Genomic DNA, 72,089 nt, shown 5'->3' on the forward strand with positions numbered 1-72,089 from the left:
GGGGAAGCTTGGCCCCGCCCACTGGAGAGAACAGACGGGGAGAGCTGAGAGCCTGGAGTCATGTGATCGCTGGAAGACACTATTAAAACAAGTAGAAATTGACTTTTTTTTTTTATAAAGCACAGGCATTCGTATACAGCTTTTTAAGTGACAGAGGGGATGATATAATGATCAGTTAGTAGCTTAACCGGTTCCCGACCATGTCACGCAGATATACTGCAGCACAATAGCTCTTCTGGGCAAAATCCCGTATGGGTACCTCCTACCCATTTTCGGCCACCAGAGGGTGCGTGCGCTGGATGTGTGTGGCCTGATGTGTGTGGCCGGCTGCTATGAGCGATATCGCGCATGAGCGCCAACACAGGGATTTGTGTGTGTAAACACACAAATCCCTGTGCTGTCAGAGGAGAGGAGCCATATAGTTTGTTCCTACCAAGTAGGAAAAACAATATGGCTCCTCTTCTAGTCAATCCTATCCTCATACAGTTAGAACACACTGAGGGAACACACAACCCCTTGATCACCCCCTAGTGTTAACCCCTTCCCTGCCAGTGACATTTACACAGTAATCATTGTATTTTTATAGCACTGATCACTGTATAAATGCCAATGGTCCCAAAAAAGTGTCAAAAGTCTCTGATCTGTCTGCCATAACGTCACAGTAGTGGTAAAAAAATGATAAAAAGGCCATAAATCTTTCCCATAGTTTGAAGGTGCTAAAACTTTTTCGCAAACGAATCAATATAATGCGATTTTTTTTTTTTTTTTTTTAACCAAAAATATCTAGAAGAATATATATTGACATAAACTGATGTTTTTTAAAAAGAATTTGGGGGATATTTATTATAGAGAAAAGGTAAAAAATATTGTTTTTTTTTTGTTCATAGCTCAAAAAAATAAAAACTGCATCGGTGATCAAATACCACCAAAAGAAAGTTCTATTTGTGGGGGAAAAAAGGACGCAAGTTTTGTTTGGGTACAACGTTGAACGACCGTGAAATTGTCAGTTACAGTGCCTTGCGAAAGTATTCGGCCCCCTTGAACTTTTCAACCTTTTGCCACATTTCAGGTTTCAAACATAAAGATATAAAAATTTTATTTTTTGTGAAGAATCACCAACAAGTGGGATACAATTGTGAAGTAGAACGAAATCTATTGGATTTTTTAAACTTTTTTAACTAATAAAAAAATGAAAAGTGGGGCGTGCAAAATTATTCCGCCCCCTTGCGTTAATACTTTGTAGAGCCACTTTTTGCTGCGATTACAGCTGCAAGTCGCTTGGGGTATGTCTCTATCAGTTTTGCACATCGAGAGACTGAAATTCTTGCCCATTCTTCCTTGCAAAACAGCTCGAGCTCAGTGAGGTTGGATGGAGAGCGTTTGTGAACAGCAGTTTTCAGCTCTTTCCACAGATTCTCGATTGGATTCAGGTCTGGACTTTGACTTAGCCATTCTAACACCTGGATACGTTTATTTGTGAACCATTCCTTTGTAGATTTTGCTGTATGTTTGGGATCATTGTCTTGTTGAAAGATAAATCTCCGTCCCAGTTTCAGGTCTTTTGCAGACTCCAACAGGTTTTCATCCAGAATGGTCCTGTATTTGGCTGCATCCATCTTCCCCTGAATTTTAACCATCTTCCCTGTCCCTGCTGAAGAAAAGCAGGCCCAAACCATGATGCTGCCACCACCATGTTTGACAGTGGGGATGGTGTGTTGAGGGTGATGAGCTGTGTTGCTTTTACGCCAAACATATCGTTTTGCATTGTGGGCAAAAAGTTCGATTTTGGTTTCATCTGACCAGAGCACCTTCTTCCACATGTTTGGTGTGTTTCCCAGGTGACTTGTGGCAAACTTTAGACGAGACTTTTTATGGATATCTCTGAGAAATGGCTTTCTTCTTGCCACTCTTCCATAAAGGCCAGATTTGTGCAGTGTATGACTGATTGTTGTCCTATGGACAGACTCTCCCACCTCAGCTGTAGTTCTCTGCAGTTCATCCAGAGTGATCATGGGCCTCTTGGCTGTATCTCTGATCAGTCTTCTCCTTGTCTGAGCTGAAAGTTTAGAGGGACGGCCAGGTCTTGGTAGATTTGCAGTGGTCTGATACTCCTTCCATTTCAAAATGATCGCTTGCACAGTGCTCCTTGGAATGTTTAAAGCTTTGGAAATCTTTTTGTATCCAAATCCGGCTTTAAACTTCTCCACAACAGTATTACGGACCTGCCTGGTGTGTTCCTTGGTCTTCATGATGCTCTCTGCGCTTTCAACAGAACCCTGAGACTATCACAGAGCAGGTGCATTTATACAGAGACTTGAATACACACAGGTGGATTCTATTTATCACCATCAGTCATTTAGGACAACATTGGATCATTCAGAGATCCTCGCTGAACTTCTGGAGTGAGTTTGCTGCACTGAAAGTAAAGGGGCCGAATAATTTTGCACGCACCACTTTTCAGTTTTTTATTTGCTAAAAAAGTTTAAAATATCCAATAGATTTCGTTCCACTTGTGTCCCACTTGTTGGTGATTCTTCACAAAAAATTTAAATTTTATATCTTTCTGTTTGAAGCCTGAAATGTGGCAAAAGGTTGAAAAGTTCAAGGGGGCCGAATACTTTCGCAAGCCACTGTAAATTGACGCAGAGCCAAATTGTTAAAAGTGCTCTGGTCAGGAAGGGGGTAAAATCTTCCGGGGCTGAAGCGGTAACAACCACTTTAAACCATTTCTGGGTGCATTTTGACCTGTGCTTTGGGTCATTGTCCTGCTGTACGACCCATGACCTCTGACAGAGACCCAACTTTCTGACCCCTGACCCTACATTGCACCCCAGAATTCTTTGGTAGTCTTCAGATTTCATAATGCCAGGCACACGGTCAAGACATCCAGTGCCTGAAGCAACAAAGCAACCCCAAAACACTGAACACAAAATCAGTGAACCTCCACCATGTGTGACTGTAGGGACTATTCTTTTTTTTAACCATTTGCCAATCGGCCACTTTCACCCCCTTCCTGCTCAGGCCAATTTTCAGCTTTCAGCTCTGTAGCACTTTGAATGACAATTGTGCGGCCATGCTACACTATACCCATATGAAATTTTTATTGTTTTTTTTTCCGACAAAATTGAGCTTTCTTTTGGTGGTATTTAATCACCATTGGGGTTTTTTTTTTTTTTTGCTAAAAAAAAATATATTGTTATAAAATTGTGCAAACAGGTAATTTTTCTCCTTCATTGATGTGCGTTGATGAGGCTGCACTGATAGGTGGCACTGGTGGGTGGCAGTGGGTCTGGAGTGTGTGGGACCGATGGCCCATTTACTCCAGATGATAACCATTTTTTTTTTCCTCCTTGCTCTGTCAGCGTATGGAAAAAATAATCGGCTGTTTACATCGCATGATCAGCTGTCATTGGCTGACAGCTGATCACATAGTAAGGGGCTGGGATCGGGATCTATGATCAGCCAAGTCTCATTGACTCGATGATAACAGAGCGAGCTGCGCGTGCCCCGCATGGCATCACATGCAAGGAAGGACGTACATGGACGCCCTCCCGGCAATTTAGGCCCACGCTGTAGCCGTCTTTTGGCTACAGCATAAGCAGTAAGAGGTTAAAGGCTTCATTTATTTTTCTGAAAACAGTAGAATGACGGGCCTTACCAAAAAGCTGTAACTTTGTTTCATCTGTACACAGCACATTCTCCCAAAGGGATTTTGGCTTCCTGATATATGTTTTGACAAACTCTTTTTTTCATGTTTTTCTCTTTGGTCCAGGGAGATTAGCTACAGTGCCATGGGCTGTACACTTCCGGACAATGTTGTGCACAGTGGACACAGAAACATTAATATCTCTAGAGATGGACTTGTAACCTTGAGATTGTCCATGCTTTTCCACATTGTTTGTTCTCAAATCCTCAATTCTTTGCGGCTCTTTCTCTTCTCCATGCTCCGTGTGGCACACAGAGACACACAACAGAAAGGTGGAGTCAAATTTTCACCGTTTTAACTGGTTGCCTGTGTGATTTCATATTATCAGCACCTGTTAACTGATACAGGTGAGTTTAATTACAAATTACAGGAGCATCACAAACTTGGAATGCAATTATTCCTTACAATTTTGAGAAGGTGCCAATAATTTTGCCCAGTCCGTTTTTGGAGTTTTATTTGGAATGCGTCAGATTTGGCTTTTTGTTTCTCCACTTTTTTGTGTCATACCAATATACACAAAAGAAATAAACATGCGTGAGCACCCCCCACCCCACCCCACACAGGACACTCGTTCCTGCAGGACGTGCCAGAGCACAAAGCCTTCTGCTGCTCCTCTACTCTAGACACCATCCCCCACCCACGCCAATCCCCCTGGAATCTGGAATTCATGCATCAGCAGACAGACAATAATATTCTCATGTAAAATTATATTTGGCAAAATTCAGCAACCTCATAAATAACATTTTATAGATGCAAACGGTGCGCTGTCCCCATGCAAACGCAAAAATGGAGCGCAGCTATCCAGGGGAGGCGTCAGAAGGAGCGTACATACACAAGTGGAACATTCGGGGTCCGTGGTATGTGAATGGGAGGAGCCTAGATGTGTGACTCCACCCTCAACAGCAGAATTCCTTGCGCTCGGCTGGTTACATAATGACCTCAGAGATGGTCAGCAGGAAGAATCTCAGCAGAAAAACTTACACCGAACTGAAGACCACAAGGGGGCGCCAGGACACAGCCTGACTTAACCAGGAAGGGCCTGTCAGGGCCCACTATGGCACCCACATACATCTGCTAAAGAAGCTGGCTCCTCAAATCTTGCACTGGATCTTCTTCTTCCCACCTTAATTGCAGGTGTCCTCTGAGCTCTCAGGAGCCACTTCAGGTCCCTCTGCGGGGCTATCAGCTCGGGTTTCCAGAGCTCCATATGATGGATGAGCAGGAGAGGTCAGGGGGGAGAGGTCCTGTTCCTGGAGGACATTGGCCACAAACACCTGGAGAGAGGGCAGGAAGAGTTACTTATCCATCACTTTCAGGTCTAATAAATATTTCCCATTTATTGTGGAAGGATATTTCAGTTATGAGTGGATAACTGCGGGATAGATTACCCTCCCCGGCTGCATGACTATGGTTGTGAGAACTCTGCACTAGAGTTCCCAGCTCTACCCATCTACTGCAGCCTTTGCAATGCCTGAAAAGGCCAAAGAGGATTCATCCTTCAGGTTGTATCCACCCATAATTAAAATATAGTTGTTCTCTGGGGTCTGTATATATGATCTGGAGGAAGCAAGAGGGACAGATCAGGATAGACTCACACTGGACTGCAGTGTAGAAGATATGCTGCTGCGTTCAGTGTCCTGCATCATCCCGTCGCCCTGCTCCGACATCTGTAGAGGAAAATGGAAGAGTCAAGTCTCATTGCTCTAATGTCATAACAGTAGCCCAGCAACTCTTTTTGGGCCTCTAACAGTCACCCACATGTAGGAGAACTCATTAAATTACTAGCTATGTGTGGCCACGCCTCCTTCTCTGCATGTCACAGTAGGGGAAAGCACAGATACATCATCGCTCCAATTACAGCCAATTCAACAGGTCCACTTGATTGCCCTTTCCCCATCCCAAGGATATACTTATTCTTTCCTAACTCTCCCACTGCTCCATTCATTGTCGGACTCGGGATACTCTGTACTTCCAGGTATGGAGGACCATACAACTCTACCCATGTGACAGCACTGGGCCAATCCGTTCATAGCCTAGCAACTCAAAGCTCACATAGGACTTCCCAGCAGAGTGGAGCAGTGAGTATGCCTCAGTAGAGAGCTGCATTAAAATGAAACTTCACTCTCCCAATTAACATTAATTGTGAATTCTTATGCTGATAGCATTAGTAAATAGATAGAAAAGTATATCATATTTACATTTATTTAGTTACTTCCTGGTTTGTTGCCTAGACAAATGATGTCATGCATCCCAAGAGCCTTCAGTAGAGGAAGCAGGGTTTTCTAAGCATCCTCCTGCATGCATGCTTGTGCTAAATGAATGCTAAATGAATCATTTGCCCTTACTCAAGATGGCCAAGGACGGAAATACTAGGGGGCTGTTTTTCCAAGTGATTTTTCAACAAAAATAAAGCATGGAGACATCGATGGATGGGGGAGTTTGCTTTGAATATTAAAGTGGTATTTCAGCTGAAAAAAAAAAAGAAAAGTCAGCAGCTACAAACACTATAGCTGCTGACTTTTAATAAGGGCACTTAACTGTCCAGGGAGCATGTGATTTCCATCGGATCAGGTGCCGGCGCCACCATTCTATCCAAGGGAAACAGGCAGGCAGCTTCACTGTCCATTTCCTGCTGCGCATTCGTGAGTCGCGTGATGTTTTGTGAATGGAGCGGCTGTCTTCTGGGACACACACAGGTCCCAGAAGACAGCGCGGCCAATTTCCCAGAACACCACGTGAGGGATGAAGAGAAGGAGCAGCTCCGCGGAGAAGGAAGTGGCAGATTAGGAAGACTGCCTAGCAACAGGCGTTTTGGGAGTAAAACATTTTTTTTTTTTAAATGTTTTTAAAAAATGTTTAAAGAGCCTGTTTATGTAATTTTTTTTTTTTTTTTTTAGGGTGGACCTCCGCTTTAAAAATCAATCAAATAGTGTTTGTGGTACTCAGATGCAGCGAAGATCTGCTTTAAAGAGGACGTGTTGGTTTTTCCTGAGTGGACAAAGCACACGTTCACCTTAGGGCAGGGCGGACACAGACACACCCATTCTGGGTGGTTTACATCAGTGATTCTCAACCTCAGTCCTCAAGTACCCCCAACAGGCAATGTTTTGGGAACTTCCCTTAGATAAAAAAAGCTCTTATCAATACCATGTCATTGATATAGGTTTAAAGCAGCTGTGCAAAGTAAAGGAAAACCTGAAAACATGGCCCGTTGGGGGTACTTGAGGACTAAGGTTGAGAACCACTGGATTAGATCAATGTTTCTCAACTCCAGTCCTCAAGTACCACCAACAGGTCATGTTTTCAGGATTTCCCTCAGATGAAACGGCTGTGATAATTACTAAGGCAGTGAAACTGATCAAATCACCTGTGCAAAATAATGGACGCCTGAAAACATGACCTGTTGTGGGTACATGAGCACTGGAGTTGAGAAACTTTGGTTTAGATCCGCAAGTGTGCATTTTAATAGCCCATCTCAGCTCCACAATTCAGATACTTATTAATGGATTCTGTTCAAAGTCACCATGAGAAACTAGGAAGATTTTTTTTTTTTTAGGAGTGCAGTTCTCTTGTAAAGCCTAAATAAAAGAAAAAATGAAAAATCAGCACAAGGGATATAACATACCTTCAGTAGGATGTGTGCCTTTTGCTGATGCCTCTTCTTTTAGTTGAAATCCTCCTCTGTCCATGCCCACCCCCATCGCTATATCTAATCTTATGGCATGGCAGGGTTTAATACAGCTAAGAGGGTATCACAGGCTCTTATAAATAGATCTAGACTATGCCCACCCTATGTGCCCAGCTCCTCCATCCACAGAAGCCATACCGCAGCTTGTAGGAGGCTCCATGCACATTGTACTCCAAAGGATGTCTAGAAAAGCACCTGAAAAAGCATGGTAAAAGCTGCGATTTTGCTGTGCGTTCGGCATTAATGCATTCTATTGGCCAGAATATTAATTAAATCTTGCTATTAGAATGTACTAACTTGCAAATGAGGGGGTGAGATGTATGAATGGAGAAGGATTTGAACTAAAAGAAGAGGCATCAGCACAAGGGACATGTCCTACTAAGTAATGCCCAATTTTATTTTAATTTTTTACAGCACTTAGACCTAAATGTTACTCTGAACATAAATAAGAAGACCGTGGCTGGCAGCAGGGCCACAGATCAGGCAGTACAGCCAGCCCTTCTGTACTGGGTCCCATCAGTTCAAAAGGGGGACCTGGGCAGCTGCCAAGCAGGAGGGCCATCTGTACTGTCTTATTGCAGACACCAATCTTCCTCTGCTTCCCCCGGCAGCTTCGCTCTGCAAGAGAGTGGTTCTAGCATATGCACCCCTTTCATCTGCTGTCCAGTCCCCCCCCCATGTGCCCCTTTCCCCTGCAGCGCTTCCAGCTTCCCTCCTCTCCTCCTGCCAGCTGCTAAGGGCACACAGGGGAATGTTTCAGGATGGAGAGTGGGGGGGAAGTGGCCGGTAAGTCTATAATTTATTGGGCCCTTCCTTTCCTGAATGAATGGGGGACCAGTATCAACTATGCTTCCATTTGTGAATAAGGCTGCAAAGAAAGAAACTGGAAAATCTATGTCCTTGGTCACTTCCAGCCCGGGGGGGGGGGGCACATGATTTCTAACAGCAGCCCTGGCTGGCAGACTAGGAGTAACTATGACACCCCTGGAGGAATAACCTGGGGATCTCACCTGATAGCTGGACGGTCTCTTCGGTCGCAGCTTTCGCAGACAAAGCCCAAAGATGGAGAAAAGTAAACAGCAGAGCAAGGTGACGAATGTGAACAGAGTGACGGGGTGTGTGGATCCTGCAGAGAGAAAGAGGGGAGTCACTTCATGGTGGGGGGGTGGGTCACTTGAGAGTGAGGAGTGACTTCACTTTATAATAGGGAAAGAGGGTCACATCATTGAGTGGGTTGGGTCTCTACATATAGCGCTACATTTCCTTCATCTCGCGTATCCCAATTCCTGTAAATCACCATGACCACAGTTGTGGCGCTCAGGTCTTACCCAGCCGCAGGACAGAGAAGAAGAGCAGCCAGAAGACACAAAGGATGGGAGCAGCCAAGAGCTGCTGTGCAGCGGCGCTGTGCAGGCTCGGGCTCAGCTTGGTGGGGATATAGGCATAGTAAATGTTGTATCTGTCCGTCATGTGTTTCAGCAGCAGATATATGAGGCCTGTAATAAAAAGGAGCCACCATCAGCGCTGCATAGACACACTAAGCGCAGCGTGATCAGGACACAAAAGCAAGTCAATGTGCAGGACAGTATAAAGTGGACCTGTCATACATACAGTGGGCATAGGGCAGTATTACAAAAAGAAAGATGCAGCGCTTACATATACAGTTGAAAAATAATGATAATATACTCTTGACCAAATATAACTCGACTGACGCATTTCGTCCGCTTAGACATCATCTGGGGTACCCCAGATGATGTCTAAGAGATGAAACGCGCCGGTTGAGTCCTGCCAACATAATTGCGCTAGTCTATGTCTCTGTAAGAGCCTTTTATCTACATTGAAATGTGAGTGTTCCTGTTTACCATCTTCTTATTAAAATCTATTTTTTAAACAATATCACTCTATGTGGAACTTTTCTTTAATTTTTGGTTTCATCGGGTGAGTACGTGGCTATCCTTTGGTCCTCCTTCCCTCCATGTGAATTTCATCCGTATGTTTTACTGTGAACTTGCCGATGACCAGTACCGTTTAGACCCAGAAATGTGATCGTGGTGACCTGGATCTGTGATTGTTTCCACTTTAAACGGTGACTATCACCACAAGCCTGCATGACATAAGAGGTATATTCCCCTTTAAGTCCACCGTTCCCGGTAAGCCTTCACACAATTGGTGGTGGTTCTTCTTGCAAGATCTCCTTTCCGTCATGTTTTCACTGATGCCTCCTGTTCCCATTGATGCCTCTATGACAGTGATGGCGAACCTTGGCACCCCTGATGTTTTGGAACTACATTTCCCATGATGCTCAAGGACTCTGCAGTGTGGTTGAGCATCATGGGAAATGTAGTTCCAAAACATCTGGAGTGCCAAGGTTCGCCATCACTGCTCTATGATGTCAACTTACTGACAGCGTCTATTGACACCTGGACTTTTTGACTCAACCCTTCCCCTCCTGTTTTGTACACTTTTTTGGTGGACGTTATTAATTTATTTATTTTTTGTTTTTATATCCCACTTGTGTTTTCACACTTATATTGTGTTATATTTGGTCACGCATATATTATCATTATTTTTCAACTGTATATGTAAGCGCTGCATTTTCTTTTTGAGTTACTTTTTGCTATTTGTCTTTGGCTGTGCTGGCTGCTTTATATACTTTATTTTAGAGCAACATCGCGGTATACGTTTTGATATATATTTTGAAGGGCAGTATTACCATATCGCCTTGTTAGATTTTAAAATGGATCTCTTTATGCTGCACACAGTCACATGGTCTGCAATGGCCAATGAGACAGCAGTAAGTCTATTATTATTTTCACCCAGCAGCGAGATAAATGGATCCAATATGGTGCCCTATGTTCACAGACACTTTGCATTATGATCATCACCAGGGCTTTTGTTTCTCAGAGAATAGGTGAAGGAACTCCACCCATTGACTCCTCCCAATACCCACCTCCGAGCATCGTTCCTTGGTTCCACCCCTTACCCACCTCCCAGTACCACCCCTTGTAGGGAATACAAAACTAAGTATCACTTTGAGGTGCTAAGTATTTTGTATGGAATTTGTTAATGATAACAAGAAAGGCAGGAAAAAAGATCTAGCAACAATAGACACCCCAGCAACAATAGATCTACCCCAGCAACATTGGACTCCCAACAGCCAGCATCAATAGAGCCTCTAGCAGCCAGCAACATCAGACCCCTGCCTCAATAGTAGATCCCTCCCAGCAACGATTGACCCCCTGCAATATAAGACCCACCCCCAGCAACAATAGATCACCTCCAGCAACAATAGATTCCCCAGTAGCCAGCATCAATAGACCCTTCAGCAAACAGCAACAACCCCCTCCCCCCCCAAAAAAATATATCCCTCCCAGCAACGACTGACTCCCCAACAACAGAAGACCTCCCCAGCAACAATAGATCCCCCACACACAACAGAAGACCTTCCCAGCAACAATAGATCCCCTTCCTCCACAAAAATAGATCACCTTCAGCAACAATAGATCCCCCAGCAGTGAGTATCAATAGACCCTCAAGCACACCCCAGCACCTCTTGCCATTACATACATTCAGTTCTGGAGGTGCCGGAACTGAGTTCCCCCACGTTCCTGCTGAAAAAAAGCCCTGGTCATCACTAAAACATTAAAAAAGTGCAGAGATAGGACATAAGAAACAGAAAGAGGAAGGAGTGTACCACAAACACATACCGAAGGGTACGATGATGGGGCAGGTAATACTGTAGGTCATCACTACGGAGAAGACACATGTGGTCCAGGCATACTCCAGGCCGAACTGGAACTCATAGGCCTGACTCTGCAGGAAGACATGACAGATCAGTCAGGATAAGCATAAGATGGCCCACCCTCCAAAGTCTGAACCTCCTAGTGTTGCAGTGCTGTAGACACACATACCCGCTTCACGTGGAGACGCTCTGGCACCGACTTGGCGAGACAAAGGCGTGTAGCATATACTGTGAGACCTGGAATTCTCAGCAGTTCCATGGCAGTGCCGATCAGACTGGCAGTGATGACGTAGTTGACAAAAAATGCCCCATTATTGGGGAGGAAAACACACCTAAAATATGGAGAAACAGCCAGAGCATCAGGACTAAGGGAGAACCAGAGGGTGAATTACACTGACTGCACAATACAGGGGCACACTGCATTGAGAGATAAATAGTGGGGCTTACAGAGAATGGGGGGGGGGGGGTGTATGGAGAAAGGAGGGACTAAACAGAGAATAGGGGGATTGTATGAAAAATTGAGTTGTATAGAGAATAGAGGATGTATAGGGATGGTAGAGTGTTGTACAGACCATGGTGTTGGTGTATACCAGTGGTCACCAACCTTTGGACCTCACGGACCACTGAACTCATAATTTTGAATCCCGGGGACCGCTAACATGAATATTACATGCCTTATACACACAGTGCTCTGGCTCTTTGCCCTCCTCCCCCTGGATCACACTGCTGCCTTATACACACAATGCTTTGGCTCTTTGCCCTCCTCCCCCTGGATCACACTGCTGCCTTATACACACAATGCTTAGGCTCTTTGCCCTCCTCCCCCTGGATCACATTGCTGTCTTATATACTACACTGGCCCTCTGCCCCCCACCCTCCACACATCACACTGCTGCCTTTCACAGACTCATCATTGGATTTCACCTCCTTATCCAGCTATGTGCTTGAGCTTCGTGCTCCCTCCCACAGTCTGTGATAAGCACTGCCATTAGAAGTAACCTCCTTCTTCACCTCCCACTCTCTATACTACTCCTGGGTGCCTCCCTCTGAGTTCACAGGAGCCGGAACTACAGAGGAGGCATCAGGTATCAGTACTGACTTCAGCACACATTGCGAACAACATTGGGCGGTATACAACCACCACACTGTTGATTTGCGGCAGAACCACTTGGTGGCCACTGGTGTATGGGACAAGTATCACTATATCCGGATGAGAAGAGGGGTAAGGGGGTATTGGATGAGTATGAGGGACCAAGGACAGAAGACAGGTAAGAGGCAAGGAGTACAAGGTAAAAGAAGTGCATAAGACAAGTATGGGGGTAAACGACAGTCAGGAAATTATAGGTGTTATGTAAGTAAGGTTAGGTCAGGGGTGGAAGGTGGAAGAGGGTAAAAGCTGTACTTACTGTAACTTGACATTGGCCGAATCCAAGAAATGGACATCAAATAGCCAGCGGAAAAATAGATCCAGACTAGGAGAGAATGGGAAGGACTGCTGTTAATAAGAATATCAGTAGATGACACCAACCTGTATAGCAGTCTCACCCTTATATCTGCTTAGTACCTGGTCAGACCCAGAGAGGGCAGTATGATGACCATGAACACCAGGAAAAAATAACACTTGTGCATTGTTATCCGGTTTTCGTTTGATCTGAAAATGAATCAAAATTATTACAGAAGATAGAGGAGGATAAATGGGGGTCAGAGGAGGGTGACAATCGTGGTCTGGGGAAGGTGATAATGGTGGGCAGAGGAAGATAACATTGTTGGTCTTAGGGAGGGGGCAACAGTGGTGGTTAGAGTAGACTGTCAGTGGTGGTTAGAGTAGACTGTCAGTGGTGGTTCAAGGAGGATTACAGTGGTGGTAGGAGAAGGATGAAAATGGTGAATATATCAGGATAACAATGGTGGACATAGGGGAGCAATAATGGTGGGTGGCGATGGATGCAATAGTGGTCAGGGAAGGATGACAATGGTGGCTGGAGGCGGATACTGATGGTGGTCAAAGGATGATGACAATGGAGGTCAAAAGAGGGTGACAATCGTAGTAAGAAGCAGACGACAGTGGGGTGGAGGATGACAATGGTGGTTAGATGTAGGTGACCGTGGTAAGTGGAGGATGAGAATGGTGATTGGTGGAAGGTGATGATGGTGGTTGAAAGAGGGTGACAATGGTGGTTGGAAAAAGATGACATTGGTGGTCAAAGTAGAGTCACAATGATGGTTGGAGGAAGATGACAGTGGTGTTTAGAGGTGGTTGACGGTGGTAAGGGGAGGATGGCAATGGTGATCAGAGGAAAGTGATGATGGTGGTTAGATGAGGGTGACAATGGTGGTCGGGAAGGGGTGACAATGGCAGCTGGAGGTGGATGACATTGGTCATGAAGTCACAATGATGGTTGGAGGAAGATGGCAGTTTGGGTCAGAGGACAGGGACAAAAAAGGTGAGAGGAGGAAGATAATGGTTGGAGTTTGACAATGGTGGTTGGAGGAGGGTGAGAATGGTGGTCAGAGGAAGCGGACAATGATAGTTGGAGAAGATTAACAATGGTGGTCGGAGGGCAGTGTGGGTGTATCATGTATGAAGTCTTTACAGTCAGCCCTTCACCTGGTCCAGTGACACGCCATGAATGACGAGTAATATACAATGAATGGCAGGCACACTGAGAATATCCAGAGCAGCAAAGTGGGCAGGAACTGGGTGATGACTGGATTCTGAGGAGAGAGTAGAGGAGATGCAAGATCACCACCCTCCCACAATGACCAATCACACACAGGAATCTCCCAGCCCACCCCACAGAAACCTAATGGATTGGATAAAACAAACACTCCACAGATATTACACATAATACTGCTCTTATAAATGGAGGCTTGTTTTCAGAGCTAACAGCATTGAAGTGAAAGAAGTAGCTGGGGGCTTTGAGTGCCCCCGAAGCCCCCATGTGTCTACTCACCCTCAGATTCTCCGCAGGCCGCGTGACATTGAACCTGTCCATGGTGCTAACAATGACAGCTGGGGTGGTCAGAAAGAAAAGCAGAATAAATAATGCCAAGTTCAGGCCAGCAAACCGAACCCACCACACCGGACCCGACACCGCCAAGTTCTCCCTGCCAATGACAGAAAGATAAGGTCACTATACAGAATGGTCAGGAGGACAAGGACAGACATTGGCACACAAGCCTCCTACCAGATGACGTCATTGGGCGCCGGAGCGTAACGGACCCCCCACTGGTGCGAATGCAGGACCGGAGTGACTGAGGATTGCTGAGGGGATCGGCGGCATCGTGGGTGGACATAATCCTGGATGATCCTGAGGAGAAGAAATCGCTACAGTTACTTCAATTATCAACACCATTCCGAGCAAAGTCTCCACCTATAAAATGTAAATTTAATCTGGCTCCACCTATCACATAAATAGATAAGATGTAGGGAGTAAACTGCCTCAGTCCTATCAGATGTATGTAGTAAACAAGCTCCACCCATCAGATGTACGTAGTAAACAAGCACCACCCATCAGATGTATGTAGTAAACAAGCACCACCCATCAGATGTATGTTGTAAACAAGCTCCACCCATCAGATGTATGTAGTAAACAAGCACCACCCATCAGATGTATGTAGTAAACAAGCTCCACCCATCAGATGTATGTAGTAAACAAGCCCCACCCATCAGATGTATGTAGTAAACAAGCACCACCCATCAGATGTATGTAGTAAATAAGCACCACCCATCAGATGTATGTAGTAAACAAGCACCACCCATCAGATGTATGTAGTAAACAAGCTCCACCCATCAGATGTATGTAGTAAACAAGCTCCACCCATCAGATGTATGTAGTAAACAAGCTCCACCCATCAGATGTATGTAGTAAACAAGCTCCACCCATCAGATGTATGTAGTAAACAAGCACCAACCATCAGATGTATGTAGTAAACAAGCACCACCCATCAGATGTATGTAGTAAACAAGCTACACCCATCAGATGTATGTAGTAAACAAGCTACACCCATCAGATGTATGTAGTCAACAAGCACCACCCATCAGATGTATGTAGCAAACAAGCTCCACCTATCAGATGTATGTAGTAAACAAGCTCCACCCATGAAATAAATGTAGTAAAACAAGCTCCACCCATCAGATGTAAAAATAAAAACCTCCACCCGTACACACGATTGGACTTTTTGACAACAAACATGCAAATTAGCTGTTTTAAGGCAACATCTGACTGTGTGTACGTTCACCTTTTTTGGTTTTCATCGGACAAAAGTTCGCTCTGCAAACAAACTTTTCGGCAACAAAAGTCCGATGGAGCAAAGTCCGATCGTGTGTACAGAAAACCATAGGACTTTAGTCCAAAGTACAAACATGCATGCTCAGAACCAATGCAAAAGATGAGACAACAATACAGAAGTTGACCAAAAAGTGGTGGAAAAGAGCAGAAAAAGCATGTGATTTGGTGATAATTGGCTGAAAAAGTCCTGCCGTGTGTATGCAATACAAGTTCACGGCCAATGCCCTTTGTACAGAAATCCACAGGAAAGTTTGTTTAAAGTCCGATCGTGTGTATGAGGCTTTAGAACTTGAATACATTGTTTTATTGTCTCTGCGGCAGATTTTTCTTAGGAAGAGCAATCATGGGTGGAGTTGGTATTTGCTATACTTCTGATGGGCGGAGCTTGTTTACTTCCCTAATCTGATGAGTGGAGCCTATTAACGCTATAATCTGATGGGCGGAGCCTGTTTACTCCATACACCTGATAGAGCCTGTGTACTTCTTTAATCTAATGAGTGGAGCTTGTTTATTCTCTATTCTGATGGGTGGAGCTTGTTTTTTGCCCATACATATGATGATTGGAGGCTGTTTACCCGATACATCTAATGGGTGGTGCTTGTTTGTGCTGTTAAAATGTTACTAAACCCAGGAGCCTGCATTCACTATATCTGGTCTCCCACAGTACACAGAACATGGAAATCCAATTATTTTCTCATCAGCAGTATGTAGCAGTATATGTGACTTCTACCAATGTCCAGCCAAGCTCTGGTTAAAGCTTGTAGGAATTTTCCAACTGTCCCATCATGCTACATGACCCCTGACCCCCTGTCTGTGGGTCACCATAGCTATGATTAAGCACCAACACATGGTGTGAAGCGCGTTAGCTGCTTTTCCCTGTTCATCTTACACATGAGGTGACTGTATTGGATTTTAAATTATCAATAAAGATGCCATCAGCGGTGTGCGGTCACCCCGGACTTTTTCTTTCCTTCCTCAACTTAATTCATGTGGCCAACGTGACTCACACTCCATGTTTTCTTTCCTGGGTACGGATGCTGAAAAAAGAATTTGTCCGCGTAAATTGGAATTTCGCGTTCTCAATCCTACGTCACGTTGGCTTTGGGGAGACCATGGTTAAGTGGATCAGCAAAATATACTCTGACCAGTCTGCTCTGGTCAAGGCTAATGGGGTTTTTTCCGACTCTTCCCTAAAGGGACACGGCAGGGGTACCCCCTGTCCCCCCTCCTTTTTGCATTATCGCTCAAACCTTTCATATGCAAAATACGTTTAAACCCGGATATTATGGGACTGATCATTGGTGGAATCCAACATAAAGTCTCAGCTTACGCTGATGACATGCTCTTTTCTTTAACCAATTTGTCAATTTCCCTCCCAAACTTTCTTCAGGGAGTTTAATACATGTAGCATGTTGTCCAATTTGAAAATCAAATTCAACAAATTGGAAGCGATGGGGGGTTGGGATCCCGTCTCCTCTCCTCCATTAAGTTTGAGTGGACAGACTCGGCTTTGAAGTACTTAGGTACATATATATCTATATATATCTATATATATATATATATATATATATATATATATATATATATATATATATATATATTGGAGTCATGGAATTGCAGATTGCATTCATCATTTGGACGCTGCAACCTTCTTAAAATGAGTGTTCTACCACAGTAACTGTAGTTGTGTTTGTTTCAAACCTTACCGATAGCACTACCTTCCCGTTACTTCAAGCAAGTACAGGCATACCCCACTTTTAAGTACGCAATGGGGTTTATTTACTAAAGCTGGAAAGTGCAAAATCAGGCTCACTTCTGCATAGAAACCAATGAGCTTCCATGTTTTATTATCAAAGCTTAATTGAACAAGCTGAGGTTAGAAGCTCATTGGTTTCTATGCAGAAGTGAGCCTGATTTTGCACTTTCTAGCTTTAGTAAATAAACCCCATTGTGTACTTAAAGCGGGATTCCACCCTAAAGTGGAACCTCCGCTGATCGGATCCCTCCCCCCCTACGGTGTCACAATTGACACCTTTCAGGGGGGAGGGGGGTGGAGTTACCTGTCAAAGACAGGTATTTACACCCACTTCCGGGCATAGACTCCCGTGGGAGTCTACGCCATTTCCTGCCCTGCCGCGCTGTCTGCTGGGACACACACGGGTCCAAGTGACAGCGCGGAGATTTCCTATTGCGCGGCGCAACTCGCGCATGCGCAGTAGGGAACCGGGAAGTGAAGCCGATTCGCTTCACTTCCTGATTCCCTCACCTAGAATGGTGGCGGCAGCAGCCGAGGGCCGAGCGATCGATCGGCCTCGGCTGCCGGTATCGCTGGAACCCGGGACAGGTGAGTGTCCATTTATTAAAAGTCAGCAGCTGTAGTATTTATAGCTGCTGACTTTTAATATTTTTTTTTTTGGTGGAATCCCTCTTTAAAGTGGTTGTAAACCCTTACAACACACTTTGACCTACAGGTAAGCCTAGATTAACCACTTTCAGACCGGACCATTTTGCTGGTAAATGACCAGAGGTCTTTTTACACTTTGGCACTGCGCTGCTTTAACTGGTAATTGCGCGGTCATGCAATGTTGTACCCAAACAAAATTTGCGTCCTTTTCTTCCCACAAATAGAGCTTTCTTTTGATGGTATTTGATTGCCTCTGCGATTTTTATTTTTTGCGATATAAACGTAAAAAGACCGCAAATTTTGAAAAAAAATGATATTTTCTACTTTTTGTTATTAGAAAAATCCAATAAACTCAATTTTAGTCATACATTTAGGCCAAAATGTATTCAGCCACATGTCTTTGGTAAAAAAAAAGTCAATAATTGTATATTTATTGGTTTGCGCAAAAGTTGTCACATCTACAAACTAAGGTACGTTTTCTGGAATTTACGCAGCTTTTAGTTTACGACTGCCTATCTCATTTCTTGAGGTGCTAAAATGGCAGGGCAGTACAAAACCCCCCCAAATGACCCCATTTTGGAAAGTAGACCCCCTAAGGAAATTGATAAGAGGCATGTTGAGCCCATTGAATATTTTATTTTTTTGCCTCAAGCGATTGAATAATGACAAAAAAAAAATTTTTTTTTTTTTTTACACAAAGTTGTCACTAAATGATATATTGCTCACACATGCTATGGGCGTATGTGAAATGACACCCCAAAATAAATTCTGCTGCTTCTCCTGAGTATGGGGATACCACATATGTGGGACTTTTTGGGAGCCTAGCCGCGTACGGGGCCCCGAAAACCAAGCACCGCCTTCAGGCTTTCTAAGGGCGTAAATTTTTGAGTTCACTTCTCACTACCTATTACAGTTTTGAAGGCCATAAAATGCCAAGATGGCACAAAACCCCCACAAATGACCCCATTTTAGAAAGTAGACACCCCAAGCTATTTGCTGAGAGGCATGTTGAGTTCATGGAATATTTTATATTTTGCCACAAGTTGCGGGAAAATTACAAACTTTTTTTTTTTTTAACAAAGTTGTCACTAAATGATATATTGCTCATGCATGCCATGGGCATATGTGAAATGACACCCCAAAATAAATTCTGCTGCTTCTCCTGAGTACGGGGATACCACATATGTGGGACTTTTTGGGAGCCTAGCCGCGTACGGGGCCCCGAAAACCAAGCACCGCCTTCAGGCTTTCTAAGGGCGTAATTTTTTGATTTCACTCCTCACTACCTATTACAGTTTTGAAGGCCATAAAATGCCAAGATGGCACAAAACCCCCACAAATGACCCCATTTTAGAAAGTAGACACCCCAAGCTATTTGCTGAGAGGCATGTTGAGTCCATGGAATATTTTATATTTTGCCACAAGTTGCGGGAAAATTACAAACTTTTTTTTTTTTTTTTTTTTTCCACAAAGTTGTCACTAAATGATATATTGCTCACGCATGCCATGGGCATATGTGAAATGACACCCCAAAATAAATTCTGCTGCTTCTCCTGAGTATGGGGATACCACATATGTGGGACTTTTTGGGAGCCTAGCCGCGTACGGGGCCCCGAAAACCAAGCACCGCCTTCAGGCTTTCTAAGGGCGTTACAGTTTTGAAGGCCATAAAATGCCAAGATGGCACAAACCCCCCCCAAATGACCCCATTTTGGAAAGTAGACACCCCTAAATTTAGGGGTACACTAGTGAGACTAGGTAATAAATGGCGGGTGCCCTGAAACTATAAAAAAATAACTAACCAACCAGCGTCACCTGTAACAGTTATATGGTGATCACTGGTGAAAGGGTTAACTAGGGGGCAATTAGGGGGCTTTATGCGGTAGTATATGGGGGTCCCTGGCGCTATAAAAAGCTGCAGCGAACCTAAATACCTACCTGCCTAACTAGCGTCACCTGTGACACTAATACAGCGATCAGAAAAACGATCGCTTATTAGGCTGGGTTCACACTGGAGCGATGCGGGAACGCCACGAATGCGCGGCGGGTTCCCGCATCGCATGCCTCCCGGCGGCAGTTCACACTGCCCTATGCGAACTGCTGGGAGTGTCAGTGAAATGTTACTGACACCCCCAGATCAGTTCGCATATCGCAGTGCGATCTGCAAACTCGGATCGCATGGTGTGAACACCCATGCGATCCGATTCTGCTGCGGGCCAAAAAAAGGGTCCCGTGCGAATTTGCGGCGGGTGCGGCGGGTGCGGCGAATGGCTGAACTCGAATCGCACAGAGATCGGATGTGATTTGCACTGCAGTGCGGTGCGAATCACATCCGTTCTCATAAACCGCTGCAATGTGAACCCAGCCTTAGTGACACTGGCGACGGGGGGTGATCACGGGGTTAAACCTTTATTGGGGGGGTTAGGGGGGTACCTTAGAACTAAAGGGGGCTAACCCTAACTGCCCTAACAGTTATTAGTCACAAATGACACCCGCCGGGTGATCAGGGGGTTAAACCTTTATTAGGTAATAAATGGCGGGTGCCCTGAAACTATAAAAAAATAACTAACCAACCAGCGTCACCTGTAACAGTTATATGGTGATCACTGGTGAAAGGGTTAACTAGGGGGCAATCAGGGGGCTTTATGCGGTAGTATATGGGGGTCCCTGGCGCTATAAAAAGCTGCGGCGAACCTAAATACCTACCTGCCTAACTAGCGTCACCTGTGACACTAATACGGCGATCAGAAAAATGATCGCTTATTAGGCTGGGTTCACACTGGAGCGATGCGGAAACGCCGCGAATCCGCGGCGGGTTCCCGCATCGCATGCCTCCCGGCGGCAGTTCACACTGCCCTATGCGAACTGCTGGGAGTGTCAGTGAAATGTTACTGACACCCCCAGATCAGTTCGCATATCGCAGTGCGATCTGCAAACTCGGATCGCATGGTGTGAACACCCATGCGATCCGATTCTGCTGCGGGCCAAAAAAAGGGTCCCGTGCGAATTTGCGGCGGGTGCGGCGGGTGCGGCGAATGGCTGAACTCGAATCGCACAGAGATCGGATGTGATTTGCACTGCAGTGCGGTGCGAATCACATTCGTTCTCATAAACCGCTGCAATGTGAACCCAGCCTTAGTGACACTGGCGACGGGGGGTGATCACGGGGTTAAACCTTTATTGGGGGGGTTAGGGGGGTACATTAGAACTAAAGGGGGCTAACTCTAACTGCCCTAACAGTTATTACAGTCACAAATGACACCAATGCAAAAAAAAAAAAAAAAATGACATTGGTGTCACTGTGACTGGGGGGCAGGGGTAATTGGGGGGGTGATCGGGGGGTAAAGGGGGGGTGTGAGTGTGCCTGGCATGTTCTACTGTGTGTGTGAGTGTTGGTGCAACTTACTGATCCGCTCTCCTCCGTGTCGGAACGAAAAATACCGACACGGAGGAGAGAATACATCACTTCCTCTCCTGTGTTTACATTACAGGAGAGGAAGTGATGTCACCGGGGATTTCTATTCGTCGGGAGCGATCGCGAGGGGGTGGCCATGAATGAATGGCCGTCCCCTCGTCCGGGATCGCTCCCGTACGAATACCGACCGCCGCAGGCACCGGGCGGGGGCCCGATCGGGCCCCCGACCCGCGGGAGGCAAGGGACGTACATGTATGTCCTTATGCCTGCCCGTGCCATTGTACCGACGTACATCGGCGTGCGGCGGTCGGCAACTGGTTAAGGCTTACCTGTAGGTCCAAGAAATATCTCCTAAACCTACACGGTTTAGGAGATATTTGCCGAAAGATAGGCACCGCTGTCTACTGAGCGCGCCACGGTCAACGGCGATATGCCACGAGTGGCGGCTCCCGTGCGCATGCGTGGGAGTGACGTCATCGCGGCCTCGCCGAATGACAGCGGCGAAGCAGCGAGACCCACGAGAAGATGGATGCGCCGGACTACAGGGGACAGCGGTGACTTCGCTGGCTCCTGTGTCAGGTAAGTGACACATAATGGACTACTATGCGATGCAGGGAATGAAAGAGGAAGTAAACTCATCAGGGTTTACTTCCTCTTTAAAAGTGGGGTGTGCCTGTACACTCACTCTTTATTAAACTTATTTGGGCGCACAAATGCCTTCGCCTTCCTCTGCGACATCTCCCGCTTCCCAAGCAGAATGGAGGTCCCAGACATCCAGAAATATTACCAGGCATCCCACCTCATTAGACTTATTGACTGGCATCGCCATTACGACACCAAACTCTGGTTTCTACCTCGTACCCTGAAATGACACCCCTTGATAGGACCAACAACGCATATATGCGTGTATTTATTTACATTCACCTCCCCCCCCCCCCCCCCCAAACTCCCCGCTATTCCCCATTCTGGGGAATCAAAGCTTCTCACCAGGACTACATGACACGACTTTTCAAACTCTTCATCAAAGCGGACGACGTTGGGCCCCCCATTTCCTGACAGCAGGTAGATGACCTTCTATTGCGTCCATAAAGGATGATATGGGCCTGTTCCCCACCTAACCTTACATAGTTACACAGTTACATAGTTACATAGTTAGTAAGGTTGAATAAAGACACCAGTCCATCCAGTTCAACCTGAGTGAGTGCCTACAATTGTCACTATCCCTGTACATTGCACACTCACATCAGTCCCTACCCTCAAGGAGCCCACAATTCAAGGTCCCCATTCATATACTAGGGCCAATTTTGGACAGAAGCCAATTAACCTACCAGCTTGTCTTTGGAGTGTGGGAGGAAACCGGAGTACCTGGAGGAACCCAATGCAGGCACAGTTGCTCCACTTTCTACATTCTTGACTAACCCTGCAAGAATTTGTCCGTCAACTGACCATTTGTGAGAAATACAGGCATACCCCACCTTTAAGTACGCAATGGGGTTTATTTACTAAAGCTAGAAAGTGCGAAATCAGGCTCACTTCTGCATAGAAACCAATGAGTTTTTTTATGTTTTAGTACCAAAGCTTAATTGAACAAGCTGGGGTTAGAAGATCATAGGTTTCTATGCAGAAGTGAGCCTGATTTTCGGACTTTCTAGCTTTAGTAAATAAACCCCATTGTGTACTTAAAAGTGGGGTATGCCTGTACTGTTCTGATGATGGTACACTGCCTCAGGTACTTTCTAAAACCTATAGCTTATTGATCACCCCTTCAGATGAAAAAATCTATTTGAATTTAGGTACACCTTGCTAGCACTGGGTTGGACCCCCTTTTGCCTTCATTCTTCGTAGCCGAGATTCCACAAGGTGTTGGAAACATTCCTCAGAGATTTTTGTCCATAGTTTCCATCACTCAGTTGTTGCAGATTTGTCGGCTGCACATCCATGATGGAAATCTCCCATTCCACCACATCCCAAAGGTGCTCTATTGGATGAGATGTGGTGAGTGTGGAGGCCATTGGAGTACAGTGACCTCATTGTCCAGTGGTGAGATGATTGGAGCTTTGTGACATGGTGCATTATCCTGCTGGAAGGAGCCATCAGAAGATGGGGACACTGTAGCCATAAAGGGATGGACATGGTCAGCAACAATACTCAGGTAGGTTGTGGCAATTAAATGATTCTCAATTGGTGCTAAGGGACCCGAAGTTACATAGCTACATAGTTAGTCAGGTTGAAAAAAGACACATGTCCATCAAGTTCAACCACAAAAAAAAAAAAATTAATAATAATATCATACAATCCCATATACCCAATTCTATACCCACAGTTGATCCAGAGGAAGGCAATGTGTGCCAAGAAAATATCCTCCACACCATTACACCACCACCAGCCTGAACCGGTGATACAAGGCAGGATGGATCCATGCTTTCATGTTGTTTACACCAAATTCTGACCCGACCATCTGAATGTCACAGCTGAAATCCAGACTCATCAGACCAGGCAATGTTTTCCCAATCTTCTGTTATTCAATTTTGGTGATCCTGTGTGAATTGTAGCCTCAATTTCCTATTCGTAGCAAATAGGGATGGCACTTCAAAGTTTGTTGTGGTGTGCATTCAGAGATGGTACTCTGTATACCTTGGTTGTAATGAGTGGTTATTTAAAGAGGAAGTAAACCCTTCCAAACAACTTGGACCTATAGGTAAGCCTAGATTAAGGCTTACCTGTAGGTCCAAGCAATATCTCCTAAACCTATATGGTTTAGGAGATATTTGCCCGAAAATGGGCACCGCTGTCTACGGAGCATGCGCCGTAGACAGCGGCGCGCAGGCGCACTAAATGCGGCAAATCCAAGAATGGATTTGCCTAATTTGTCGACTCCCGTGCGCATGCGCGGGAGTGACGTCATCGCGGCTTCGCCGTATGGCAGCGGCGGAGCTGCGAGACGCGACTCCCGTGCGCATGCGCGGGAGTGACGTCATCGCGGTTGCGCCGCTGTGATTCGTCGGAGCTGCGAGACGCCACCAGCAACATGGATGCGGCGGACTACAGGGGACAGCGGCGACTTCGCTGGCTCCTGTGTCAGGTAAGTGACACATAATGAGCTACTATGCGATGCATAGTAGTCCATTATGCTTTGCCTTTGCAGGGAATGAAAGAGGAAGTAAACCCATCAGGGTTCACTTCCTCTTTAAGTTACTGTTGCCTTTCTATCATCTGGAACCAGTCTGCCCATTCTCCTCTGACATCAACAAGGCATTTTCCTCCATACAACTGCCACTCACTGGATATTTTCTTTTTTTCAGACCATTCTCTGTAAACCTGAGAGATGGCTGTGTGTGAAAATCCCAGTAGATCAGCAGTTTTTGAAATACTCAGACCGGCCCATCTGGAACCAACAACCACGCCACATTCAGTCACTTAAATCCCCTTTATGATGCTCGGTTTGAACTTCAGCAAGTCTTCTTCACCACGTCTAGATGCCTTAATGCATCGAGTCGCTGCCATATGATTGGCTGATTAGCAATTTGCGTTACCGAGCAATTGAAAATGTGTACCTAATAAAGTGGCCAGTCAGTGAGTGTGTGTATATATATATATATATATATATATATATATATATATATATTTATATATATATATACACACACACATATTAATAACAGTGTATGACTGTGGAGGGGACATAACAATGTAAGCTCCCCTGGTAAAGAGACCGATGTAAGTGGTAAATGTCTGCTGAATATGTAAAGATGCAAAAGAAAAAAATATACAGTGCCTTGAAAAAGTATTCATACCCCTTGAAATTTCTACATTTTGTCATATTACAACCAAAAACGTAAATGGAATTTATTAGGATTTTATGTGATAGACCAACACAAAGTGGCACCAAATTGTGAAGTGGAAAGAAAATGATAAATGGTTTTCAACATTTTTTTACAAATAAATATGTGAAAAGTGTGACATGCATTTGTATTCAGCCCCCTTTACTCTGATACCCCTAACTAAAATCTAGTGGAACCAATTGCCTTCAGAAGTCATCTAATTAGTAAATAGAGTCCATCTGTGTGTAATTTAATCTCAGTATAAATACAGCTGTTCTGTAAAGCCCTTAGAGGTTTGTTAGAGAACCTTAGTGAACAAACAGCATCACGAAGGCCAAGGAACACACCAGACAGGTCAGGGATAAAGTTGTGGAGAAGTTTAAAGCGGGGTTAGGTTATAGAAAAATATCCCAAGCTTTAAACATCTCACAGAGCTCTGTTCAGTCCATCATCCGAAAATGGAAAGAGTATGGCACAACTGCAAACCTACCAAGACATGGCCGTCCACCTAAACTGACAGGCCGGGCAAGGAGAACATTAATCAGAGAAGCAGCCAAGAGCCCCATGGTAACTCTGGAGGAGCTGCAGAGATCCACAGCTCAGGTGGGAGAATCTGTCCACGGGACAACTATTAGTCGTGCTCTCCACAAATCTGACCTTCATGGAAGAGTGGCAAGAAGGAAGCCATTGTTGAAAGAAAGCCATAAGAAGTCCCGTTTGCAGTTTGTGAGAAGCCATGTGGGGGACACAGCAATCATGTGGGAGAAGGTGCTCTGATCAGATGAGACCAAAATGTTACTTTTTGGCCTAAAAGTAAAACGCTATGTGTGGTGGAAAACTAACATTGCACATCACCTTGAACACACCATCCCCACTGTGAAACATGGTGGTGGCAGCATAAAGTTGTGAGGATGCTTTTCTTCAGCAGGGACAGGGAAGCTGGTCAGAGTTGATGGGAAGATGGATGAAGCCAAATACAGGAAAACCCCAGTTTTTCTGTTGAGTTTTTCCTTCAGATTTACCAAAACCATATAATATGAGGTCAAACCTTAAGAGTTTCAATGTGTATGCAATCAGGCAGACACTTCCACTACATCGTTTTGGTAAATCTGAAGGAAAAAATCAGCAGAAAAACTGATAGTGTGTATGGGGCTTCAGAGTCTGCCATAGACTTGAGACTGGGGCGGAGGTTCACCTTCCAGCAGGACAAAGACCCTAAACATACAGCCATAGATACAATGGAATGGTTTAGATCAAAGCCTATTCATGTGTTAGAATGGCCCAGTCAAAGTCCAGACCTAAATCCACTAGAAAATCTGTGGCAAGACTTTAATATTGCTGTTCACATACGCTCTCCATCCAATCTGACAGAGCTTGAGCTATTTTGCAAAGAAGAATGGACAAAAATGTCACTCTCTAGATGTTCAAAGCTGGTAGAGACATCCCCAAAAAGACTTGCAGCTCTAATTGCAGTGAAAGGTGATTCTACAAAGTATTGACTCAGGAGGGCTGAATACAAATGTACCCCACACTTTTCACATATTTATTTGCAAAAAAAAATCTGAAAACCATTTATCATTTTTTTTCCACGTCACAATTGGCCACTTTGTGTTGGTCTATCACATAAAATCCCAATAAAATACATTTATGTTTTTGGTTGTAACATGAGAAAATGTGGAAAATTTCAAGGGGTATGAATACTTTTTCAAGGCACTGTATAAGATGGAAAGGATGGAATTTTCCTACCAGGTGCCGAGTATAATATAGAAGATACACAAAGCCGGTAACTTGGGCAATTCTGATCCCTGCCACTCACACTGCTGTCATCCTCTCGTCCTGGAAGGTGACAAATGCTGCACCCAGTCTCTTCAGGGGGATTCGGTTCCTCTCTGCTGTGAACTCATCAGTCAGTTTCTCCTCCAGCTCAGCATAATACTGCTCTGCCTCCACCTGGTGGAAAACACGGGGAAGGACATTCACAGAGAACAAATATGAAACAATAAACTGTATGTCATTCTTTACAATGAGCTTATATCAATTTACAATGTTATCCCTACACATGAAAACAAGATACAGATGTAAGAAAATATGCTGGAACATGTCAGAGCTATAACAATGTATAATAATAATGTATGACAGGAATGACATTAGAGTGTAAGCTCTTCTGGTGCAGAGGCTGATATGACTGGCTCAGTATTCTCTGTACAGCACTGCAGAATATGTCAGAGCCATATAAATGTATTATAAAAACAGCGTGTAGCTGTGTTGAGAACATTAAAGTGTAAGCTCCTTTGGTGCAGAGACTTAATGTGAATGGCTCCATGTTCTTTGTAATATGACAGAGCTATTTACATGCATCATAATAATAATAGTGACTGTGGTGGAGACATTAGAGTGTAAGCTTTTGTTTATTAAAAATCTTATAACATAATAAAAACATAGTTACATATATACAGAATAAATAAATGATATATAAACAAACAATAGCTTACCTCAGCATAAAAAACAAGTAAACAACAAAACAAACAGATCGAAATATTTAACCACCTTGGACCTAATTTGCCGGGAGGGCGTCCATTGATGTCCTCCCGTGCTCGAGCGGCCTGCACGCCCCCTGCAGGCAGCGCGTGGCGTGCTCTGTGATCAGCGAGTCAGTCCCGCCCCCTTACCACGTGATCAGCTGCCAGGAAATGACAGTTGATCATGTGACGTAAACAGAGCCAGTAATCTGCCATTCTTTGCAGTTACCGACGTAACATAACAGCAATTCACACAGCCGAGCCATGTTGCCGCAGTACAACTGCGGCAGCTGGTCAGCTAGCAGTTAAAGAGGGAGTCCACTTGAAAAAAAAAAATTAAAAGCCAGCAGATATAAATACTACAGCTGCTGACTTTTAATAAATGAACACTCACCTCATGACGGCAGCCGAGGCGGATCGATCGCTCGGCTCTCGGCTGCTGCCATTCTCGGTGAGGGAATCAGCGCAATAAGAATGGTCCACGCTGTCTCTGTGACCCGTGTGTGTCCCAGCAGACAGCGCGGTGGGACAGGAAGAAGCATAGACTCCCGTGGGAGTCTATGCCCGAAAGTGGGTGCAAATACCTGTCTTAGACATACCTGTCTGCATATGAAAACTTCAATAAACATAAAAAAAAATAAAAAGTAGAACTATAGGCAAAACTTTTCATTTTTATTTTGTATAGAGTAAGAGAGGGTTATAACCCCTGTCAGTTTATTTTTTGCCAATTGTGTCCCATTGCAGAGATTTCCCTTCATTTCCTTCCCCATAGCCAAACAAGAAGTGCGAGGAAATCCCTGCAAATTAAGGGAATTCCTTGCCCCCCCCCCCCAGGTCACCAGAACTAGTGTCCCCATTGGAAAATTTCCTCTCTATTACTTTTCTGCGGACAACCCACAATTTGGGATTTTCTTTTACTCTCATTTTCAATGATAATAGTAAACAGGACAAATAGAGATGGTGAATCTCCTTAACGGGGGGGCACAGACAACAATAAAAACTGGCAGGGGTTCTAATCCCTCGCCACTCTATCCAAAACGAAAATAAAATGAAAATTGTTTCATACTTAAAATAATTTTCTTTTCCTGGTGCCTATCCATGGCAGCATATGTATAATAGTAACCCCGCCTACAGGACCAGTGTATAGCTATAAAAAGTTAACACCCACACAACAGCCCATTCCCTGTACATTGCTAGGCATGAACTGGGTGGGTATGGTATGCTCCAGGAAAATGTCCAGATGCTGCTGGAGGAATGTACAGCAATTACTTTTGGTGGTTGCAGCCCAGCCATATAGCGGGACCTTAGAATTAATTTTGGGAACCGCAAGATGATTGTGCGCTGGAGCCTTCTACTGGTTTCTAAGGTGCTAGGAATAGCTACATTGGCTAGCTAATGACTGTTTGCAAGTGTGCCATCATTGATCTGGATGTATTGGAGGAGTACTTCACCTAAGAGTCAGACAAAGCAATCCCACTACGGGACAGGCAAACCAATGCCCACAAGCTCTTGATGCCACGATAACAGCAAGGCTGTGAACTTCTTGCGGTTTTAAGAGCTTCCTCAATAATTCTTATACCAGAAGCTGGCTTTAGGATAAGGGTGGAATGTCCAACTGGCAGAACAACAATTGAACACCACCCGCGATACCCTCCCCACGAACATTAAAATCCTCAGGACAGGCCCCTGGAATGCACCCCCTCAAGGGGACCAAGCCTTCCCCTAAAACTACAGAGCAGATGGAAAAAAGAAAACGGATAGCACCTAAATGCTCCCGCAGAAAGTGAATTAATGCGGCTACAATCACTCCCAGCCCCTGCAGAACAAAGGGAAAGTGAGGATAGAAGCCTAGGTGGCAGTCTTGCCAATCTGAGAAACTGTGGTCTGCAGCCAAAAACTCCGGATGCACGCGTAGATTTAGTAGAGTGCGCCTTGTCAGGGCAGGATGGAACCTGAAACCTAGACTGAGTCAACTTGACATAAAGGAGCTAGAAAAAAAATAAACAGCATCAGTACAGGATCCATCTTGAAATACAAGAGGACAGTAAAGGCTGAGAGATAAACTTTCCAACATGACCACATCCAACCAAGAGAAGGAATAAGAATGAATAAAGCCCCATACACACTAACAGATTTTCTGCAGATTTTTTCAGATTTACCAAAACCATATAGTCTGCCTGATTGCATACAAATTGAAACTCCTAAGGTTTGACCTCATATTATATGGTTTTGGTAAATCTGAAGGAAAAAATCAGCAGAAAATCTGATAGTGTGTATGGGGCTTGAGAATGTCTTGTTTGAGGAGACAGAAACAACCCGGAGCAAGATGGGGAACCGGGTTCTAACAACCTTGTTATATGTTAAACCTGTGAAGGGTTTTATGCCAGACAAGGTCACCAGTCTTGAACAGTCGCAAAAATATTGTACATGTTCATGTGCGCTCTGTCAGCCCAAACAGAGAGAAATGGGCAAATAATGTACTCTCTATAGTGGGGAGTCCATGCATGAGAGTTCAAATGCAGCAAGAGGTGTGGAGATGGTCACAGATGGGCTGATGAAGGAGCACGCATGCTCAGAACGCGCGCTCCTCCCCACTCTCTCACCATCCAGAAGTGAAGTGTCCAGCTGCCTCTGAGCTGAATCTAAAAACCAGGAAGCTTTGGGAGCCACCAGAGCAGCTGATGGGCTTCCTTCAGGAGTGGATGAACTTCCTATACCATTTCACACGCAAACTGCAGCCTTGAACAGTCACCTCCCCAAGTGAAGGCTACGAGTGAACAACTTAGAGTGGGGTACCCCCTAAAAAAAAAAAAATTTAAAGTCAGCAGCTACAAATACTGCAGCTGCTGGCTTTTAATAATCGGACACTTACCTGTCCCAGGGTCCAGCGATGCGGGTGAACGAAGCCCCCCCCCTCGTTCCCCGCTCCGCTCGCGGCGCTGTCATGCGTACTGTGGGCACCGCATGCATGAGCAGTGCAGGGCGCCGTGATACGCTGTACAGTCACCTGGGACACGTGACAGGTCCCAGGTGAATGTGCGGCGCGAGGGGAAGTGATATCACCAGCCTGAGCAAGGAAGAAGGCAGACTACGAGGGACCCCCTAGCAACAGGTATTTAGAGGTGAGTAAAACATATATTTTTTTTGCCAATTATTTTTTATTTATTTTTTTTACGAATTTTAAGCAGCTTTTTATTTTTTGGTGGCAACACCACTTTAAGATCACACAAAGTCACAGGGACAGCAATATTAAGAGTCGAATTCTGACCTAGGCCCATTTGCAGGAGAGGACTTGTCCAGCGAAGAAACATTTGGGGAGAAAGTCCTGGGGTTTACACCAAGATAAGCAATCACATATCCAGCAATATATTTAACATGAAGAAGTAGTCCCTGCTTAGCACTAAGGGACTCCTAGACTCCATGATGCCGTTCTCAAAATTTGAGCTTCAATTATCAAGCTGTCAAAGGCAGCTTGAACCTGAATGACATAACACATTCCTTGGGAACAGATCATCCTGATTCAGTAGATCTCTTGAAGCGACTGTCCAGCAGCCCTTTTAGGTTGGTATACCACATCTGCCTGGAACACTGGAATGTTTTCCATTCCAAACATGTGAGACAAATGAGGGAAGGAATTACTGAAAGTCACAGGAGCATCCTACCAGAGGACCACTGCATCTGAGCCAAAAGTGCCTAGTCATTTTAGTTTGACCACAGGGGCCCGGCAGTCAACCTCTGAAGTTGCCTACCTGGGGCGTACCTCCAGGAATAGCTCCAGGGGTAGAAATCAGTCTCACAGGTTTTGGCACTGCTGTCAGATGCAGTCTGCCTGCCAAGATGTACACCTGGAATGCTGATGCCTGGCAAGGCCGGAGCCTGACGTTTTTCCAAAGATACTGCATACAATAGTATGTGGAACGAATTATCTTTGTTTCCATTGAATTCTATGGGGAAACTCGCTTTGATATGCGAGTGCTTTGGATTACAAGCATTCTCCTGGAAAAGATTATGCTCATAATCCAAGGTTCCACTGTATTCTCAATAACTTGGATATGGTAACTTCACACAGGCCCACAGCAATCCTTTGCAGCTATGAATAGTGGGCAGGAGAGCCTCTGTCTAGCCCTTTAAGGCAATCTAGACACACATTTTATCTTTAAAAGGCAACTTCATCCAGGCTCATAGCAATCTTTTGCGGCTATGAATATTGGGGTGGAAGACCTTCTGTCACCCTCTTGACACATTATTTACTTTGTAAATTCAGCTTCCCCCAGGATTCACAGCAAGCAGCTGCAGCTACATATATCCATTCAGACACCGAGCTGCGGCCTGTCCCCACCCACACCCTCTCCTCATTGGCTGTCTGAGTTTTATTGACAGCAGCCAGAGCCAATGACGCCACGCTGCTGTCTCAGGCAATGGAGAAGGAAGTCCCGGGCAGCAAAGAAAATCCTATCAAATCTACTTGAACAACACTGATAAAGTCAAAGATCAAGGGGCACAGTGTCCCCCCCCCCCAAAAAAAAAGACAGTAGGACCGACCCTTTTTTTTTTGATAAAATATTTTCACTCAGAACAAAAGCATTACAAGAGAGTGCAGGGTTTAGGAGTGCGTTATGCAGAGAATACAGGGTTTCCCAGTGGATTACGCTCAGAATTCAGGGATCAGGAGTGTGTTACGCTCACAATGCAGGGTTTAGGCATGCATTGCACTCAGAATGCAGGGTACAGGAGAGCGTTAAGCTCAGAATGCAGGGTTTAGGAGTGCAATATACTCAGAATGCAGGGTTAAGGAGTGTTACGCTTAGAATGCAGGGTTAAGGAGGGCGTACCGCTCAGAATGCAGGGATCAGGAGTGCGTTATGCTCAGAATGCAAGGTTTGGAGTGCATTGCACTCAGAATGCAGAGTTCAGGAGTGTGTTGTGGTCAGAATGCAGGGATCAGGAGTGTGTTGCGCTCAGAATGCAGGGTTCAGGAGAGCATTAAACTCAGAATGCAGGGTTTAGGAGTGCGTCACACTCAGAATGAAGGGATCGGGGGGGGGATGATGTGAAGGGTGGTGGACACTGCTATGGGGGAGACCCTGCCCCCTTCATAGCACCCCCCCACACACACACACGGTGGTGTCTTATGCCCCTCCCCTTTTCCCTATAGCAGTAACCTCTTCCCTCCCCTCTCATCCCATAGCACTGTGTCCTACCTGTTTCCACAACGGAGACCGGGAGGCAGCACAGTTCTGGACAGGGGGCGGGAGCTGGCATAGTAACATTTCATATTAGCAAGCTGGTTATTGGTTGCTTAGCACCACCATGTGTCCTAGAAACCAATCACCAGCAGTTTAACATAAAAAATGTATTTGCCCTGCTACTCCCCCCCCCCCCCCCCCCCCCAGCGGTGCTTCTTCCCAGTCATGGAGGCAGGAGGAAGAGGGAGACCAGGACATAGATGGTGTGCCGGAGCCGCAGAGGAGGCTGAAGGCTGAGAGGGGAGACAAGGACCGGCACATAGAAGGCGGGGATCAGCGGCGCAGGAACCTGTTTGCGGTCTACCTGTCACCTGCCTGTGGTCGACGTGTTGCCGACCCCCGATCTAGAGTGTGAAGATACATGCATAGTGTAATGACACCACAAGGTGGCAGTAAACACAATAGCTTTGATTACATTGCAGAGTGACACCCTGGGTTGATACATGGTGGAAGGAGAGTGACTATCCTGTTACCAGTAAGAAGACTAAAAGTTTATGCAAAGCCAGAACATTTTTTGTTTGCTTTGGATAGAAAGTGATGGATCAGACCCATGTCAGGCTTCTGTTGCTCATCCATCAGAACTGAAAGTTATAGGAAATCCAAAATGTTAAAGATGTCAGCAAAACAATAGGTGAGGGGGCACTTACTTTACTGACAACTGTCTAAGGCCTTGTTCACATGGGGGGTACTACAGCGTACACCCGTGCGAGGGCAACTGTCTGCGTTCAGGCGCTGTGTCCCAAATAACCTGCATGGGACAGCCTGCATGCACAGAACACCTGTGCATCCCCACATGGGAAAACATGTCCCTCACACGGGCATATGCTGTAGTACCCCCATGTGAGTGAGTCCTAAGAGGGGATCTCTTCCATTTTTAATAGACAGGCCTGGTGCACATGTACCGAAAGTTGTCCAGTTCAGTAGGAACCCGACAATGTTCATTACGTGTGTACTGCCTTCATGGTACAAAAATCGGACGATAGATCGCCGTTTATTTTTATTTTTGCATGCTAGTCGCATATAGAAAATGGAAAGGTTACTAAAGTTATGAAAATTCCCGTACGACAGAATAAAAGATCAGAAGTGATGTCATGTGTTGTAATGTATTTGTATTGTATTTTCGGACGAAAACTGTACTAATTAAACAAAAATCGTACGATCTGGTGTCGTGCGAGAAAAATTTTCGTGCATTTGTCTGATCGGATAATATCGGGTGATCTGTCACTATCTGCTCTCAAAAGCTCTGTACTAACGATCCGATTATCCTACAAAAAAGTGGTATTTTTCATCCCATTTTTGGATCGTGTGTACGAGCCATTGGTGTCAGATTTGTCCGCCGCAATGCCACAGTCCTGCTAAAAATAGCTGATTGCCGCCATTACTAGTAAAAAACAAAAAATCATTAAAAATTCCATAAATCTATCCCATAGTTTGTAGACACTATAACTTTTGCACAAACCAATCAATATACGCTTATTAGGATTTTTTTTAGCACAAATATGTAGCAGAATACATCTTGGCCTACACTGATGAAGAAATTTAATTTTTTTATTTGATCCATTTTATAACCGAAAGTAAAAAACATATATATTTTTTTTTATTTTTTCAAACTTTTCGCTCTTTTTTTGTTTATAGCGCAAAAATTTAAAACCAAAATGGTGATCAAATACCACCAAACGAAAGCTCTATGGGAAAAAAAGGATATCAATTTTTTTTGTGTACAGCGTCACATGACCACGCAATTGTCAGCCGCTTCCCGACCGCCTCGCGCAGATATACTGTGGCAGAAGGGCACGTACAGGCAGAATCACGTACCTGTACGTTGCCCTGTAAGAGACGGGTTGCGGGCGCAAGTTGCGGTCCCGATGTCCACGGGGATACCCGCAATCATCTCACGGAGAGGAAGAACGGGGAAATGCTAATGTAAACCAGCATCTCCCTGTTCTGCCTAATGACACTGTCACTGATCACCGCTCCCTGTAATCGAGAGCGATGATCAGTGTCATGTCACACACAGTCCCTCCCCCCCGACAGTTAGAATCACTCCCTAGGACACACTTAACCCCTACAGTACCACCTAGTGGTTAACCCCTTCACTGCCAGTCACATTTACACAGTAATCAATGCATTTTTAATTGCACTGATCGCTGTATAAATGTAAATGGTCCCAAAATTGTGCCAAAAGTGTCTGATGTGTCCGCCATAATGTTGCAATCATGATAAAAGTCACTGATCACCACTATTACTAATAAAAAAAAATCATAAAAATGCCATAAAACTATCCTCTATTTTGTAAATGCTATAACTCTTGTGCAAACCAATCATACGCTTACTGCGATTTATTTTTTTTTTTACCAAAGATATGAATACGTATCGGCCTAAACTGAGGGAAAAAAATATTTTTTTATATATTTTTGGGGGTATTTATTATAGCAAAAATTAAAAAATAATGTGTTTTTTTCTAAATTATCGCTATTTTTTGGTTTATAGCCCAAAAAATAAATACCACCAAAAGAAAGCTCTATTTGTGGGAAAAAAAAAGGATGACAATTTTGTTTGGGAGCCACGTTGCACGATCGCGCAATTGTCAGTTAAAGCGACGCAGTGCCAAATCACTAAAAAAAAGGGTCTGTTCTTTGGCCAGCCAAATGGTCCGGAGCTTAAGTGGTTAAAGTAACACAGTGCCCTATGACAAAAAATGGCCTGGCCATAAAAGGGGGTAAATCTTCCAGAGCTGAAGTGGTTAAAAAGTCGGATATAATACAATTATTAATAAAAAATATATACTTTTTTTTTTTTTAAACGTCAATTTCAGTTTCGGCCAAGTGCATCCTGAATTTTTGGTTTCGGTACAGAAAATTTTATTTTGGTGCACCTCTATCAACAACCTACAAAGTATTAAAGTAGAACTATAGGCAAAAACTTTTTTTCCTTTATTTTTGATAGAGTAAAGAAGGGTTATAACCCCTGTCAGATATTTTTTTGCCATCTTGTGTCCCATTGTGGAGATTTCTCTTCACTTCCTGTCCCATAGCCAAACAGGAAGTGAGAGGAAATCCCTGCAAATTAAGGGAATCCCCTGGGGCCTCCCCAGGTCCTCATTAGAAGATTTCTCTTCTATTCGTTTTTTCTGGGACAACCCAAAATTTGGGATTGTCTTTCACTTTCAATGACAATGGTAAACAGGACAAATAGACAGACTGGGGGGTTTATTTACTAAAGCTGGAGAGTAAAAAATCTGGTGCAGCTCTGCATAGCAACCAATCAGCTTCCAGGTTTTATTGTCAAAGCTTAATTAAGCAAGCTGAAATTAGAAGCTGATTGGCTACCATGTACACCTGCACCAGATTCTGAGTGCTCCAGTTTTAGTAAATCCACCCTGAATCTCCCTAAAGGGGGGCAAAGACAGCAATAAAAACTAACAGGGGTTCTAATCCCTTTCCACTCTATCTGAAACGAAAAAAAAAAAGTTTTACCTTTAGTTATACTTTAAAGGCCAGTTCACACCACATGCAGTCCAGAGCGTTTTTTTTTTTTTTTTTAAAAAAATGGCTAGTAGGTTATATGGTTTTTAATGGCATAGTTCACACCAGTGTGGTCAGTTCCAGAAGAAAAAGTAAAAAAATGCTGCTTTATTTCTGGACTGTACTGGAATGTGGTAAAACGCACCAAAACAGCACCGGGATGCACCAAAAAACGCAATGGAACGCACGTGTTCTTATTTAAGGTTAAGAAAAAAGAGGGGGGGAAATGCACTGGACGGCGCCAAAAATGCACATGAAATAAAACGCCCAGAACGCATCCGGACTGCGTTTCTATGGTGTGAACTGATCCTTGGCGGCCCTGTATTTCCATCGATCGTGTCCTTCACTCTCTGCTTTATTATTATTAGTCCTGCCGCACATTGGCGCACTCACGGTCTGGAAGCCGCAGCAGTCGCAGGGGCAGAGCCGGGCACACGGGTGAGTCTTTATGAAGATCCTCCCCTCTTTCTGCGACTGTCCAGCGAAGTACATGCGACCTTTCATGGCGCGCCGCCTGGGGAGGAGCAGAGAAGACGGTGATTGGTAGAGAAGGAGCGCAGAGGGTGGAAGGGATGATGGGAATGTTTTCTCACCTTTCTATGTCCAGCTTCATCAGCCGCCGGACATCATAACAGAACTGGACATCGGTGACGGTACAGCTGGGGTATGCCTCACTGTGACAAGAACACACGGCGGGGTGAGAAAGGGGGGCAGAGGGGGGATAACAGGGGGTGTCATTTATTTGGGGAGAAGCTACTTACTGGAAATGTTTGGTGATAAGGGAGGAGTCTGCGATTTCTCTTGGGATTCGGGTCACCATCAGCGTTCTCACCACCTAGGAGAACAAAGGAATGTGATCGGTCAGAGGCGGGTGAGAAGTCCTTGTTCTGTGCCAGGGGCCCGGGGTCTCACCCGCCTTACCTTCTCATCCTCCCGATAGTGTAATGAGGCGGAGTGATGGCGCATGCAGAGGACGGTCATCAGGAAATAGAAGAGAGCCAAGACACTGTGCAGCCAGAGAAACCGATCCCTGAGAGGGGGACAAACACAGCCAATCACAGAGCATTACCGCTCCCCAATGTATATCTGCTGCTACCCACCGCACCGCAATGTATGTCCCCTGACTACTCACCGCTCCCCAATGTATGTCCGCTGACTACTCACCGCACCCCAATGTATGTCCGCCGCTGACTACTCACCGCACCCCAATGTATGTCCGCTGACTACTCACTGCACCCCAATGTATGTCCGCTGACTACTCACTGAACCATAATGTATGTCCGCTGACTACTCACCGCTCTCCAATTTATGTCCGCTGACTACTCACCGCTCCCCAATGTATGTCCGCTGACTACTCACCGCTCCCTAATGTATGTCCACTGACTACTCACTGCACCCCAATGGATGTCCCATGAATACTCACTGCACCCCAATGTATGCCTAATGACTACCCAATGCACTCCAATGTATGTCTGCTGACTACCCACTGCATCCCAATGTATGTCTGCTGACTACTCACTGCACCTCAATGTATGTCCACTGACTACTCACTGCACCCCATTTATGTCCGTTGACTACTCTCTGCACCCCAGTGGATGTGCCCTGACTACTCACCGCACCCCAATGTATGTCCGCTGACTACCCAACGCACCCCAATGTATGTTCCCTGACTACTCACTGCACCACAATTTATGTATGCTGTCTACTCACTGCACCCCAATGTATGTCCCCGGACTACTCACTGCACCCGAAAGGATGTCCACTGACTACTCACTGCACCCCAATGTATGTCCACTGACTACTCACTGCACCCCAATGTATGTCCACTGACTACTCACTGCACCCCAATGTATGTCCACTGACTACTCACTGCACCCCAATGTATGTCCCGTGAATACTCACTGCACCCCAATGTATGCCTAATGACTACCCACTGCATCCCAATGGATGTCCACTGACTATTCACTGCACCCAAATGTATATCCCCTGACTACCCACTAAAGCCCAATGTAGGTCCACTGACTACCCACTGCACCCCAAAATATGTCTGCTGCCTACCCAATGCACTCCAATGTATGTCTGCTGACTACTAACTGCAGCCCAATGTATGTCTACTGACTACTCACTGCACCTCAATGTATGTCCACTGACTACTCACTGCACCCCATTTATGTCTGTTGACTACTCACTGCACCCCAGTGGATGTCCCCTGACTACTCACTGCACCCCAACGTATAAACAAACACTGACTTCTCACTGCACCCCATTTTATTTACACTGACTACTCACTAAACCCCACTGTAATTACACTGACTACTCACTAAACCCCATTGTATTTACACTGACTACTTGCTAAACCCCAGTGTATGAACACCGACTACTCACTGCACCCCAATGTATTTACATTGATTATTTACTGCACCCCAATTTATTTACACTGACTACTCACTAAACCCCACTGTAATTACACTGACTACTCACTACACCCCAGTGTATGAACACTGATTACTCACTGCACCTCAATTTATGAACAGTGTACATACACTGATTATCCACTGCAGCCCAATGTACAGTATGTACACTGAATACCTAGTGCACCCCAATACATGGAGAACTCACTGTGTGGGAACGTTGACAATGGTGGTACGCCCAAACTGAGCCGGACTGTCACCTGCAGATACAGAGGCGAGACTTTTAAGCAGGAACATACAGAGAATAGGGGGGGTAATACTTAGGAAATGGGGGTCACTCACCCAGCAAATCCCCAGAGAAGTTCACTGGTAGAATGATGGCGACGGAGAAGACACAGATGAGTAAGGTCAGCACTAGAAGATGGCGCTGATAGGACAGGTAAGTGATGGCATCTACTCCACACTTACTCTGAATTTCTTCATCCCTGTAGGGGGACAAGACACCACAACTGAGGGAAATATCACATACCATCAAAGTCTACATTAAACCTTCTCCCTGCTTATCTGCCCATCCTCCACTAAACCTCCCAAAGTACCCATTCCCCCACCATTAAAATACCCCACCTGCCCACCTCCATCCACCAAACCACCCCAACTGCACATATCCCCTCCATTTAACACCCCCCAACTGCCCCCACCCCTCCTCCACCATACCTTGCCAAACACCTATTCCCCTTCCCGCCTGCTCGACCAAACCTTCCAACTGCCCATCCCCTCTTCATCATATCTTACCATCTGCCCATTCCCGCTTCACCATACCTCACCTTTCCCTCCCTCCATTAAACTTATCAACTGCTTATCTCCTTCCACCATACCTCGCCAACTGCTCATCATCCCTCCACCTACACCCTACCCTCCAACTGCCACCCCTCCACAATACCTTCATACCTCACCGACCACTTAACCCCCGCCCCATTGCCTTTTTTTTCCTGTACCATCTTCACGGTGACACCTCACACCCTCTACCACCCTTTATCCCTCATTCTCTAGAATCCTTAACCAAGACAGGTCCTCACTTCATCTGATAAATGGAGCTGAGCCAGGAGCAGAAGCCCTGCAAGAGAGGAACCATGCAATATTATATTATATTATATTATGTTTATACTGTATAGACATTCACACACCAAACACAGCACAGTCATACACCGCATTTTATACCAATTTACACTATAGGATGGATTGTCTATTTTTGGTTTAGATATTCTGACACCTATAATTTATTATCTTTTGGTGCATGAGTATTTTTTAACATAATTGCTATTACTATGGAGGTCAAGCACACCAGTTTTCAAAAGCCCAAAAAAATTAATAAATAACATAAACAATTTAATGATCAAGGTAAAGGGTGAAGGCAGGAGTGGGGAAGGGGTGAAGGTCAAAGCGACGGCATGTGTGGGAGAAGGCTGAAGGCACAAGGGAGGAAAGGTGAAGGGAAGAGTGGAAGAAGGGTGAGGGCAGGAGTGGGGAAGGGTAAGGGTGCAAGGCACGTGACTTACCAGGTCTTTATTACTGAGGTCTGGCGGGCTGGTCTCACATGGCGATTTCTCCTTGTCACTCGGCTCCCCGTAGAAGAGAGAGGTGAGGCTGGACCAAACACATATGTTTAGTTTGAAATCTGCAAATGGTCAGTAGTCCCTTCACCATGATAGCCACCACCTCAGCCTTATCTCGGAAGCCACCACCACAGCCCCATCCCATCTGCCACCACTCCAGTTCCATCCTGTGTGCCTCCACCTAGGCTCCATCCCAGCAGCTTCCAACTAAATCCCATCCCAGGAGCATCCACATAGGCCCCATCCCAGGAATTTTCACCTAGGCCCCACCCAAGCAGCCTCCACCTAGGCCCCATCCCAGCAGCCTGCACCTAGTGCCCATCCCAGGAGCCTTCACCTGGGCCCCATTCCAGCAGCTCCCACTTGAGCCCCATCCCAGGAGCCCCCACCTTGGCCCCATCCCAAGAGCTTCCAAATAGGCCACATCCCAGGAGCCTCCACCTAGGCCCCATCCCAGGAGCCTCCACCTAGGCCCTATCCCAGGAGCCTCCACCTGGGCCCCATTCCAGCAGCTCCCACTTGAGCCCCATCCCAGGAGCCTCCACCTTAGCCCCATCCCAGGAGCCTCCACCTAGGCCACATCCCATGAGCCTCCACCTAGGCCACATCCCAGGAGCCTCCACCTAGGCTCCATCCCAGCAGCCCCCGCCTATGCTCCATCCCAGCAGCTACCACCTAGGTTCCATCCCAGCAGCCTCCACCTAGGCTCCATCCCAGCAGCTACCACCTAGGTTCCATCCCAGCAGCATCCACCTAGGCCCCATCTCAGGAGCCTCCACCTTCCACCTTAGCCCCCCAACATGGACCTTCACAAGGCACAGCAAGGAATCCAACATTGAAATTGTCCACGCTCTTGATGTGGGGAGAAGAATCATGAGGAATTTTAGAATCCACAGAGCTGACAATCTAAAAGTCTCCAAACAGCAGCCCAGCAATAAATAAAGAGATTATCACTGACTATGTACAGTATAGGGTAAAGCACAGGAGCCTGACACAGTGTCCTACATATGTCATACACCAGAGCAACCCCAGAGCCCTCCACCACAATCAGAATTACTCATTACTCATATGAGGTCCATCTACGTCGTATGGCAGGGCTGGGGAGAGAGTTCACAAGTCAGTGTAAGAACAGCAAGAATTATATTTACAATGAATGAACCAAAAGTGAGAGAGATACAGACACAGAGGGGGGATGGGGGTACAAAGGAGAAGGGGGGGTGGGGGGTGCAAAGGAGAAGGGGAGATGGGGGTACAAAGGAAGGGGGGGATAGAGGAAGAGCAGAAAGAGGGTAAAAAGAGGAAGAGAAAGAAATACCTGTCATTGTCTATAAGCAGAGCAAGACGTCCATAATCCCAAGCCGCCTTCCGCAAGCATGAGAACACCAGGAGCAACAACTGTAAGGAAGTTCAGAATAACTTTAGGACAGTAAACCAAGCTAACACCAGCATCCCATCCCTTACCAGCTTATCCTCCAATATCAGCGTACCCTCCAATACAAGCTTACCCTCCAATACAAGCGTATCCTCCAATACCAGCGTACCCTCCAATACCAGCGCACTCTCCAATACAAGCGTACCCTCCAATACCAGGGTACCCTCCAATTCCAGTGTACTCTCCAATACAAGCATACCCTCCAATACCAACATACCCTCTAATACCAGCATACCCTCCAATACCAGCGTATCCTCCAATACCAGCATACCCTCCAATACCAGCATACCCTCCAATACCAGTGTACCCTCTAATACCAGTGTACCCTCCAATACAAGCTTACCCTCCAATACCAGTTTACCCTCCAATACAAGTTTACCCTCCAATACCAATGTACCCTCCAATTTCAGTTCACTCTCCAATATAAGCGTACCCTCCAATACCAGCGTACCCTCCAATTTCAGTGTACTCTCCAATACAAGTGTACCCTCCAATACCAGCATACCCTCCAATACCAGCATACCCTCCAATACCAGCGTATCCTCCAATACCAGCATACCCTCCAATACCAGTGTACCGTCTAATACCAGTGTACCCTCCAATGCCAACATACTCTCTAATACCAGCATACTCTCTAATATCCACATACCCTCCAATATCAGCGTACCCTCCAATACCAGCGTACCCTCCAATACCAGTGTACCCTCCAATGCCAACATACTCTCTAATATCAGCATACTCTCTAATACCAGCATACTCTCTAATATCCACATTCCCTCCAATACCAGCATACCCTCCAATACCAGCATACCCTCCAATACCAGCATGCTCTTTAATACCAGCATAACTTCTAGTATCAGCATACCCTCCAATGTGAGCATACCCTTCAATACCAGCATATCCTCTAATGTCAGCATCAGGGTGGATATAAATCAATGATGTTTTTTAAAAGTTTATAAAAGTAGCTTTCTATTTAAGATACATTAATAATAAAAAAATAAAGTTTCTTCAGCATGAAAAGGAGCTTAGTTATATAGCATGAGGCTTTATTTTCTGCAATATTTACATTTTTGGTAAACTCATTGCTAACAATGCAAACAGAATATCGGCATGCATTAAAAAGGGGATCAACTCCCCTTTAGAGATAAAACGATAATTCTCCCACTCTACAAGACTCTGGTCCGGCCGCACCTGGAGTATGCCGTCCAGTTCTGGGCACCAGTGCTGGAAATGGAGCGAGTACAAAGAAGGGCAACAAAGCTGAACTTATTCTCTCTGGAGAAGAGACGCTTGAGAGGGGATATGATTTCAATATACAAATACCATACTGGTGACCCCACAATAGGGATAAAACTTTTTCGCTGAAGGGAGTTTAACAAGACGCATGGCCACTCATTAAAATTAGAAGAAAAGAGGTTTAACCTTAAACTACGTTGAGGGTTCTTTACTGTAAGAGCGGCAAGGATGTGGAATTCTCTTCCACAGGCGGTGGTCTGAGTGGGGAGCATCAATAGTTTTAAAAAACTATTAGATAAGCACCTGAAAGACTGCAACATACAGGGATATACAATGTAATACTGACATATAATCACACACATGGGTTGTGGACCCATTTATGGACTTTTTCAAACTCGCCTACTATGTAACTATGTAACCTTCATTTTTTTTGCAAATATTAAAGGGGTTGTAAAGTTAATTCTTTTTTTTGTTTAAATAACAAACATGTTATACTTACCTCCACTGTGCAGCTCGTTTTGCACAGAATGGCCCCGAACCTGCTCTTTTGGGGTCCCTTGGCGACTGTCTCGGCTTCCCTCCGCAAGTACTTCTCACGTTCATGCGAGCTCCCTCACATGGTGAGAAGCACTTGCGGGCGCACTCCCGTGATACAGCCGGCGGCTATAGCCGCTCACTGTATCACTCGGCCCCGCCCCCGGCGCGCCGCGTCATTGGATGTGATTGACAGCAGTGCAAGCCAATGGCTGCGTTGCTTTCAATCCATCCACTCTAGCCAATCAGCAGCCAGGCTGAGCGGCGAAGAGGATGTCGGGGGCGAGCACTGGACTTTCGAGGGGTCAGGTAAGTAAAACAGGGGGACTGGGGGGGGGCCGGCATTGTCTGATGTTTTTCCACCTTAATGCATAGAATGCATTAAGGTGAAAAAATATTTACTTTTACAACCCCTTTAAAGATTCTAACTACCAGCAAAAATAAGTCCTTACATTTAAAGAGCACCTGTCATTTAAGATCCACCATGGCAGCGCCTGTTAGCAGCATCCACTCACCTTCTGCCGTCACGTCCCTCATCTTGTTGGGCCATCCCATTAAAGTGAATGGGGCTGTCTGTGAGTCAACAGCGGGTCAGAGGAGGAGCTGCTGCAGGACAGAGATGACAGTTGCTCTTTAAAAATTATGATTTAAATCGAGTTGATTTAAATAAAGCCTTTTTACTAGTGATTTAAATGAAGCCCACCCTGGCCAGCATACTCTCTATTACCAGCATGCTCCCTATTACCAGCATACTCTCTAAAACTAGCATACCCTCCAATATCAGCATACTGTCCAATACCTCCAATACCAGCATACCCTCTAATACCAGCATATTCTCTAATACCAGCATACTCTCTGATACCAGCATACCCCCCAATACCAGTGTACCCTCTATTACAAGCATTCCCTCCAATACCAGTGTACCCTCCAGTACCAGCATACTCTCTGATACCAGTATACCCTCCAATACCAGCATACTCTCTAATACCAGCATACCCTTTAATATCAGCATACTCTCCAATACCAGCGTACCCTTCAATACTAGTATACTTTATGATAGCAGTGTACCCTCCAATACCAGTATACCCTCTAATACCAGCGTGCCCGCTAATATCAGCATACCCTCTAATACCAGCGTACCCTCCAATACCAGCATACCCTCTAATACCAACATACCCTACGATGCTAGCATACTCTAGTACCAGTGTACCCTCCAATACCAGCGTGCCCTCCAATAGAAGCATGTCCCTCTACTAACAGCATTCCCTCCAATGCCAGCATACTCTCTGATGCCAGCATACCCTCTAATACCAGCATACCGTCCAATACCAGCATACTCTTTAATACCAGCATACCTTCCTATTCTAGCATACTCTCTGATAACAGCATACTCTCCAATAATAGTATACTCTCTTATACCAATGTACCCTCCAATACCAGCATATCTTCTAATACCAGCGTTCCCTCCAATACCAGCACACCCTCTAATTCCAGTGTACTCTCCAATACCAACGTACCTTTCTATACCAGCATATTCTGTAATACCAGGAAAGCCTCTTATGCCCTGTACACACGGTCGGACATTCCGACCACAAAATCCACTGATTTTTACCGACAGATTTCATCTGAAACTTGTGTTGCATACACACGGTCGCACAAAGTTGTTGGAAAATCCGATCATTCTGAACGAGGTGACGTAAAACATGTACGTCGGGACTATAAATGGGCCGGTAGCCAATAGCTTTCGTCTCTTAGTTTATTTTGAGCATGCGTGGCACTTTGTCCATCGGATCTGTCTACACACGATCGGAAATTATGTGATCGGATTTTGTTTTCGGAAAATTTTAGATCCTGCTCTCAAACTTTGAGCGTTGGAAAATCCAACAGAAAAAGTCCGATAGAGTCCACACACGATCAGATTTTCCGACAACATAATACGATCAGACTTTTTCCATCGGAATTTCAGACCGTGTGTACAGGACATAAAACCTCGTACACACGATTAGATTTTCAGACAACCGAACGTCCGTTTTTTTATGGCATGCTAGTCAAGTGTAGAAAGTGAAGAGGTTACTTTTCGTACAACAGAATAAAATGTCGGAAGTGACGTAATGTGTTGAATAGTTTTGTATGTATTCTTTCGTTTCTGAGCACACATAGTCTTGCTCTTACATTTTTTTTTCCTATGAAAGCCGTACCAATGAAACGAAAATGGGACGTTGAGTTCAAATGTGACAAAAAAAGCAAAATCAGCTGTTGAAAGCACCGTACTAACGATCCGAAAATCGGCAAACAGCTCGTCGTATGAATTTTTCCATCCGAATTTCGCATCGTGTGTACGGGCCTTAACACTGTCAAATCCATCTACACTATACTGTGGCAAAGCATACGAAGATGACCCCCAACACACAAAGATATTTTAGACAACTATGCGCTTTCAACCTTGTGGTAACAGTTTGGAGAAGGCCCTTTTTATTTCCAGCATGATTGGGGCCTTGTGTACAAAGCCAGCTCCATAAAGCCCTGGTTTGACCAGTTTGGCTAAGCTCTGACCTCAACCCTACTGAACACCTTTGGATGTCTTCTCATCTAACTTCAGTACCTGACCTCACAAATGGCCACAAATTCTCACAGGCACTCAAACTCCTGTGAAAAGTCTGTTATAGTGGGAACAATGCCATACTAATGTGCATGGACTTGGAATTGGACTTTCAACAAGCTCATATAAGTGTGATGGTTAGGGGTATACAAACGTTTAGCTATATGCTGTATATCAGCAAATACATCAAATACCGTTATCACGAACATACTCATATAATATCCAAATATCTCAAAATACAGATACACCAGATATGCAATATGATAGCAGCAGCCCTTATAATGTCCCCCCCCAAAAGAAATTTCTACCCACATCCTTCCCACCCCCCCCCCCCGGTCCCTCACACAAAACCTCCATACCAGCCAGGCAAGAAAGTTGATGGCGAGAACGGTGGGGACTCCTCCGAATGGCAGGCCCTGAAGCACCGTGCTGTGTGAACGGGCACTGTAACACTGGTCTGTCCCATTTTCTGGAGGCTCCTCCGTCACCAGGGGCTCTACGTAGGTGAATGTCTCAGAGAAGGCATCCATATTGCCACTGTAAAACACACCATATGATGTTATAGGGAGCACCAAGACCAGTAACACACATAAACTGATGACATTTCAGGATTGCAGACCAGTGAGATAAGATTGGTTGTTATCTGTTTGGCCATTCTGAAATAATTCATGTTTGACTGGGGCATTTTTTTGTCCTACAATGTCTCTCCCCCATTCTTCACAAGGGAGTGGAATGGATGTTCTCGGGGTGTTTAGGGATGATCTCAGGTGAAACAATGGGTAGTAACACAGGGACTGGGTGAGGGGTGAGTAGGTGACAAACAGCAGGGTATGATGTGGATGAGGAGCTCACAGCTCACAGAGGAGAGGGTATGATGCAGGTGAAGGATGAGGGAGTCAGAGGGTAGGATATGATATGGGCGAGGGATGAGGACATCAAAGACGGAAGTGTATGAGCCAGGTGAGGAGGTCACAAAGAAAAACATATGATCAGATGAGGTTGTTACATAGGAAATGGTATAATCCACGCAAGGGGGTTACAGAAGAACAGTGGAAAGGGTATGTTGGGGTTAACCAGATCAACGTGGGAAGGGTATGATCCAGGTGAGAAGGTCACAGAGGAAAATGTATGACCTGGATAAAGCTTGAAGATGTCACAGGGGAAGGGTATGACCTGGGTGAGGAGGTCACAGGGGGAAGGGTGATATCTGGGTGAAATGTGAGGAGGTCACAGAGGGAAGGGTGTGATCTGGATGATGAGGTCAGAAAGGAAAGGGTATAATCTGGACGAAGTGTAAGGAGGTCACAGAGGGAAGGGTATGAGCCAGGTGAGGAGATCACAGAGAAAAACATATGATTGGGGTGAGGTGGTCACACAGGGAAGGGTACAATCCACACGAGGAGGTCACAGAAGAACAGAGCAAACAGAAGAAAGGGTATGTTGGAGTTAAGGAGGTCAATGTGGGAAGGGTATGATCCAGATGAAGAGGTCACAGAGGAAAATGTATCACCTGGATGAAGAGTGGAGGTCACAAAGGAAAGGGTAGATACTGGATCAGGAGGTCACAAGGGGAAATGTATGATCTGGGTAAGGAGGTCACAGAGGGAAATGTATGATCTAAATGAGCAGGTCACAGAGGGAAGGGTATGATCTAGGTGTGGGGTGAGGAGGTCACAGAGGGAAGGGTATGATCTAGGTGTGGGGTGAGGAGGTCACAGAGGGAAGGGTATGATCTAGGTGTGGGGTGAGGAGGTCACAGAGGGAAGGGTATGATCTAGGTGTGGGGTGAGGAGGTCACAGAGGGAAGGGTATGATCTAGGTGTGGGGTGAGGAGGTCACAGAGGGAAGGGTATGATCTAGGTGTGGGGTGAGGAGGTCACAGAGGGAAGGGTATGATCTAGGTGTGGGGTGAGGAGGTCACAGGGGAAAGGGTGTAATCTGGGTGAGGTGATCACAATGGGAACAGTATGATGCAGGTGCAGATTGAGGAAGCCACAGAGATAAGGGTAGGGGGGGTCACAGAAGAAAGAGTATTATCTGGACAAGGGCAAAGGAGGCCATAAATAAAAAGGATATGATCTGTGTGAGGAGGTCACCCTAGGTATGGGTGAAGGGATGCAGTTTACAGAAGGGGTGGAATGTTCTTAATGAGGGGTGAGGGATGAGGTGTGGGGAAGGATATGATCTGGATGAGGGCTGGGGAGAGGGAAGAGTGTGTTTTGGGTAAAGTAGTCACAGAGAGAAGGGTATGATCCAAGTCAGAGCAACTGGGTCACAGAGAGAAGGATATGGCTTGGGTGAGTTTTGGGTGAGTATGTCACAAAGAGAGGGGTCCATCCAGAGGGACACAGGGGGATATTTTTGATCTAGGTGAGAAGGTCATCCCAATCTTAAGGAGTTGTAACTGACCTGATATGAGTAGAAAGACAGAGCGCTAACTCATGGTAACCAATCAGGTGCTATTTGTTATCTATCCTGTGGAGGTCTAACTATATAAGAAACCTGATTGGTGTCGGTAATCCACACCTACTGTACATTGCTCTTTGAGGCTGATGATTTAGGCATCGGGTGTTTAGAGCTGAAATAAGAAAGTAGTTGGTTGTGCTGTACACCATCACAGTGCAAGATATCATTACCTGGTCTTGTTAAGCTGATCAGCTAGGTGGTCTCCTCATGACCTCTGAACTCAGAAGTACCCACAATGCTCTGTTAGAGAAAAGCAAAACAACTGTACATCAGACTACACATACTACACCTCTATATTAACATACAGTATACACCTACTACAAAACCCACCACACCCCTTCTGCAACACATAGTATACTCCTTTGTAGGCCCCAATGCATATGACATACTACTACACCACTCAGTATACCCCAAATCCAACATCCCACACTACACTGGTACTACACCCCAATCTACACCACACCATATACTACATCCTACATCACACAGTACAACCCTACACTACCTTCCCACTTCATGGTTGCTACACCACACCAAACCAATACTACAGTCGACCATACCAATACAAAACCACCGCACCAAAAAGATCCCACCACACCAATACTACACCCAACACAACTAATACTACACCCAACCAAACCAATACTACACCCCACCACTACTACACCCCAAACGGCATGACTACTACACCCTACCACATCAACACTATAGCCCACTAATATTGCAACCCAACACACCAATACTTTAGACAACCACACAAATACTACAGACCACTAGATTTGCAACTAATGATTATTTTCATAATCGATTAGTTGGCCGATTATTGTTTTTTGAATAATCGGATAATAACCTTAAAAAAATTGTGGTGTATAATTTAGTTAATATGTAAAGTTTAAAAAAAAAAGGCAATTTATTCTTAAATATCTTTGCAGTGGTAAATATAAATAACCAACTATATGGTAAAGGAGCAAAATCTCAGTCAGTCCTAGTTGCCATTTTCCACTTTGTAGTACGTGGCCCTGGTGGGGCTCACATTATCCAGTCATACACTATATTACCAAAGGTATTGGGACGCCTGCCTTTACACACACATGAATTTTATTGGCATCTCAGTCTTAGTCCGTAGGGTTCAATATTGAGTTGGCCCACCCTTTGCAATAGGGTTGCACCAGTACCAATACTTTTTTCAAGTACTCACCAATACAGATTACAATAATTTTTTTTAATGTCATGTGACCAGAGGCGTAGCTTGAAGCTTGTGGGCCCCGAAGCAAAACCTGACCTGCCCCCCCCCCCATTACCATCTGCTGCTTTTACGGCGTGCTTGCCCCATCACTCTGTCTAGGTGAAACTGGACCCTCAGAGTGCCCAGGATGGGCCTTGGTGGGCTCTGTGTTTACTGAATTACCTACACAAGGTGACACAGCGAGCACTTTTCCCCACTGACATGGTGTAATCCGGAGCAGACAACCTCTGAGGAGTGGAGACCTACCTAAATAATAAGAAAGTTATCAAAGATCTTCAGAGGTTCAGCATCCTTATTTAAAGCGGAGTTCCTTTTAAAAAAAAATAAAATAAAAGTCAGCAGCTACAAATCAACACAGAAGAAATGGCTGCACTCCAAGATGCATCAAAATTCTTGTTTAATAAACAACATCCCAAGTGTTACAGACAGTACAAATGGTAGACACGTTTCACACACTAACAAGTGTGCTTATTCATGAATAAGCACACCTGTTAGTGTGTGAAACACGTCTAGCATTTGTACTGTCTGTAACACTTGGGATGTTCTTTATTAAACAAGAATTTTGATGGATCTTGGAATGAAGCCATTTCTTCAGTGTTGATCGTATACTGAGGCGAGCCGTGGCGGGCCCCCGTGATATCATTAGGCTTCCTGTCTCACCTGGAGCAGCGAGTTCTTTTGTTTGGACAGCAGCTACAAATAGTGCAGCTGCTGACTTTTAATAATCAGACACTTACCTATCCCAGGGTCCAGCGATGCGGGGGATCGATGCCCCGCTCATCTCCCCCTCCGCTCGGCGGCGCCGGCATTGTAACTGTGGGCGCCCAGCTGTGCACCTACTGCACATGCGCAAGCCACGCCGCACGCCGTGGTTGGCCGCGCAGTCATCTGGGACCTGTGACTTGTCTCAGATAACTGCCTAGATGGAGGGGGGAGAGCTGATCACCCTTCCTGCGCAAAGAGAAGTGACATCAAGAGCACAGACGCTGAAGGAGGCAGACTACAAGCGACCCCCTAGCAACAGGCATTTAGAGGTGAGTAAAAAAAGGAATTTCTCCAAATGTTTTTTTTTTGTTTTTTTTTTATGTACATTAATAAAAAAAAATTTGGGGGGGTGGAACTCCACTTTAAGAAATTAACCAGCAAGGCCAAACTTAATACTAGGGAAAACTTATGTTGTGTACACACGACCGGACTTTGACAGCAAAGGTTCAACGGAACGAAACCGCCAGACAATTCCATTGTGTGTGGGCTTCATGGGACCTCTGCTGTCTAAAAATCAGACGGACTTTAGATTTAAAACATGTTTCAAATCTTTCCGACGGACTCGAGTCTGGTAGAAAACTCAGTTCGTCCGTATGCTGGTCCGACGGATGAAAACCGACGCTAGGGCAGCTATTGGCTACTGGCTATGAACTTCCTTATTCTAGTCTGGTCGTACGTCATCATGTTTGAATCCGTCGGACTTTGGTGTGATTGTGTGTGGCCAAGTCTGTTCGTTCGGAAAGTCCATCGGAAGTCCGCCGAAAGTCCGTCGGGAAGACTGTCGGACCAATACTAGTATCGGTATTGGTGCAACCTTACTTTTCAACTATAACAGCTTCAACTCTTAATAACCTTAATAACCTTAACCCATTCCCGCCGAGCGTACGCAGATCTGCGTACCCGCACCTGCAGGCATCATCCCGGTACCGTTTTTTCCAGCGGGCGATTGGCTATCCAGCCATAATAACCGAAGCAGCTAAAAGCCACTCGGTTGTTATGCCGGAGGAGCGGGAGGGGACGTCCCCCCTTCCCGCCGCCTCCCACCGCTGTTACCGGTGCTCCCGCTCAATCGGGAGCACCAATTCGAGATCCGATGCCTCTGGCTGCAGGGGAGGAACTGGAACAAAGCCGTATGGGATCCCTCCATAAAGAGTACCCGTCACCATCTATTACTGTCACAAGGGATATTTACAGCAATAAAAGTGATCAAATTTTATTTTATTTTTTAAAACAATTTTTTTTATTTTTTTTTAAAGTCAGCAGCTACAAATACTGTAGCTGCTGATTTTTAATAAGCACAGTTACCTGTCCAGGGTGCCCGCGATGTCGGCCGCCCGAGGCAGACCCGTCCCTCGGCTCTCGGGTCCCAGTGCCGCCATTCTAAGGGAAACAGGCAGTGGAGCCTTGCGGCTTCACTGCCCGTTTCGTACTGCGCATGTGCGAGTCGCTCGCACTTTGTGAATGGCCAGCTGTGTTCTGGGACATACACAGTTCCCAGAACACAGCGTGTCTCATTCCCCAGAAGACAATGCGAGGAGGAGAAGACTTAAAGGGGTTGTAAAGGTTAATTTTTTATTTTCTACATAGGTTCCTTTAAGCTAGTGCATTGTTGGTTCACTTACCTTTTCCTTCGATTTCCCTTCTAAATGTTTTTTTTCTTTGTCTGAATAGCTCACTTCCTGTTTCTCCTCAGTAAACTTCTCACCATCATCCGAGCGGTGGTTAGTCAGCCAGAACAGCTTACTGAACAGCTTACTGAGGAGGAACAGGAAGTGAGAAATTCAGACAAAGAAAAAAAAACATTTAGAAGGGAAATCAAAGGAAAAGATAAGTGAACCAACAATGCACTAGCTTAAAGGAACCTATTTGGAAAATAAAAAACGAACCTTTACAACCCCTTTAAGATCACTGCAGTGTAGGAAATGGCGTTTTTTTTTCAGATTTTTAGGAACAATTTTATGTCATTTTTTTTTTTATGTCATTTTTTTTTTTTTAAGGGTGGCCCTCCGCTTTAATATGTAAAGTTTTAAAAAAAGGCAATTAATTCTTAAATATCTCTATGCAGTGGTAAATATAAGTAACCAACTATATGGTTAGGGAGCAAAATCTCTAAACTACTCTGAGAATAACAGACAGAAGAGATACGGTATATACTATTAGAAGAGATATACGGTATATACTATTAGAAGAGATATACTGTATATACTATTAGAAGTTGAATCTAGTAAATATGATCAGACTCAGAGATCAAATTTTTTATTTAAAGAAAAAATGAAAGACTTTTTTGTTTTTTTAGACAGAACTGTAATATATTATGTATGAGACTTCCTTGTCTATGCTGTGAAAGCTGTATGCTGCCCATACAAAAGCAATGTTTTCTTTAAAAAAACAAAATGTTCAGTTTAAGAACGTTCATTAAATTTTCCAATCGTTAGTGGGGTCAAATCGCCTTTCGTTTTCGACCACAGTGACGGGAAGATTAGAAGGAGCAGAATAGAAAACTTCTTGGTCAAAAGAATTCTCAGCCCATGTGTGTGGTTTTTCGTTCATTTTAAAACTGAATGTTAAAAGCAAGTGAAATTTTCAAATGACATTCTTTCCTTAAGCGAATATACAACAATTTTTCGTATGAAAACTCGCCCCTGAAAATCGATACATTTATGGTCAGCATAAGGCTCGGTTCACACCTATGCAGTTTGCTTTTGATCCATTTTTGCTGTGCATTTTGGCACACATGATTTTGCTGCAATTTGCATTTTTTATGCTTTTTTTTGGCCAATTTGTTGTTGGGCAGATTAAGTGTAGTTTGGGGGTACAGGTTGTGACTTGAGGAATACAAGGTATGGTGTGGATGGAGGGCACAGAGGGTAGTGGGGGGTACAGGTTGTGACTTCAGGAATCCAAGGTGTGGTGTGGATGGAGGGCACAGAGTGTAGTTTGGGGGTAAAAGTTGTGACTTGAGGAATACAAGGTGTGGTGTAGAGGGTACAGGGTGTAGTGTGGGGGTACAAGTTGTGACTTGGGGAATACAAGGTGTGATGTAGAGGGCACAGAGTGTAGTGTGGGGGTGCAGGTTGTGACTTGGGGAATACAAGGTGTGGTGTAGAGGGCACAGAGTATAGTGTACGGGTACAGGTTGTAACTTGAGGAATACAAGATGTGGTGTAAAGGGCACAGAGTGTAGTGGGGGGGGGGGGTACAAGTTGTGACTTGAGGAATACAAGGTGTGGTGTAGAGGGCACAGAGTGTAGTGTGTGGGGGTACAGGTTGTGACTTGAGGAATACAAGGTGTGGTGTAGAGGGCACAGGGTGTAGTGTGGGGGTACAGGTTGTGACTTGAGGAATACAAGGTGTGGTGTAGAGGGCACAGAGTGTAGTGTGGGGGTACAAGTTGTGACTTGGGGAATACAAGGTGTGGTGTAGAGAGCACAGAGTGTAGTGTGTGGGGGTACAGGTTGTGACTTGAGGAATACAAGGTGTGGTGTAGAGGGCACAGAGTGTAGTGTGTGGGGGTATAGGTTGTGACTTGAGGAATACAAGGTGTGGTGTGAAGGGCACAGAGTGTAGTGTGGGGGTACAGGTTGTGACTTGAGGAATACAAGGTGTGGTGTAGAGGGCACAGAGTGTAGTGTGTGGGGGTACAGGTTGTGACTTGAGGAATACAAGGTGTGGTGTAGAGGGCACAGAGTGTAGTGTGTGGGGGTATAGGTTGTGACTTGAGGAATACAAGGTGAGGTGTGAAGGGCACAGAGTGTAGTGTGGGGGTACAGGTTGTGACTTGAGGAATACAAGGTGTGGTATAGAGAGCACAGAGTGTAGTGTGGGGGTATAGGTTGTGGCTTGAGGAATACAAGGTGTGGTGTGAAGGGCACACAGTGTAGTGTGGGGGTACAAGTTGTGACTTGGGGAATACAAGGTGTGGTGTAGAGGGCACAGAGTGTAGTGTGGGGGTACAGGTTGTGACTTGGGGAATACAAGGTGTGGTATAGAGGGCACAGAGTATAGTGTATGGGTACAGGTTGTGACTTGAGGAATACAAGATGTGGTGTAGAGGGCACAGAGTGTAGTGTGTGGGGGTACAGGTTGTGACTTGAGGAATACAAGGTGTGGTGTAGAGGGCACAGGGTGTAGTGTGGGGGTACAGGTTGTAACTTGAGGAATACAAGGTGTGGTGTAGAGGGCACAGAGTGTAGTGTGTGGGGGTACAGGTTGTGACTTGAGGAATACAAGGTGTGGTGTAGAGGGCACAGAGTGTAGTGTGGGGGTACAGGTTGTGACTTGAGGAATACAAGGTGTGATGTGAAGGGCACACAGTGTAGTGTGGGGGGTACAAGTTGTGACTTCAGAAGTACAAAAAAAATCCAAATCACAGCAAAAACACACTACATGCTTTTCTGCCGCTTCTCCGTTGAAGTCCATTGAACCAAAAGAGCAAATAAAGCACCGTTTTGTGTCGAAAAAAGTCCTTGACCTTTTCCAAAAGCATGGATGTGAACGTGCCCCATAGGAAACCATGCGTTTTTTTGGTGCTTTTTTGCAGAAACACATTACATTTCGTAGTGCGTTTCTGCAAAAAAGGCACCAAAAAAACGCATAGGTGTGAACCAGGCTTAATGCTACGTACACATGACTGGACTTTTCGACAGACTAGGTCTGATGATCATCCCGACGGACTTCCGACAGACTTTCCGAATGAACGGACTTGGCCACACACAATCACACCAAAGTCTGACGCATTTGAACGTGATGACGTACCACCGGACTAGAATAAGGAAGTTCATAGCCAGTAGCCAATAGCTGCCCTAGCGTCGTTTTTTGTCCATTGGACTAGCATACACACGAACGGATTTCTCAATAGGAACTGGGTCCGGCGAAATTCCGGCGTAAAAAATTGAAACATGTTCTATTTCTAAAGTCCGTCAGATTTTTGGACAGCAAAGGTCCGATGAAGCCCACACACAATCGAATTGTCAGACGGATTCGTTCTGTCGGACCTTTGCTGTCGAACAGTTCGGTCGTGTGTACGCGGCATAAGGCGTTTAGTAGCAGCAGCATGCTTTTTTTTGTATCACCTGTCATAATGGTATAAAAAATCAAATGTAAAGGTGTTGGTGCAAAAAAAATAAAAAATCAAGGTGAATAATACAAATTAGAAAAAAACTTCTGCCTTTAGAAAATCTCACTTCCTTCCCTGGACTACATGTCCCATGAGGCATTGCTCCTCCTCAAGTCCATACATGTCCACATACTGGACATGTATGGACGGTGTACTGAGCTGTACCTGTGCTGTATTTCCTGATTTCTAAAAAAAGAATGTATTCTGTATGCAGGACAGCTAATCGGCTGACCAACTAATCGATTATGAAAATACTTGACAACTATTTTCATAATCATTTTATTATTGATTAATCGATTTGTTGTCTCGGCCCTACAGACCACCACACCAATATTACAGACCACCAATACTATACCCCACCACACCAATACTACGGTGCACTAATACTAATACTGCACCCCACCACACCAATACTATAGACAACCGCACCGATACTACGGACCACCAATACTATAGACAACTGCACCGATACTACAGACCACCAATACTACACCCCACCACACCAATACTACAGACAACCGCACCGATACTACGGACCACCAATACTATAGACAACTGCACCGATACTACAGACAACCGCACTGATACTACGGACCACCAATATTACACCACACCAATACTATAGACAACCGCACCAATACTACGGACCACCAATACTACACCCCACCACACCAATACTATAGACAACCGCACCGATACTACGGACCACCAATACTACACCCCACCACACCAATACTATAGACAACCGCACCGATACTACGGACCACCAATACTACACCACACTAATACTATAGACAACCGCACCGATACTACGGACCACCAATACTACACCCCACCACACTAATACTATAGACAACCGCACCGATACTACGGACCACCAATACTACACCCCACCACACCAATAATACGGTGCACTAATACTAATACTGCACCCCAACACACTAATACTATTGACAATCGCACCGATACTACAGACCACCAATACTACACCCCACCCCACCAATACTATAGACAACCGAACCGATACTACGGACCACCAATACTACACCCCACCACACCAATAATACGGTGCACTAATACTGCACCCCAACACACTAATACTATTGACAATCGCACCGATACTACAGACCACCAATACTACACCCCACCACACCAATACTACAGACAACTGCACTGATACTACGGACCACCAATACTACACCCCCACCACACCAATACTATAGACAACTGCACCCATACTACGGACCACCAATATTACAGACAACCGCACCGATACTACGGACCATCAATACTACACCCCACCACGCCAATACTATAGACAACCGCACCGATACTACGGACCACCAATACTACACCCCACCACGCCAATACTATAGACAACCGCACCGATACTACGGACCACCAATACTACACCCCACCACACCAATACTATAGACAACCGCACCGATACTACGGACCACCAATACTATAGACAACTGCACCGATACTACAGACCACCAATACTACACCCCACCACACCAATACTACAGACAACTGCACCGATACTACGGACCACTGCACCCCAACACACCAATACTACAGACAACCGCACTGATACTACGGACCACCAATATTACACCACACCAATACTATAGACAACCGCACCGATACTACGGACCACCAATACTACACCACACCAATACTATAGACAACTGCACCGATACTACGTACCACCAATACTACACCCCACCACACCAATACTACGGTGCACTAATACTAATACTGCACCCTAACACACTAATACTATTGACAACCGCACCGATACTACAGACCACCAATACTACACCCCACCCCACCAATACTATAGACAACCGAACCGATACTATGGACCACCAATACTACACCCCATCACACCAATACTATAGACAAGAGCACCGATACTACGGACCACCAATACTACACAGTACACACTACATGGCTACTACATCCCATCACTACTACACTCATCACTACTACACCTCCTCAATACTACACCCCACACTACATGGCTACTACACCCCATCACTACTACACTCATCACTACTACACCCCATCAATACTACACCCCGCACTACATGGCTACTTCACCCCATTCTGCACAGCTACTACACTCCACAACACCAATATAATAACCCATTATTACTATACCCCACCACACCAATACTATAGACAAGAACACCGATGCTACGGACCACCAATACTACACAGTATACACTACATGGCTACTACACCCCATCACTACTACACTCATCACTACTACACCTCATCAATACTACACCCCACACTACGTGGCTACTACACCCCATCACTACTACACCCCATCACTACATGGCTACTACACCCCATCACTACTACACTCATCATTACTACACCCCATCAATACTACACCCCACACTACATGGTTACTACACCCCATCACTACTACACTCATCACTACTACACCCCATCAATACTACACCCCACACTACATGGTTACTACAACCTATCACTACTACACCCCATCAATACTACACCCCACACTACATGGTTACTACACCCCATCACTACTACACTCATCACTACTACACCCCACACTACATGGCTACTTCACCCCATAGTGCACAACTACTACACTCCACAACACCAATATAATAACCCATTATTACTACACCCCACCACACCAATACTATAGACAAGAGCACCGATACTACGGACCACCAATACTACACAGTATACACTACATGGCTACTACACCCCATCACTACTACACTCATCACTACTACACCTCATCAATACTACACCCCACACTATGTGGCTACTACACCCCATCACTACTACACCCCATCACTACTACACTCCACACTACATGGCTAATACACCCCATCACTACTACACTCATCACTACTACACCCCACACTACATGGCTACTTCACCCCATACTGCACAGCTACTACACTCCACAACACCAATATATTAACCCATTATTACTACACCCCACCACACCAATATCACACCTCACCGATACTACAACCCCCACACCACTACAAACCCCATATGACACCCTGTCTGCATGCACCGTGTCTCATCGTAGGGTTACATTGTATCTCTTCTCCCGGATTTCGGGTCACACTCCTCCCTGTAGATAAACACAGCACACCCGGATCTAGGAGTGGAACAATCTCTCCGATATAGAAGAGATCTCCGGTACACGGTAAGGTCCCCGTTATAAAACGACCCCCCCCCCCCATCTCACCTGTCGGGCCGCAGCATCCTCCGCACACACATCACCCGAATCGGGCACCGCCTCCTGACATCAGCATTGTACGGCCCGGCGGGGCGGAGCTGTGCCCGTATGTCTCCGGTACCAGTAAAGCCGGGCACTGGGCGGGGAGGGGGTGTGCCCATTACCCTGACCCCACGTTCAACCGCCGGGAGTGATGACCCGCTATGGGTGACTAGACAAATTGTCACTTACCGGCCATTAATCTATAGGAGCAGATGATTATCAACTACTGGTCACCTACCGTCCTCATCTCTATTAATATAGGGCCACTGGTCACCTACCGCCCAAATATCCAGCACCGGTCACCTACCGTCCTCATATCTATGGGGCAGAGCACTATTCACCTACCATCTGTGTATCTATAGGGGCAGAGCACCATTCACCTACCATCTGTGTATCTATAGGAGCAGAGCACCGTTCACCTACCATCTGTGTATCTATAGGAGCAGAGAACCATTCACCTACCATCTGTGTATCTATAGGAGCAGAGCACTATTCACCTACCATCTGTGTATCTATAGAGGCAGAGCACTATTCACCTACCATCTGTGTATCTATAGGGGCAGAGCACTATTCACCTACCATCTGTGTATCTATAGGGGCAGAGCACTATTCACCTACCATCTGTGTATCTATAGGGGCAGAGCACTATTCACCTACCATCTGTGTATCTATAGGGGCAGAGCACCATTCACCTACCATCTGTGTATCTATAGGAGCAGAGCACTATTCACCTACCATCTGTGTATCTATAGGGAGAGCGAGCACTATTCACCTACCATCTGTGTATCTATCGGTAGAGGGCACTATTCACTTACCATCTGTGTATCTATAGGGAGAGGGCACTATTCACCTACCATCTGTGTATCTATAGGGGCAGAGCACTATTCACCTACCATCTGTGTATCTATAGGGAGATAGCTCTATTCACCTACCATCTGTGTATCTATAGGGGCATAGCACTATTCACCTTCCATCTGTGTATCTATAGGGACAGAACACCATTCAACTACCATCTGTGTATCTATAGGAGCAGAGCACCATTCACCTTCCATCTGTGTATCTATAGGAGCAGAGCACCATTCACCTACCATCTGTGTATATATAGGGGCAGAGCACTATTCACCTACCATCTGTGTATCTATAGGAGCAGAGCACTATTCACCTACCATCTGTGTATCTATAGGGACAGATCACAATTCACCTACAATCTGTGTATATATAGGGACAGAGCATTAGCCACCTTCCATCTGTGTACCTATAGGGCAGAGTACTATTTACCTACCATCTGTATATCTATAAGGACAGATCGCAATTCACCTACCATCTGTGTATATATAGGAACAGAGCACTATTCACCTACCATCTGTGTATCTATAGGGGTATAGCACTAATCACCTACCATCTGTGTATCTATAGGGGAAGGGGACTATTCATCTACCATTTGTGTATCTACAGGGGAAGAGGGCTATTCAGGACCAGGCACCTACCATCCATCTATCTATAAGGGAAGAGGGCTATTCAGTTACCGATCAGCTACTATCAATGAATCTATAAGGCCAGAGCCCCATCTAGCACTGGTCACTTACTATCCGTGTATCTATAGGGGCAGAGTGCTGTCCAACATCAGTTACCTACTGCCCATGTATTGTATCTATAAGGAAGACTTGTTTGGTATTGGTTTTCTATCATCTTTGCATCTATAAGGTTAGAGAATATTCTGGTTACCTACCATGATGGCTGGGTAATGCAGTTCCTGCTAGTGGTATTATATCGTCAATTTGTCTATAGGGGTGGGACATCATCCAGCTCTAGTCATCAATCGTCCACAATTGTATAGGGGCAGAGTGCTACCCAGCTACTGTAATCAACCCCCTATGTATCTGTAGCAGCCATAACCCGTTGCAGGTCGGCCTTGACTGAATGGGCTTACCGGTTACCTTCTCTTGGCCTACTCTTCCGCGTCTAGGGGTTCCCAGGGTTGATACCCAACGACTTGTACACTGACACAGATGAAGTCCTTTCAAAAGGTTTTATTTTGCAGTAGAACTTTCACAAAACACAGTCTCTTTGGGAACAGAGGGCATGGGTGAAGAACTCAGGTACCTCGAACTGCAGGTTTAACAAAGTCTCTACTTCCACCCAGAGCGTAGCCACTCGCAGCTGGGTACTTCAAGGCTGAAAAGACCTCTAGCCAGAGATCATGGCAGTCAGCACGTTGACTCAAAACTTGAACAATCAACTGAAGATAAACAGGAACCTTTTCCCAACTGTACCTGGAACGTTTCCCGCTTCCTTTGAGGTACTGGAAAAGTGTGGACTCGTCAATGTCCTTCCCAACTCAGTAACCAGGCACTTCTCAGGATGCCACTTGCCGGCCGAAGAGTCCTCCCCCAGTCACTTGCACGAGCTGTGGTGCCCCTGCAAGCCGAGAGCACACCCTGGACACTCTGAATCCTCCCTCAGTTACAGCGCCTCGGACCAGCAGGTTCTGAGACTCGGGAACAGACAAATCCCTACCCCAGACCAGTCGGGTTTATCAGGGGCCACTGACAGGAACAAGCTGTGGGATGTCAAACACCCCGTGACCAGGACCCCTCATGGGGCTACCCCGGTCCTGGAACCAGAACAGATCACATGGGTCTCTCGAACAACTCCGGAACCCCGAACACGTCACCCACACCTGCTTAAGTACCCCCTCCCAGACTCCTCAGCGGCCCCGCAACTCCCGCTGATTGACTCCGAGAGGGCCATACCCAAACATCCAACCAGACCTGGTTCTAGCCTGTCATGTGCACCTCACCGTTCACATGACCAGGCAGAACATCAATCATGGCCTGGCCTGACTGGTGTTAACGCCTACCTACACAATTACCCTCAGAACTGTAGGGTCCTGAGGCAAAAACTAAATTTATAATGCGTGTGACATTTGATCCCAAATGTCATCCGCTACATATCTATGAGTGCAAGAACTACGTAGCACTTATTCCCTGTGTCCACGTATCTATAGGGATGAGGAACATTCATCTACCACCCATATACTGTAGTGATAGTGGTAGTACTACCCAGGGACGTTCACCTACCGTTTATCTATCTATAGTTGCAGAGTATGGCCAAGTGGTAGGTGTGCTCCCTCTTGTGCCCAGAATAGAGAATGCCGCGGCGGTTGTTGTAGAGTAATGCCTGGTTGTATTTGACCCACGGCCTAATGGAGGTGGGATCCGTCCCTCAGGACAACCTCCGTAGTCCATAGACTGGCTTCTACTGGTTCCTTCTACACATATTGCTAGGATCTCTTGTCCTATTAACCCAGGCATAGCCTATGAGTGTAATTTTCAGCAGTTTACCCCGTTCCAGGCTAGAGGGGACACTGGACCCCTCCAGCCCTTCCTGCACAAACAATCCCCACGCTGGTGTTGAACACCACTCACATTTTCTTCTTCATCCTGGCACAAAATAGTGTCCAGTCAGGTTTGATTATCTAAATCGTTGGCAGTTCATAGAAGAATAAATACGTGGACATATTGTTTTTTTTTCTCCAATAACTTCTTACTAGCTATACCCACCCGTTCCTAATTAAACCATTACTAAGGACAATGACTGACAAACTTGTAGGTGGGGTGCAGCGTGGTTCGGAGACAATGATTCACACAGGTGGGTGAAATAAACTTGTATTGATTGAATGCAACAACAGTTCACAACAAACCCAGTGAGAAGGTCACCCAGCTGGGCACACTCACAGTTCAGAAGCGTGGCAGGAGTAGATTCCAGCCAGAATGACAGTGTCTGTTGAGAGGGGACCGAACGCGGCCTGGTAGGGTTGCCACCTTTTCTTCAAGTCAAACCCGAACACTTTAGCAGCATGCAGCATTTTTTTTTTTTTTACAGTATAAACTATACATATACTTTGCTATTAAATAACATTTCTAATCATATGAAGTTAATCACAAGAGTCCCCCTTTACATCAGAGTCCACAGAGTTCCACTTTTACATCTGAATCTGCAGAGTTCCCTTACACTATAACTGGGGACTCTGCAGACTCTGATGTAAGGGAGAGCTCTGGGAACTCTGATTTAAGGGGAAATGCTGAGAACAGAGAGGACTCTCATGTAAGAGGGAACACTGTGGTCTCTGGTGTAAAGGAGAACTCTTGGTAGTCAGCACCTCTCATCCAGATGTATCTGAGGCTGCTGGACTTCACATTTCTGATCCGCACTTTCCTTTTCTGAGGAGTGTGGGCAGACACAGAGGGGTAGGGGTGGGAGGGAGAGGAGCAGATTGATTTGTGGGTGGGGGGAGGGGGTTTTTAGTGCTGGCTTTGGGCAGCAGCATTTGTGTTGCGGGGGGGGGGGGGGGGGGGTGTTAGTGCTGGCTTTGGGCAGTGGCAGCGTGAAAGAGAGCATAACAGACACTCTCGGTTTAGACAACTGCAGCCAGCAACCCTACTGGGAAGCCATAGTCCTGTCTGAATAATGTATCTGGGTGTCAGGCAGCCTAAAACCCGGATGCATGATTCCAAACCCGAACTGTCCGGGTGAATCCTGGACAGGTGGCAACCCTACGGCCTGGTCATCTGGTCCTAAACGGGAGAATGCCTAGGAGAAATGAGGCCCTGCACTTAGCCTCCTCCTCAGGAACCTTTCCCTAGCACTATTACTGTCCCTCACAGTCTGGACATCTGTCTCTACTCTGTCCACTCTCCAAAGCATGCCAAAACCTATGAGACGGGGCCTTAAAAAAAAGCGTTGCCTGACCCAAAATGGCTGCTTCAGTCAGGTGGATTAGGATAGCTTCCCCAGTGACTCAAGAAACCATAGAGGAACATTGTTCCTCCTGACTTTCTCTCCAGCTACAGGGCCACTGTGGTGAGCACCACATGCTGTGGAGAAAGTAGACTTCACCTGCCTACAGCCCATCTGCCTGGAACCCAAGGCCGGGGAACTTAAATAAGAGCTCCAGTCTCCTCCCCCCAAAAAAATGAAAGTATTAAAAATACTGTAGTTGCTGACTTTTAATACAAGGACACTTACCTGTCTAGGGATCCAGTGATGACAGCACGCGAGCCGATTCTTCAATTGGCTTCAGGTGCAGTCGTCAGCATCTTCACTAAGGGAAACCGGCAGCGAAGCCTTATGGTCTCACAGACAGTTTCCTACTGTGCATGAGCAAGTAGTGCTATGCTTTGAGAATGGTCCCGCAGTCTTCTGGGACCTGTGTGTGTGTCCCAGAAGGCTGCAGAGGGAAGGAGGAGAGGCTGGACATCGTTGTAGATCACTGTGGCAATCTTAACCGAAAGTGGCTTTGACAGGTACCCGCCGCCCCCGCCGCCTGAAGGTGCAAAATGTGGCCGTGGAATAAACAAGTGGAGCTTCCCCTTTTAGTTGGAGCTCCGCTTTAACCTAAGGGGTCTAACACCCTCTAACAAGAGGTCTACTCAGGAGCACACACATAGGGGTTGATTTACTAAAGGCAAAAAGATTGTGCACTTTGCAAAGTTGAACTGGTATCAGAGGATGAAATGGTGCCCCAAGGGCTGGACAAAGCAAGCAAAGGGCCGCAGTTTGGAGACCACTGCTGTACGGAATTGGTCATCAATCCTGAAACTATTGTTCTTTATTCACTCACTGCAGAAATCCATCCTATTACCACCTATATCTCCAAATGTGTTTGGAATGGCAAATTAGTGATGGGTGAAGGTAGAGGTGATTTGGGGACATGCTTGTTTCCAGCTTGGAATGAGGGAACATGTTAGGACAAGAGGTGTTTATTGCTCATCAGTGTGTATCATTTACCATCCTGGTGAATATACAAAATAATGATGGTCAGGGTGACTTCGTTAGTTGCAGCCATCGAGTAAATCTTGTCACATCTGCAGTGTTAACATAAAAATGTTGCAGGGTGGGTATTAAGGAAGAAATTCCGGTTTAGTTGGTTGAACACAGCCGGGAGGTATGAAACATGAACTACTGGACGCTTCTATGTGACTTACATAAGAGCCAGAGAGAGGAAGGCCATTGGACAAATCATAATTTATGATAAAGTTTAATAAGGTGGACAGTCCTGTCTAGTTGACACGTGTCTTTTTTCCAGGCAAGGTCCGGCAGCGCAAGGTCATCTCTGGCCGCTATGTAGCAATTTAAAGTGGAATTCCATGCAAATACTAATTATACTTAAATCTACTCCCACCCCCATTCTAAGTCTATTCTAACTACCTTGTATGAGCTGCTTCATACCAGGCATCGCACAGGCACAGCGTGATTCACATGCAGTGCTGTGACGTACAATTTCATTACATTCATTTTGAATGGACTGAATTCGTACTGCACTGCTATAAAAGTAGTGCATACACAACCTTTAAAAACTCACTGCAACCATATCACTTGGTAGTTCTTTACCACGCGTAAAGTAAAAATTGTCTATAATTATTTATTCTAAGAGCGCTCCCAGAGGCGTTACAAGAAACTTCAGGGCCCAGGTGCAAGGAACCATGAAGGGCCCCCCTGGCCCCCGACCAAGGCCCTTTCCACTGATCCCGGGGCCCTTTACTCCCATCGTGGACCCCTTTATTACAGTCCCACAGTGGGCCACCCTTCTGCCATCTTGGGGTTCGAACACCAGAGCACAGTCGCAAGTGCAACCCTGGTAGTTCCCCCACTGGTGTCAATAGTTTTTTAGTTTTTGAAATGAATTTATTTATAAGACAACTCCACCCTGTCCTCCTTATAAATACAAGCACTTATATAAAGAAATTATATACCCCTGGAGTTCCGAGTGACGGGTAATTATCCGTGCTTGGTGACTGTCAGGTTATATGAAATGTATGGTCCAGTGCTGGCGGGATCGGCTAGACATTGTATAATTTGCTAATAAAGGGTTAATGCCCTGTCTGCCAGTGTTCTGGCATATAGAGTCCGGCCATCAGATACTGTCCGCCCTGTACTGCGCAGGCGCAGCACGGAGCTGAAGGTGCTTTGGAAAATTTCCGAAGATGAACGGTGCCTGCGCCGTGAGTGGAGGTGGTAGCCCCACCATCCAAGTGGACATAGGGCTGCCGATATTAGAGGGCCCCTCGCCGGGCTCTCTTCGCTCGCCACGCTTCGGGCACGGCCTCGCTGCGCTCGCCACGCTTTGGGCACGGCCTCGCTGCGCTTGCCACGCTTTGGGCACGGCCTCGCTGCTCTTGTCTCTTTTTATTCAATCTCTATGTCCACTTGGATGGTGGGGCTAGAACCTGGACTCACGACGCAGGCGCCGTTCATCTTCGGCTATTATCGGAATCTGCGTAGCGCAGTACAAAGCGGACACTATCTGATGGGGGACGCAATATGATAGGACACCGGCCCCGCGAGGCATAAATGAGAGTGAGCTTTGCGTGGCTCCACCCTCAGATGATGTCGGAATGACGAAACGCGTCAGTGTGGAGCCTTACAACGTGCAGTGACGAGACTGGCTTGTGACTGACGGTCCTTTCTCCCATCGGCTGCATTGGAGTGGTGGAAACACCGGCGATGGTGGTAGGAAGACCGTTGTACACTACACACTAACTAATAAGGAGTTCATTTATTGCCAACTGTGTTTTTTATCTTTGTGAGTGCAATATTTGGCGATTTTATTGATTAAATTAAAAGCTGTTTTGTGGGATTACACTATTGTTTGCCTTTTTCATATTCCTTTGAGATACTAAGGACATACCACACCTTTGGCTGTTTGATGAGCTCAATTTATTTTGGGAGTCCGGTAAGCCTAATACTAAAGGGGGCTTTGCTGTCACACATCACCTTTCTTTGTGTGTATCTACGTCCTTCAGCACGTGTGGAGGTGGTCTGTATTGGTGTCAGAGGTTCACTTCTTACCTGACTGCAACAAGAACTGCTGTTGAGTGTCTACGTGTGCATCAGAGAGTTGGGATTAAAGTGGACTGTCCTGTCATTTAAAACAGTACGGATTATATGGACTGCAATTAACATGCTAGATTTTGTATTCTATTAATTCGTGTTTTTTGGTTTAATGCTTTAGCGCTGCTGTTTTTTCATTTTTACGAGGAAGCACTTTGTCTCAAATTTTTTACTTTTGTTGTTTTATTTTTTTATTATTTTTTTACCATTTTATTTTAGTTTTATTTTTTTACAATTTTATTTTTTATTATCTTACATATTTTTAGGACCCCCGTTGGGGGGGTTTGTTGAAGTATCAGGGGTCTAAACAGACTCTTGATGTCTCACTTTTGAGACAGAGAAAGGGACTGAGGGACAGAGGACAGATTCATCAGTTCCTTTCTGTACAGAGCTACATGGAGAGATTGGTTCCTCTACATGTTGCCGCCCTCATTTCCAAGCATACAGGGGGGCCACAGGCACCCCATAGAGCATGAGTCCAGGCTGCAATGGTGACCCCCTGTACGTATGCCTCTAGGCCCTCTGGTCCGTGCCCATGATCCCTTCAGTGGCCACCTTCAGTGAAAAGGAGAGATCGCTGACAACAGCCGCAGAGCCTGTGCGATGACATCACCCATAGACTTGCTTTGGGGCATCCCCTGCCAGCTGTCTGTCCTCTACACTGAAGCCGGCGCTGTGAGCCAACCATGTGACTGGACTGGAGGGCTCTAAGAATAGGCAAGTATGGACATCTTTACAGGGTAGTTATCTTGGGCTTATAATGGGAGTGGGAGCAGATTTAGCTATGATAAATATTTGATTGGAATGCTACTTTAAAGGAGATCAATAGTCACAGCATACACCACTTGCCAACCAGCCCTTTTCTGGCACTTTTTTGTATATTGTATTATTTGTAATTAATTAATTAATTAATTAATTAATTAAGGCTTGGTTTTTTTTAAATAACAAACATATCATATCTCCACTGTGAAGCTCATTTTGCACAGCGTGGCCCTGAACCTCGTCTTCTGGGGTCCCCCGGTGGCTCTCACGGCTCCTTCCCGCAACAGATAACCCTCTAGAAGAAGAGGTTACCTTGTGGGTAATATCCAGCACTGGGTGAAGAACTCAGGTACCTTGAACTGCAGGTTTAACAAAGTCTCTACTTCCGCCCAGAGCGTAGCCACTCGCAGCTGGGTACTTCAAGGCTGAACAGACCTCTAGCCAGAGATCATGGCAGTCAGCACGTTGACTCAAAACTTGAACAATCAACTGAAGATAAACAGGAACCTTTTCCCAACTGTACCTGGAACGTTTCCCGCTTCCTTTGAGGTACTGGAAAAGTGTGGACTCGTCAATGTCCTTCCCAACTCAGTAACCAGGCACTTCTCAGGATGCCACTTGCCGGCCGAAGAGTCCTCCCCCAGTCACTTGCACGAGCTGTGGTGCCCCTGCAAGCCGAGAGCACACCCTGGACACTCTGAATCCTCCCTCAGTTACAGCGCCTCGGACCAGCAGGTTCTGAGACTCGGGAACAGACAAATCCCTACCCCAGACCAGTCGGGTTTATCAGGGGCCACTGACAGGAACAAGCTGTGGGATGTCAAACACCCCGTGACCAGGACCCCTCATGGGGCTACCCCGGTCCTGGAACCAGAACAGATCACATGGGTCTCTCGAACAACTCCGGAACCCCGAACACGTCACCCACACCTGCTTAAGTACCCCCTCCCAGACTCCTCAGCGGCCCCGCAACTCCCGCTGATTGACTCCGAGAGGGCCATACCCAAACATCCAACCAGACCTGGTTCTAGCCTGTCATGTGCACCTCACCGTTCACATGACCAGGCAGAACATCAATCATGGCCTGGCCTGACTGGTGTTAAGGCCTACCTACACAATTACCCTCAGAACTGTAGGGTCCTGAGGCAAAAACTAAATTTATAATGCGTGTGACATTTGATCCCAAATGTCATCCGCTACATATCTATGAGTGCAAGAACTACGTAGCACTTATTCCCTGTGTCCACGTATCTATAGGGATGAGGAACACTCATCTACCACCCATATACTGTAGTGATAGTGGTAGTACTACCCAGGGACGTTCACCTACCGTTTATCTATCTATAGTTGCAGAGTATGGCCAAGTGGTAGGTGTGCTCCCTCTTGTGCCCAGAATAGAGAACGCCGCGGCGGTTGTTGTAGAGTAATGCCTGGTTGTATTTGACCCAAGGCCTAATGGAGGTGGGATCCGTCCCTCAGGACAACCTCCGTAGTCCATAGACTGGCTTCTACTGGTTCCTTCTACACATATTGCTAGAATCTCTTGTCCTATTAACCCAGGCATAGCCTATGAGTGTAATTTTCAGCAGTTTACCCCGTTCCAGGCTAGAGGGGACACTGGACCCCTCCAGCCCTTCCTGCACAAACAATCCCCACGCTGGTGTTGAACACCACTCACATTTTCTTCTTCATCCTGGCACAAAATAGTGTCCAGTCAGGTTTGATTATCTAAATCGTTGGCAGTGCATAGAAGAATAAATAAGTGGACATATTGTTTTTTTTTCTCCAATAACTTCTTACTAGCTATACCCACCCGTTCCTAATTAACCCATTACTAAGGACAATGACTGACAAACTTGTAGGTGGGGTGCAGCGTGGTTCGGAGACAATGATTCACACAGGTGGGTGAAATAAACTTGTATTGATTGAATGCAACAACAGTTCACAACAAACCCAGTGAGAAGGTCACCCAGCTGGGCACACTCACAGTGCAGAAGCGTGGCAGGAGTAGATTCCAGCCAGAATGACAGTGTCTGTTGAGAGGGGACCGAACGCAATCTGGTCCTAAACGGGAGAATGTCTAGAAGAATTGAGGCCCTGCACTTAGCCTCCTCCTCAGGAACCTTTCCCTAGCACTATTACTGTCCCTCACAGACTGGACATCTGTCTCTACTCTGTCCACTCTCCAAAGCATGCCAAAACCCAGGAGACGGGGCCTTAAAAAAAAGCGTTTCCTGACCCAAGATGGCCACTTCAGTCAGGTGGATTAGAATAGCTTCCCCAGTGACTCAAGAAACCATAGAGGAACATTGTTCCTCCTGACTTTCTCTCCAGCTACAGAGCCACTGTGGTGAGCACCACCTGCTGTGGAGAAAGTAGACTTCACCTGCCTACAGCCCATCTGCCTGGAACCCAAGGGGAGGAACCTAAATAAGAGCTTCAGTCTCCTCCCCCCCCAAAAAAATTAAAGTATTAAAAATATTGTAGTTGCTGACTTTTAATACAAGGACACTTACCTGTCTAGGGATCCAGTGATGACAGCATGTGAGCCGATTCTTCAATTGGCTTCAGGTGCAGTCGTCAGCATCTTCACTAAGGGAAACCGGCAGCGAAGCCTTATGGTCTCACAGACAGTTTCCTACTGTGCATGAGCAAGTCGTGCTCTGCTTTGAGAATGGTCCCGCAGTCTTCTGGGACCTGTGTGTGTGTCCCAGAAGGCTGCAGAGGGAAGGAGGAGAGGCTGGACATCGTTGTAGATCACTGTGGCAATCTTAACCGAAAGTGGCTTTGACAGGTACCCTCCCCCCCCCCCCCAGGTGCAAAATGTGGCCGTGGAACAAAGAAGTGGAGCTTCCCCTTTTAGTTGGAGCTCCGCTTTAACCTAAGGGGTCTAACACCCTCTAACAAGAGGTCTACTCTGGAGCACACACATAGGGGTTGATTTACTAAAGGCAAAAAGACTATGCACTTTGCAAAGTTGAACTGGTATCAGAGGATGAAATGGTGCCCCAAGGGCTGGACAAAGCAAGCAAAGAGCCGCAGTTTGGAGACCACTGCTGTACGGAATTGGTCATCAATCCTGAAACTATTGTTCTTTATTCACTCACTGCAGAAATCCATCCTATTACCACCTATATCTCCAAATGTGTTTGGAATGGCAAATTAGTGATGGGTGAAGGTAGAGGTGATTTGGGGACATGCTTGTTTCCAGCTTGGAATGAGGGAACATGTTAGGACAAGAGGTGTTTATTGCTCATCAGTGTGTATCATTTACCATCCTGGTGAATATACAAAATAATGATGGTCAGGGTGACTTCGTTAGTTGCAGCCATCGAGTAAATCTTGTCACATCTGCAGTGTTAACATAAAAATGTTGCAGGGTGGGTATTAAGGAAGAAATTCTGGTTTAGTTGGTTGAACACAGCCCAGAGGTATGAAACATGAACTACTGGACGCTTCTATGTGACTTACATAAGAGCCAGAGAGAGGAAGGCCATTGGACAAATCATAATTTATGATAAAGTTTAATAAGGTGGACAGTCCTGTCTGGTTGACACGTGTCTTTTTTCCAGGCAAGGTCCGGCAGAGCAAGGTCATCTCTGGCTGCTATGTGGCAATTTAAAGTGGAATTCAGGGCAAATACTAATTATACTTAAATCTACTCCCACCCCCATTCTAAGTCTATTCTAACTACCTTGTATGAGCTGCTTCATACCAGGCATCGCACAGGCACAGCGTGATTCACATGCAGTGCTGTGACGTACAATTTTATTACATTCATTTTGAATGGACTGAATTCGCACTGCACTGCTATAAAAGTAGTGCATACACAACCTTTAAAATCTCACTGCAACCATATCACTTGGTAGTTCTTTACCACGCAAGTAAAGATGTCTATAATTATTTATTCTAAGAGCGCTCCCAGAGGCATTACTAGAACCTTCAGGGCCCAGGTGCAAGGAACCATGAAGGGCCCCCCTGGCCCCCGACCAAAGCCCTTTCCACTGATCCTGGGGCCCTTTACTCCCATTGTGGACCCCTTTATTACAGTCCCACAGTGGGCCACCCTTCTGCCATCTTGGGGTTCGGAACACCAGAGCGCAGTCGCAAGTGCAACCCTGGTAGTTCCCCCACTGGTGTCAATAGTTTTTTACTTTTTGAAATGAATTTATTTATAAGACAACTCCACCCTGTCCTCCTTATAAATACAAGCACTTATATAAAAAAATTATATACCCCTGGAGTTCCGAGTGACGGATAATTATCCGTGCTTGGTGACTGTCAGGTTATATGAAATGTATGGTCCAGTGCTGGCGGGATCGGCTAGACATTGTATAATTTGCTAACAAAGGGTTAATGCCCTGTCTGCCAGTGTT

General features: G+C 45.7%; 1 protein-coding gene across 3 annotated transcripts; it reads right to left on the reverse strand.

Annotated features, from left to right (window-relative positions):
• Nucleotides 1–4,398: 4,398 nt before the first annotated feature.
• TMEM63C (transmembrane protein 63C) lies at nt 4,399–59,188 on the reverse strand. Of its 3 annotated transcripts, none has more exons than XM_077463613.1 (25): nt 59,026–59,188; nt 48,819–48,888; nt 46,542–46,719; nt 41,697–41,776; nt 41,446–41,478; nt 40,325–40,412; nt 39,845–39,882; nt 39,111–39,253; nt 38,977–39,028; nt 37,279–37,387; nt 37,119–37,192; nt 36,951–37,031; nt 36,751–36,871; nt 26,885–27,018; nt 14,325–14,447; nt 14,091–14,244; nt 13,745–13,851; nt 12,701–12,787; nt 12,543–12,608; nt 11,306–11,468; nt 11,102–11,207; nt 8,723–8,890; nt 8,405–8,520; nt 5,302–5,373; nt 4,399–4,980 (listed from the first exon to the last, which is right to left on the reverse strand). In XM_077463613.1, exons 3-25 carry the CDS (start codon nt 46,710–46,712, stop codon nt 4,831–4,833), a joined length of 2,436 nt encoding a protein of 811 aa, XP_077319739.1. In that variant the 5' UTR covers nt 46,713–46,719; nt 48,819–48,888; nt 59,026–59,188; the 3' UTR covers nt 4,399–4,830. The 3 variants fall into 3 exon arrangements, with proteins under 3 accessions (XP_077319739.1, XP_077319740.1, XP_077319741.1); XM_077463614.1 differs by lacking the exon at nt 59,026–59,188 and adding an exon at nt 58,870–58,972; XM_077463615.1 differs by lacking the exon at nt 41,446–41,478.
• Nucleotides 59,189–72,089: the final 12,901 nt, after the last annotated feature.

The sequence above is a fragment of the Lithobates pipiens genome, unplaced genomic scaffold (assembly GCF_037356315.1).
Source record: "Lithobates pipiens isolate NorthernLeopardFrog02 unplaced genomic scaffold, aLitPip1_a1.2 Scaffold_30, whole genome shotgun sequence".
In the NCBI taxonomy this organism is placed as follows: Eukaryota; Metazoa; Chordata; class Amphibia; order Anura; family Ranidae; genus Lithobates; species Lithobates pipiens.

Bases quoted from the DNA above. Each gene is read 5' to 3' on its own strand.
- TMEM63C (XM_077463613.1), bottom strand. From the start codon at position 46,712: ATGGATGCCTTCTCTGAGACATTCACCTACGTAGAGCCCCTGGTGACG. The intron at 37,193-37,278 runs GTAAGGCGGGTG...TTGTTCTCCTAG, and splicing joins ACTATCGGGAGGATGAGAAG to GTGGTGAGAACGCTGATGGT. The intron at 27,019-36,750 runs GTGAGTGCGCCA...GTTTTCCACCAG, and splicing joins ACTGCTGCGGCTTCCAGACC to GTGGAGGCAGAGCAGTATTA.